This window comes from Rutidosis leptorrhynchoides, chromosome 7, assembly GCF_046630445.1.
Source record: "Rutidosis leptorrhynchoides isolate AG116_Rl617_1_P2 chromosome 7, CSIRO_AGI_Rlap_v1, whole genome shotgun sequence".
NCBI classification, from domain to species: domain Eukaryota; kingdom Viridiplantae; phylum Streptophyta; class Magnoliopsida; order Asterales; family Asteraceae; genus Rutidosis; species Rutidosis leptorrhynchoides.
Window position 1 is genome coordinate 12,670,638 of NC_092339.1, and position 72,089 is coordinate 12,742,726.

At 34.6% G+C, this 72,089-nt stretch overlaps 2 protein-coding genes, 1 non-coding gene and 1 pseudogene across 3 annotated transcripts; all 4 read left to right on the forward strand.

Annotated features, from left to right (window-relative positions):
• Positions 1 to 25,726: 25,726 nt before the first annotated feature.
• LOC139858952 (uncharacterized) lies at positions 25,727 to 26,311 on the forward strand. The gene has a single exon (XM_071847778.1). The coding sequence runs from the start codon at positions 25,727 to 25,729 to the stop codon at positions 26,309 to 26,311; it is 585 nt and encodes a 194-aa protein (XP_071703879.1).
• A 10,572-nt stretch (positions 26,312 to 36,883) lies between these two features.
• Positions 36,884 to 36,956, forward strand: TRNAF-GAA (transfer RNA phenylalanine (anticodon GAA)). Its single transcript has one exon. It is a non-coding gene; the product is annotated as a tRNA-Phe (tRNA).
• A 756-nt stretch (positions 36,957 to 37,712) lies between these two features.
• On the forward strand, positions 37,713 to 39,260 carry LOC139858953 (chlorophyll a-b binding protein 3, chloroplastic-like). The gene is made up of 3 exons (XM_071847779.1): positions 37,713 to 37,824; positions 37,916 to 38,281; positions 39,247 to 39,260. Exons 1-3 carry the CDS (start codon positions 37,713 to 37,715, stop codon positions 39,258 to 39,260), a joined length of 492 nt encoding a protein of 163 aa, XP_071703880.1.
• Positions 39,261 to 44,700: 5,440 nt separating this feature from the next.
• LOC139858954 (caffeic acid 3-O-methyltransferase-like) lies at positions 44,701 to 46,422 on the forward strand (annotated as a pseudogene).
• The last annotated feature ends 25,667 nt before the right edge of the window (positions 46,423 to 72,089 follow it).

The following is a 72,089-nucleotide window of genomic DNA, read 5'->3' on the forward strand; positions in this document are numbered from 1 at the left end:
GTACTTCTCGTTCATCAAGTGCTTGAATGCTGACCATGGTAGTGTAACATCCCGCCTTTTTCCGTTTACTTTTCCGTTTAACTATTTTAAACTCCGTTATATGTTTATAACATCTCCCGTTAATACGCGTTTCAAATTATCTCGTTTAGGTAATTTAACGCACCCGACTACGACTTGAGGGACTTGTTTTGCCAAAACCCCAAAATGGTGACTAGCACTTGACTAGTCAACCATCTTCCACCTCCATTTTTCATTTTCTTTTCTCTTTTTATTCTCTACTTTCATATTTTCTTTAAATTCATCAAAAAGCAAATCTTCATCCATATTCAATCGATCAAGCTTCGGGCCAAACAAATTACATATTTGAACTCCTCGTGATCTCCTCTTCTATTCCATACCAATCTCATTGCATTTGGGTAACTTTCTAAAATCACTAATTTTATGTGTTCTTGAGATTTTTGACTTAAAAGGTTGTTAATTAGTGTCTATGGCTCAAGTCTAGTATGATTATGTGATTTGTATGTTTGTTCTTGCTATTTTGATGTAACTAGTTCATATTGAAAGTTCACATGCTTAATCTTGAGTTTTGAGTGTTCATATGTTGTTTGATGCTAAGAGTTCATGTTTTAATCTTATTCCTAGTGTTACTAGCTTCGTTATGATGTATGGTTTGGTTAAAGAAACCTTCTAAACTTGATTATGAAATTTGGTAAATTTGAGTTAGGGTTTCATGAACTAGAAATGGACTTTTGATGCTTTAAATGACACAAAATGCTAATTGTAAGTGTTAGGTTGTGTTGTATGCTTAATTACCTTCGAAACAGCATATTGTTCATGTAATTTGGTTACCGAATCATTAAATGGCATTTATGACTTGTATACATTGAATGAGGAACATTAATTGCGATTTTTGGTTGTTATAAGTGGAAGTTTGATTGATGATATGTGTTTAGTTGCATTCCTCGTCAAAACACCTTTCCAACGATGTATGATAAGCGTTATAAGTATTTGCAGGTCAAGTGTTGTGTTAGAATTGGTTTTGGTTCGTGCATATCTTTGAAAAACAGGAATATAGCTGAACAGCAGGTGGCGCGGCGCGCACCTCACCCCGCGCGGCGCGCAGAACAACCTGGACAGATTCTGACCTCCGTGTCCCATTTCACGTGAAATGTTTGACTAGCTACCGACCTCCGATTCACATGAAACTTGTTTTAATATACTTATATATGAATAATTAGCATAGAAAATTTGTTCGGGACCCGACCCGAACATGTTGACTTTTTCGTTGACTTTGACCGACCAAAGTTTGACTTTTTTTCAAACTTAACCAATTGATTATGCAATCTTTCTAACTTGTTTCTATACATGTATCTTGCATGAAACTTGACTATTTGCTTCACATGCTTCATAATCGAGTCGTGTTGAGCCATAGGACTAATTGAGCAACTTTGACCCTTCGTGACTATCGTTATTGATACAACCTATTTGTTTAGGTCGAGGCTAGCGTTGTGCTTTGCGCACATTACTTGTTGAAGTACTTATTTACTCTTGCAATCAAAGGTGAGATCATAGTCCCATCTTTCAACAACTTTTATACTTTTAAATCATGGGATGAGAAACATATACGGTTTTATACTACATACTTTTACACTTTGAACACAAGTACGGAAACGAACATTCCACGTGCGGGTTTGAACAAAAAGCCTCAATTCAATTATCATTAGTTACACTTGCAGGGTGTAAACGAGAACTTATATTATGTGATCACATGGGCTTGACGAGCCTCATTCGGACGGTTCGCTACCGTTAGCGGATAAAATATATTTTCGGGTCTAGTGTATGTTCTAACACTACGCAAAGGGTGCAAAACAGTTAAGTTTGATAATTGGGTGCCCGGGATACAAATAACAACTTTTGGAATGCAAATGATTTTGATAATCATCTTATATTAAATCTTGTGGTTCAAATACAACGTTTACTAAAACACCTATGATTTCACCAACGTTTTTCGTTGACAGTTTTCTATATGTTTCTCAGGTTCATACATGGCTATTTGATACATGCTTCCGCGTACTTTCATACTTGCTTGAGGTCGAGCATACATGCATACACTCTGATTTCTTGCTTGGAGTCAAGCATACATACATACTTACGCTATTTATAGTAACTGTGATTTTCAACTAATTATGTCGCAAGTTATTTCATTTTTACATTACTACTTTTGTAAACTTAAACTTGTTGTCGATCCGTTTGGTAAACTAAACTTTGCAAGTCTTGTACTTTTCAAATGAATGCGACATAGTTTTGGTCAAACGAGTCTCATATAGGGACTACGACCACGTAACGGGACCTAAGTTAGCGGCGCCGTCAATGACGATTTGGACGGGTCGCTACAGATGGTATCAGAGCCACTCATGTGCCGTTGGGGGTAGTGGGGCAAACCTCATCAAGGACGATGAGTCCCTAAGGGGGGGTGAATGTAACACCCTAGGCAAATCCCACATCGCCCACGAACATGAGTGATCATGGGATTATAAGGTAATACCCACGCTTAAATGACACAACGCGTTTTGGGATCACAGGCTGAGTAAAAGTGCGAGTACGTTATGGTTAAGCGTGCTCGGGTGAGAGCACTACCAGGATGGGTGACCTCCTGGGAAAGTGCTTATCGTGTGTGGTCGCCAAGAAAAAGCCGTGCGCCTGCGGGCAAAGCGGACAATATTGTGGTCATGTTAAGCAGGGGTGTTACAGAATGGTATCAGAGCGTTGGTTGTAGGGAACTAGGATGTGCATTAGTGTGTCTGACAGAGTCGTTAGGACGCATTAGTGAATCTAGACTACAACCGGATAGTTAATCATTGCATCCTGACTTGCATTTGCTATAGATAGCACTTACTTGACTATTTGTGCATATATACTTGAATCTTTCTTAGGTGAACTCCATAATGGTACCAAACTTTCATCATACGAATCCGTATTCTGCCACTTCCTGGTAACACACGTAAATTCGAGATTCATGTGCGTAAGGATGACAACGACTTCATTGGTCACACTTGTCCGGGAACCCTGTCTCCCAGATTATGATTCGCCACCGTTTCAACTTACTATCGGTGTCACACCGGTGTTCCTTACTATCTACCACTTCTTGTTACTACCATCACTACTCTAGGTGAGTATCGTCATCGCTAATTATCACTACGGTTGCGTACTTTTTGTTATCATGATTCGTTACTATTTTCGTGCCTAAGGGCATTATCGCTTGACTTGAACCGCAATGACGTGAACAATCATTTATACACTTCCCTCGGGGAACGCTTCTTTATAGTTGCACTAATTCTTTCGATTCAATACGAGTCATGTTAGAGACGTCGTTACACTTTGTTTATTTTAAACTTCACGATTACACGAACTTGAATCTATAGAGTGATGTGGGAATGGAGGTATGAGTTAGCGTAATATAACGACACTCGATCAACGTGGTTATATTACGGTAAGTCATACCAAAGTTCTAATGACACATGATGGTGGTTGGACTCGATCAACCTAATCACTACCATGTGCCATGTACATGACTTTATTTTTCTTGTTTGAACATCCGAAAACTCCGAGAATACTGATAACAACCATACCCGGGACACATCTTCGATTATTGTCGAACCATATTGATGCTTCCGAATGAATGACAAATTCTTTCGACTTCAAACATATGTTACACGTGTGTACTATAGCGTTTTCTTATAGTTTTTATAGACGAACTACAAAATGCTTGGTATGCTCACATCGAGGCGAAAACTTCTCTCGCCTTACACTCGTACTTCCGTTTAAGGAAATATTTTATCTAAATTCTCAATGGAGATAGAGACTCTTCACACTATACTAGTATTCGCCTCGAGGGTGAATAGTCCTATCGAACATTTTTGGAAAACGATAAATCTTCCGCGGCGCGAATTTCTTGAGAAACTTGTTCTATCTAACGTTTTCAAGTCCTAACAAACTTTTTCAAACATACCTTACAGAAATGTACCTCATTTCAGATCGAGATTCTTGTTTCACTTCTAGATTTCGGAGTGCCTTACAAAAAGTCTCGGGACCACGCTTAAACATGAGTACAACACATCAACCACAACCCGACGGACCGAGCAAACATATGATTCAAACTTTGGAAACCATAACACGAGTTCGTGTTATCGACTTCAAATTTACTTGAGAAAAGTACTTGCCTTTAGTCAAATTCTCTTACTACAATAAAATTTCATTCGAGTATTAACGTCACACTTTTCGAGGACCCGTATAGCCGTGAATGTCATTTTCTTAAATTGTTGAACCGAAGTAGATGATAATCAAACCACCGAATCCGAGCTAATTCATGGAACAGCCAAGAAACTTCCTTAACCTCAGAAAGGCTCGAGACGACCGTAGTCGCCAAAGGAGCTATGCCACTGTTAGACGTAAACTTTTCAAATTCCATGTGGAAAACCACGTAACGTTAAAAGTCGCACCTTAGGAAGGTGCAATCCGTTTCGGGAAACGTAGGAAGCTAAATCCGCGATACACAAAACCTTTTAAAATCCTGGGGGCGTTTCGGACCCGTTACTAGCCGTTTAGATTTTTCAACTCATTCGAGTCTCCGTACATCCCACATTCTACGTATCAAACTTAAAGACGTGCCTTGCGAAACCAGGACTTGTTACCCTCTTCGACGAACCTACTATCGATGACAAACTTTCCTTCCTAGGAGAACCGGTTGAAATTTTGAATCATGAAACCAAACTCTGAAACAACGTAAAACCCCGACTGTCAAAGTTCGCTGAAATGCCCAAGGAAGTACCTTCACTTATTCGTAGAATTGGCAACACAAGATCTCGAGGAAGAAACAACGACTACTACTTTCAACTAAATTTCGGGACGAAATTTCTTTTAAGGTGTAGGTAATGTAACATCCCGCCTTTTCCGTTTACTTTTCCGTTTAACTATTTTAAACTCCGTTATATGTTTATAACATCTCCCGTTAATACGAGTTTCAAATTATCTCGTTTAGGTAATTTAACGCACCCGACTACGACTTGAGGGACTTGTTTTGCCAAAACCCCAAAATGGTGACTAGCACTTGACTAGTCAACCATCTTCCACCTCCATTTTTCATTTTCTTTTCTCTTTTTATTCTCTACTTTCATATTTTCTTTAAATTCATCAAAAAGCAAATCTTCATCCATATTCAATCGATCAAGCTTCGGGCCAAACAAATTACATATTTGAACTCCTCGTGATCTCCTCTTCGATTCCATACCAATCTCATTGCATTTGGGTAACTTTCTAAAATCACTAATTTTATGTGTTCTTGAGATTTTTGAGTTAAAAGGTTGTTAATTAGTGTCTATGGCTCAAGTCTAGTATGATTATGTGATTTGTATGTTTGTTCTTGCTATTTTGATGTAACTAGTTCATATTGAAAGTTCACATGCTTAATCTTGAGTTTTGAGTGTTCATATGTTGTTTGATGCTAAGAGTTCATGTTTTAATCTTATTCCTAGTGTTACTAGCTTCGTTATGATGTATGGTTTGGTTAAAGAAACCTTCTAAACTTGATTATGAAATTTGGTGAATTTGAGTTAGGGTTTCATGAACTAGAAATGGACTTTTGATTCTTTAAATGACACGAAATGCTAATTGTAAGTGTTAGGTTGTGTTGTATGCTTAATTACCTTCGAAACGGCATATTGTTCATGTAATTTGGTTACCGAATCATTAAATGGCATTTATGACTTGTATACATTGAATGAGGAACATTAATTGTGGTTTTTGGTTGTTATAAGTGGAAGTTTGATTGATGATATGTGTTTAGTTGCATTCCTCGTCAAAACACCTTTCCAACGATGTATGATAAGCGTTATAAGTATTTGCGGGTCAAGTGTTGTGTTAGAATTGGTTTTGGTTCGTGCATATCTTTGAAAAACAGGAATATAGCTGAACAGCAGGTGGCGCGGCGCGCACCTCACCCCGCGCGGCGCGCAGAACAACCTGGACAGATTCTGACCTCCGTGTCCCATTTCACGTGAAATGTTTGACTAGCTACCGACCTCCGATTCACATGAAACTTGTTTTAATATACTTATATATGAATAATTAGCATAGAAAATTTGTTCGGGACCCGACCCGAACATGTTGACTTTTTCGTTGACTTTGACCGACCAAAGTTTGACTTTTTGTCAAACTTAACCAATTGATTATGCAATCTTTCTAACTTGTTTCTATACATGTATCTTGCATGAAACTTGACTATTTGCTTCACATGCTTCATAATCGAGTCGTGTTGAGCCATAGGACTAATTGAGCAACTTTGACCCTTCGTGACTATCGTTATTGATACAACCTATTTGTTTAGGTCGAGGCTAGCGTTGTCCTTTGCGCACATTACTTGTTGAAGTACTTATTTACTCTTGCAATCAAAGGTGAGATCATAGTCCCATCTTTCAACAACTTTTATACTTTTAAATCATGGGATGAGAAACATATACGGTTTTATACTACATACTTTTACACTTTGAACACAAGTACGGAAACGAACATTCCACGTGCGGGTTTGAACAAAAAGCCTCAATTCAATTATCATTAGTTACACTTGCAGGGTGTAAACGAGAACTTATATTATGTGATCACATGGGCTTGACGAGCCTCATTCGGACGGTTCGCTACCGTTAGCGGATGAAATATATTTTCGGGTCTAGTGTATGTTCTAACACTACGCAAAGGGTGCAAAACAGTTAAGTTTGATAATTGGGTGCCCGGGATACAAATAACAACTTTTGGAATGCAAATGATTTTGATAATCATCTTATATTAAATCTTGTGGTTCAAATACAACGTTTACTAAAACACCTATGATTTCACCAACGTTTTTCGTTGACAGTTTTCTATATGTTTCTCAGGTTCATACATGGCTATTTGATACATGCTTCCGCGTACTTTCATACTTGCTTGAGGTCGAGCATACATGCATACACTCTGATTTCTTGCTTGGAGTCAAGCATACATACATACTTACGCTATTTATAGCAACTGTGATTTTCAACTAATTATGTCGCAAGTTATTTCATTTTTACATTACTACTTTTGTAAACTTAAACTTGTTGTCGATCCGTTTGGTAAACTAAACTTTGCAAGTCTTGTACTTTTCAAATGAATGCGACATAGTTTTGGTCAAACGAGTCTCATATAGGGACTACGACCACGTAACGGGACCTAAGTTAGCGGCGCCGTCAATGACGATTTGGATGGGTCGCTACAGGTAGTGCGTACGCATCGTCTTGTCCCACTTGCTCTAGATAGGTATTCCACCATGTTAACGCAGAACCTGTGAAGGTATGCGTAGCGTACTTCACTTTGTCCTCTTCAGTACACTTACTTATGGCAAACACCGATTCGACCTTCTCGGTCCACCGTTTCAATCCGATCTGTCCTTCGGTTCCATCAAATTCCAAAGGTTTGCAGGCAGTGAATTCTTTGTATGTGCATCCTACACAATGTCCTGTACTGCTAGATCCAAGGTTATTGTTGGTATGTAGCGCAGCCTGTACTGCGGCTATGTTTGAAGCTAGAAAAGTACAGAATTCCTCTTCATTCATATTCACGGTGTGTCGAGTAGTCGGTGCCATTTCCTTCAAAATAGTCAAATGGAACAAGTTAATCATACAGAATATTAAGAGTAGTTAATAGTATTTCGTAGCATAATATGAACTCATTTATAAAAGCTTTTTCTTCATATTAGCGTTTTATAAGTTTAAATTCGGGTAGTACCTACCCGTTAAGTTCATACTTAGTAGCTAATATACAATTCAACTACTACAATTCTATATGAAAAACTGATTATAATAATATTTCGCGTTCAAACTTTTACACAATATTTTACAAACTTACAATACCGCTTATTTTACATATAGCATGAAATATAGCACACAATAAATTTGATACAAGATGGTTGTGAAGATAATTCTAGCTAGTACACAAGTCGTTCAGCAAAGGTAATAAAGACACGTAATTCATACGTCCAGAAACAAGTCATGCATTCTGGTTTTACTAGGATTACTTCCCATCCTTGGTCTTGTGGAACATAACCGTTATGGCCATTGATAAGACAGCGTGTTGTAACATCGTCAAAGGGATGAGGGTTACGTAATGTCCAACAGTCCCGTAACAATCTAAAAACCTCATTTCTTACCCCAATTACCGACTTCGTCACTTGTGGAAATGTTTTGTTTAATAGTTGTAGCCCGATGTTCTTGTTCTCACTTTGGTGAGAAGCGAACATTACTAATCCGTAAGCATAACATGCTTCTTTATGTTGCATGTTAGCCACTTTTTCTAAATCACGAAGTCCAATATTCGGATATATTGAGTCAAAATAATTTCTTAACCCATTGCGTAAAATAGCATTTGGGTTCCCCGCAATATATGCGTCAAAGTAAACACATCGTAACTTATGGATTTCCCAATGTGATATCCCCCATCTTTCGAACGAAAGCCATTTATAAACCAAGGCATTCTTGGAACGTTCTTCGAATGTCTTACAAACTGATCTCGCCTTAAATAGTTGTGCCGAAGAATTCTGACCGACTCTAGACAAGATTTCATCAATCATGTCTCCGGGTAGGTCTCTTAAAATATTGGGTTGTCTATCCATTTTGTGTTTTTATACTGTAAAATAGACAAGGGTTAGATTCATAAAAAAAATACTTATTAATACAAGCAATTTTTACATATATCATAAAGCATAAGCACACTATATTACATATATTACACCACACGAATACAACTATCTTATTCCAACTCGCTTGTTTCTTCTTCTTCGGTTTTGGTTCGTTTTGCCAAGTTTCTAGGGATATATGATGTTCCCCTAATACGAGCCGTCGTTTTCCACATTGGTTTAGAAAAACCTGGTGGTTTAGAGGTTCCCGGGTCATTGTTACAACTTAAGGACTTCGGGGGTTGACGATACATATAAAGTTCATCGGGATTGGAATTAGATTTCTCTATTTTTATGCCCTTTCCCTTATTATTTTCTTTTGCCTTTTTAAATTCAGTTGGGGTAATTTCTATAACATCATCGGAATTCTCGTCGGAATCCGATTCATCGGAGAATTGGTAATCCTCCCAATATTTTGCTTCCTTGGCGGAAACACCATTGACCATAATTAACCTTGGTCAGTTGGTTGAGGATTTTCTTTTACTTAACCGTTTTATTATTTCCCCCACCGGTTCTATTTCTTCATCCGGTTCCGATTCTTCTTCCGGTTCCGATTCTTCTTCCGGTTCCGACTCTTCTTCCGGTTCCTCTTCGGGAACTTGTGAATCAGTCCACGAATTATTCCAATTTACATTTGACTCTTCATTATTATTAGGTGAGTCAATGGGACTTGTTCTAGAGGTAGACATCTATCACATAATATCAAACGCGTTAAGAGATTAATATATCACATAATATTCACATGTTAAAAATATATAGTTTCCAACAAAATTTGTTAAGCAATCATTTTTCAAGTAAACACGGTCGAAGTCCAGACTCACTAATGCATCCTAACAAACTCGATAAGACACACTAATGCAAAATTCTGGTTCTCTAAGACCAACGCTCGGATACCAACTGAAATGTACCGTTCTTATTGATTAAAAACGTTCCATATTAATTGATTTCGTTGCGAGGTTTTGACCTCTATATGAGATGTTTTTCAAAGACTGCATTCATTTTAAAACAAACCATAACCTTTATTTCATCAATAAAGGTTTAAAAAGCTTTACGTAGATTATCAAATAATGATAATCTAAAATATCCTGTTTACACACGACCATTACATAATGGTTTACAATACAAATATGTTACAACAAAATAAGTTTCTTGAATGCAGTTTTTACACAATATCATACAAGCATGGACTCCAAATCTCGTCCTTATTCAAGTATGCGACAGCGGAAGCTCTTAATAATCACCTGAGAATAAACATGCTTAAAACGTCAACAAAAATGTTGGTGAGCTATAGGTTTAACCTATATATATCAAATCATAATAATAGACCACAAGATTTCATATTTCAATACACATCCCATACATAGAGATAAAAATCATTCATATGGTGAACACCTGGTAACTGACATTAACAAGATGCATATTTAAGAATATCCCCATCATTCCGGGACACCCTTCGGATATGATATAAATTTCGAAGTACTAAAGCATCCGGTACTTTGGATGGGGTTTGTTAGGCCCAATAGATCTATCTTTAGGATTCGCGTCAATTAGGGTGTCTGTTCCCTAATTCTTAGATTACCAGACTTAATAAAAAGGGGCATATTCGATTTCGATAATTCAACCATAGAATGTAGTTTCACGTACTTGTGTCTATTTTGTAAATCATTTATAAAACCTGCATGTATTCTCATCCCAAAAATATTAGACTTTAAAAGTGGGACTATAACTCACTTTCACAGATTTTTACTTCGTCGGGAAGTAAGACTTGGCCACTGGTTGATTCACGAACCTATAACAATATATACATATATATCAAAGTATGTTCAAAATATATTTACAACACTTTTAATATATTTTGATGTTTTAAGTTTATTAAGTCAGCTGTCCTCGTTAGTAACCTACAACTAGTTGTCCACAGTTAGATGTACAGAAATAAATCGATAAATATTATCTTGAATCAATCCACGACCCAGTGTATACGTATCTCAGTATTGATCACAACTCAAACTATATATATTTTGGAATCAACCTCAACCCTGTATAGCTAACTCCAACATTCACATATAGAGTGTCTATGGTTGTTCCGAAATATATATAGATGTGTCGACATGATAGGTCGAAACATTGTATACGTGTCTATGGTATCTCAAGATTACATAATATACAATACAAGTTGATTAAGTTATGGTTGGAATAGATTTGTTACCAATTTTCACGTAGCTAAAATGAGAAAAATTATCCAATCTTGTTTTACCCATAACTTCTACATTTTAAATCCGTTTTGAGTGAATCAAATTGCTATGGTTTCATATTGAACTCTATTTTATGAATCTATACAGAAAAAGTATAGGTTTATAGTCGGAAAAATAAGTTAAAAGTCGTTTTTGTAAAGGTAGTCATTTCAGTCGAAAGAACGACGTCTAGATGACCATTTTAGAAAACATACTTCCACTTTGAGTTTAACCATAATTTTTTGATATAGTTTCATGTTCATAATAAAAATCATTTTCTCAGAATAACAACTTTTAAATCAAATTTTATCATAGTTTTTAATTAACTAACCCAAAACAGCCCGCGGTGTTACTACGACGGCGTAAATCCGGTTTTACGGTGTTTTTCGTGTTTCCAGGTTTTAAATCATTAAGTTAGTATATCATATAGATATAGAACATGTGTTTAGTTGATTTTAAAAGTCAAGTTAGAAGGATTAACTTTTGTTTGCGAACAAGTTTAGAATTAACTAAACTATGTTCTAGTGATTACAAGTTTAAACTTTCGAATAAGATAGCTTTATATGTATGAATTGAATGATGTTATGAACATCATTACTACCTTAAGTTCCTTGGATAAACCTACTGGAAAAGATAAAAATGGATCTAGCTTCAACGGATCCTTAGATGGCTCGAAGTTCTTGAAGCAGAATCATGACACGAAAACAAGTTCAAGTAAGATCATCACTTGAAATAAGATTGTTATAATTATAGAAATTGAACCAAAGTTTGAATATGATTATTACCTTGTATTAGAATGATAACCTACTGTAAGAAACAAAGATTTCTTGAGGTTGGATGATCACCTTACAAGATTGGAAGTGAGCTAGCAAACTTGAAAGTATTCTTGATTTTATGTAACCAGAACTTGTAGAATTTATGAAGAACACTTAGAACTTGAAGATAGAACTTGAGAGAGATCAATTAGATGAATAAAATTGAAGAATGAAAGTGTTTGTAGGTGTTTTTGGTCGTTGGTGTATGGATTAGATATAAAGGATATGTAATTTTGTTTTCATGTAAATAAGTCATGAATGATTACTCATATTTTTGTAATTTTATGAGATATTTCATGCTAGTTGCCAAATGATGGTTCCCACATGTGTTAGGTGACTCACATGGGCTGCTAAGAGCTGATCATTTGAGTGTATATACCAATAGTACATACATCTAAAAGCTGTGTATTGTACGAGTACGAATACGGGTGCATACGAGTAGAATTGTTGATGAAACTGAACGAGGATGTAATTGTAAGCATTTTTGTTAAGTAGAAGTATTTTGATAAGTGTATTGAAGTCTTTCAAAAGTGTATAAATACATATTAAAACACTACATGTATATACATTTTAACTGAGTCGTTAAGTCATCGTTAGTCGTTACATGTAAGTGTTGTTTTGAAACCTTTAGGTTAACGATCTTGTTAAATGTTGTTAACCCAATGTTTATAATATCAAATGAGATTTTAAATTATTATATTATCATGATATTATCATGTATGAATATCTCTTAATATGATATATATACATTAAATGTCTTTACAACGATAATCGTTACATATATGTCTCGTTTAAAAATCATTAAGTTAGTAGTCTTGTTTTTACATATGTAGTTCATTGTTAATATACTTAATGATATGTTTACTTATCATAGTATCATGTTAATTATATATATATATATATATATATATATATATATATATATATATATATATATATATATTCATATATATGTCATCATATAGTTTTTACAAGTTTTAACGTTCGTGAATCACCGGTCAACTTGGGTGGTCAATTGTCTATATGAAACATATTTCAATTAATCAAGTTTTAACAAGTTTGATTGCTTAACATGTTGGAAACATTTAATCATGTAAATATCAATCTCAATTAATATATATAAACATGGAAAAGTTTGGGTCACTACAGTGACGACCCGGAAATTTCCGACCAAATTTAAACTTGATCTTTATATGTCCCGACACGATAAGCAAAGTCTGTAATAGTGAGTCTTAAAAAGTTTTGGAATGATATTCATGTAATCAATTACCCTTTAACTATGCCTGACGACTCACGAACAATTGTTTACAAATAAATGTGTGTATATATATATATATATATATATATATATATATATATATATATATATATATATATATATAATTATATATAATAATGTGAAATAATAAAATACAAAATTATTCATTAGAATTAAAAATATAAAATAATAAACAGACTAATTAAGTTACTATTGAGATAAGTATATATGGTTATACAAGTGATATTATTATGAATCTATATATATATATATATATATATATATATATATATATATATATATATATATATATATATATATATATATATATATATATATATTACAATTCAATAATAATTATCAATAGAACTCATATATACATATACATATATATTACAATTCAATAATAATTATCAATAGAACTCATATATACATATATATATATATATATATATATATATATATATATATATATATATATATATATATATATATATATATATATATATATATATGTATATATATGTATATATGTATATATATATATATATGTATATATATATATATTAATATTAAATATTTAATAAATGTTATCATATATTATATGATATAAAATTACATAGTTAAATAAATTATAATATATGTATTAAAGGTAATTAAAAGTTAGAATATAATTATTATATAAATATTGTTATTATTACATTCAATATTAAAATAAATATTAATGTAAAACTAATATCAGTATTATGAACATTATTATATATAGATATAAACTTTAGTACGTTTAAGTTGTTATATTATTATTACATTCATTATTATTATTAATATCAATACTTGTACTATAAATATTAATAAAGTTTATAATATCAAATTTTGATACATTATTTGTTATAGTACCATTATTATTAATAATATTGTTAACATTGTTAATATCATTATTATGATAATTAATAGAAAAATTATAATTATTATTATTATTATGATTACTATCATAATTATTAATAAACTTTATAAATTTTTATTATTATTACTTTTATCATTAGACTTATTGTTATTGAATTTATTTTGATATTATTATTATTATTAGTATTTTTATAATAATATTAATATTATTAGTATTAATTAATTGTTAATATTAATTAAAGATAATTAAAAAACAATTACGCGTAAAATCTGTTTACCATCACAATTGAGCTGTTGTAATTTTTGTTTTGTGTCTCCAATCCGTTTCACATCGGTATCAAGCGTACCAATTTATATTCAATTACGATCTACTTTTATATTTTTTATTTATTTTGTTGTACTGAACGAATCTGTAATGTCGATCCAATCTGAGCTATAAAACAAATGAGAACGATTCCTAATACTGTAGTAATTATTGATTATCACTTTATATATGTAGATTACTGCAATTGTGAATGAAAAACAAAAAAAAAAAATAACAACTTACAGCTCGCCTGCCCTGTTCCTGGTTCATCTTTCCAAACGTTCGATTTCACAACTAATTTCAAAAACTAAAAATGCAGAAAGGATCCAATTCATGTTTTGATTCTATCTGCAAAGTTTCAAAAGTCAATTCCTTATATTGAGTTCTAATTTCGAAGTCAAATTTTAATCTTCAAAAGTCAACAATTTTGTTCTTCGTGAAATTCAGGTTCGTTTTAATGATTTTGTTTCAAATTAAGGATTCATACAGTTTATATGAACGATTTAGAACCTAATTCATGTTGCAACCTTTGTCTGAAACCGATTAAAAATCAAAAATCAATATTAGAGTTGTTTTGCTCTTCGCTAACAGCAGACGGGTTTAAATTTTTTTTTCTGTTAAATTAATTTCACAATTACAACTCGTTTTCTGTTTCGTTTATAATTATCAAAACAAATAAATTATAGCTTATTACAATTTAAGATTCCCTAGTCGACTTGAAAATTTGAAGAAGAAGAAGTAAATACGGATACAGTGTATAAAGCTTTTAATCTATGATATAAAACAGAAAAGTAACAGATGGGTCGATGGTTGGGTGTGTTTGTGTGTAACTGAGAGGTCTCGGGTTCGATCCTCACTTGGTGCATTCTTTTTATTAAAGACTTTTAAAGGTAGCTTTCCTTTTAAAATTTATGATTATTATTATTATTATTATTATTATTATTATTATTATTATTATTATTATTATTATTATTATTATTATTATTATTATATTGTTATTGTTATTGCTATTATTAATAATTACAATTGTTATTATACATATTAAGATTAATAATATAATTAGTATTATTATTAATATTATTATCATTATTATTACTAGTATTATTATTTGTAAATTAATTAGCATTATCATTATTAATATCATACTTATTATTAATATTATTACTACTGTATTATTATTGTTAGTATTATTATTATGATTTTAAAGGATATTAAAAATGTTAATAACAAAAATATATAATAAAAGATGATATGATAAAGATTTTAGAAACTAGTTATAATTATACGAATACATGTAAAAATTATGATTATAGTTACAAATTAATGTTAAGAAGCTATAGGCATTAGTATAGAAATTTAACACGAAGATTATGATTATTATGAGTAGGAATATAATGGTTTTAATAATAGTATTATGATTGTAACAACCCAAACCAACCCGCGATTAAACCGTGTAAAATTACAAACAAAAATTTTTTTTTGCTGAACTGCCACCTGGCGCGGCGCGCCAAACCTGACTGTCCGGAAAGTCTTTAAATGCGAAAATGTTTGACTAGTTCCCGGCGTATTTAGACAAAACGCTTTTAACCGCATGTTCAATATAATAAAACTAGCGCGTTCCATTAATAAAATTATGTTTACGAAGCGGGGCCCACATCGACCCAAATTACCCTTTAAGTATCGAAATACAATTTTCGACCATAAGACTTTTAATACAAAACAAAGCCGAGCATGGCGATTGGGGATACGCTACCCAATCCTAATAAATCCAAAAGCAAGCCTTCTACGCAAACTATGCAAGTCCTCTAATCCTCACGCTTATCCGAGCCACCATCCGCATGCAATCTATAAAAAGAGTCAACAACGAGAGGGTAAGCTAATGCTTAGTGAATGATAATATACTACATACATATATATGTATAAAATGGACACGCCACAAAATAACAAATACCGCATACCGAGGCATCCATATAAGGCACTACACTAAGCATACCGTACGATCTCTAAGCAACGAGCTAAAGATACAATAACAATATAAGTTCACCAACGACGATGTGAACAACGCCAAATAGCTACACCCGGAGGGTTAGCTACAACACAACAATACATTAATATATAACAATATAAACGAACAAGGTTAACACCTTAACCCAATACCGAGAACCAAATACCATAATGAAGATTGGCCGAACTACACGAGCCTTAGTAATCCGAAACCACACGAGATTACTATCTTCACAACATCGAGGTTGGCCGAACTACACGAGCCTTAGTAATCCGAAACCACACGAGATTACTACCTCAATAAGATGACCGAACTACACGAGTCACCATGAATCCGAACTACACGAGATTCATTTTTGATAAGATGACCGAACTACACGCGTCATCGTGAATCCGAACTACACGTGATTCACTTCTCCAACTCAAAACCCTTCGCCATTGGGGTTATATCATCCACATCACAACCACGTGTGATAGTGTACACACAAAACGTGTACCACGCCAAAGGTGGTCAACCAAAACGCACAACCGTGCCAATTGGATCTAAACGCAAGTCTATCAAATCCATCTATATGTGAAGTGAGCTCTATAGCCGAGAATCACTTCACCCGACCCGCACCCATCCTACACATACATATGCACATAGGATATTATCACTCACCTTGAAGTCTTGAAGAGTGCTTCCAAGTAATCCGCAACTCGCCAATGGAAAGTACCTAATCCATTATCACAATTACAACATTACACTTAGAGTGGATTCACAATTCAACCCAATTCAACCATTAGTGCAATTTCGACCCAAATGCACTTCCAAGCACAAACCGTGCCCAAACTAACCCATAATCACTAACACAAGTGAGAATGGTCCCAATATGTCAATTAAACTCTAACTCAAGTGTTAAACACGTGTCATACCCATTTTGACACTTAAACCCTAATTTTGACCCATAAAGGTCAAAATCTCATCCTTTACAAGTTTTGACACCTAAACACATTTAACTCGGTTCTATACTTCAACTTAATCCATTTTAAGTTTATAAACCGCATTAAATCGCCAATTGGGTCATAATCACCACCAAACCCTAATTTGACCCAAAGTCAAAGTTAGTCAACAAAATAACCTAAATGGGTTCCAATACTTCAATAATCACTATACCTAGTGATTAAACTCCAAACCAAAGCCTAATCAAGGCCAAATCGTCATCCAACCCAAAACCCGCTAAGTGACAAGAATAACTAGTCACCATAAATCCATTTCATCACCTAAAAGGGTTACACAACAATTTAACTCAAAACCCTAACTTGAATATCAAATCAAATAAATGAAATTCGGAGTTTGAGCTTACCAATACCACCACAACGTAGCTAGGAACGAAAGGAACGACTTTAAAACCTGAGACTTTGAACGATTCGAGCTTCTTCTTCACCAAAACCTCAAATCTCTCTCTAGACCTCTCTCTCTCTCTCTAAGAATGGATGAAGATGATGAATGGATGTGAAATGATCCAAAGTTAGATCTAAACCAACTGATATGGCTCACAAATCCGGCCCCAAGTGAATTTACCAAATTACCCTTCATTTAAAATAATTAAAAATAAAGGATTCTGTCAGCGCGATTCGGCGCGGCGCGCACCAGACCCGCGCGGCGCGCAAGTAGTCAGTTTCAGGTTCTTTTGCTTTTTAACTAAATATAAATATTAAACGAAGCCCGTTCTCGTATGTCTTTTATAAACAAGTATACAAAATAAATATTCGGGTCTTACAACTCTCCCCCACTTAAACTCGATCACGTCCTCGTGATCCTCGTCACTTAACCAAACGGACCCCACTTACGGTCCTAGACATAAGTTCCAATCCGACTTTCCTAGGCAACTCTTCCCAATGAATCACCTCTAACAACCAAAATCGTCACACGCGATTTAACAAATCACAATCCGAGCACTAAAACCATGTTCAATCCCTCACATCGGGAAACTCAATCAATCTCGAACCGAGATATCAACCCTATAGTGTACCCTTTCTAAGTACAATGCTAAAAACAACCAAATATCGACCTAAGGTCAACAACCTGAAATGATGAAGACCGAACCAAACGAATCCTTACGGATAACACCAATCACTAAACATCCCTTGTAGTGCGCAATACGACCAATACGCAACTACCGTAACATCATAACAAACGGTCAAAACCGATAGCGCCCAAAACGATCATGGCAACGCTAGATCCCAAGGTGTACAAAATCGACTATCGTCACACCCGTAACAACATGTGAGCGAAACACGGCTATCGCATCACTAAATCATACAACATGGTCCTCACGACCCCACCATCGGTGTATAAACAACCGATAGTTCCCACAACATGGTCCTTACGACCCCACCATTAGTGCATAAAACAACCAATAGATCACACCACATGAAGGCTGGCCGAAAACACACGCGCCTTAGTGAATCCGAACTACACGCGACTCACTACCTTCACCACAACACAATCGAGAATGGCCGAACTACACGCGCCATAGTGAATCCGAACTACACGAGAGTCACTATCCCAGAGGAATGACCGAACTACACGAGTCAATTGTGAATCCGAACTACACGAGATTCACTCCTCAATACAATGACCGAAACTACACGAGTCATTCATGAATCCGAACTACACGAGATTCACTTCCACAACATCGAGGTTGGCCGAACTACACGAGCCTTAGTAATCTGAAACCACACGAGATTACTACCTCAATAAGATGACCGAACTACACGAGTCACCATGAATCCGAACTACACGAGATTCATTCCAATAAGATGACCGAACTACACGCGTCATCGTGAATCCGAAACCACACGCGATTCACAATCTCAACATAGGAATGGTACTCGCATTTCCCACCGGTACTCGCATTTCCCGATAGTGTTACACCATACCGACATAACACTACTCCCTTGATGAAGTCAGCGGACCCCGAAGGTCATGCTCCACCAATCACAACACCGGATGAAGTCAGCGGACCCGAAGATCATGCTTCACCGATCACAACACCGGATGAAGTCAGCGGACCCGAAGATCATGCTTCACCGATATAACACCACGCTCATGATGAAGTCAGCGGACCCCGAAAGTCATGCTCCACCAATCACATATTCCCATGATGAAGTCAGCGGACCCTAAAGATCATGCTTCATCAAACAACCATACCATAATCGAGCAAGAACCACCTATACCAAACATAGGTACAAAACAATAATTCTCTAAAAGAGAATCCGACACACACATCCCTTAACCGAGGGATTTCACCTTGCTTACCAAACACGTCCATTATCTCTCAACGAGATTTACCACATTACCACCTCGGTGATAATTCAAATCCAAACCATAAGTACAATTTATCCGAAATTGTATTCTACCACAGATCGACCGAAACCAGGTCTCGACAACATCTTCCGGATCTACCAAAAGCATCATCCGAAATCTCACACTAACACTTCCTCGTGCGGGAGTGTAACTCCCCCACTTGGAACCACGTTCCATATCCAAAACTCGTACAACCGCACAATGCTACCACATGTAGACTTTACCAACGATTGGGCTCACACGACCCATTACCACATCTTGCTCCAACCTTGAGCACACGAAGGATTTTAACCAACCCTTAAACACTTTGTACGAAAAGTGTACCGCAACACAATCGGAGTCGAACACCACGCTAGTAGGTATAAAAGAGGCACCTAATGTCGCGTCATAAAGACTCCATTACCAACACACATCGAGATTTAAAACACTCGATCACAAGGGTTCCAACCAACCGACGAACCTCATGATTCGTCACTTCAACATCAAAGCGAACATGCGCTTAACAACCAAACACGAAAACCATTTCCGTGGCTTGGTAGAAATGTTTCCCAAATACTAAGGAATGCTTGGTTGCACCAAGTCTTACGCCCTTCGCTCGTCAATCAATCATCAACATAGGGTACTTCCATTAGGAACGTCACCCATAGCATAACATGCACAACAAAGGCACGCAACTCAACTCAAACGACATTTAATAAATAATCAAAAGACATATTTATCAAAATTAAACGTACCTTAACGTCTCCTGGCCGCACCCGTCCCCGCTAACTTGGGACATTCTGACTTACGATGTCCTTCTTTTTGGCAATTCAAGCACACCATACCATCACCCTTTGGTACCGAACATTCCCAAGACTTGTGACCCCTCACGCCACAATTGTAACATCTAGCCGCACTAGAATCCGACATACCCGTTCGCGTACCACCCGTGCTCACACTCGGACCCTTAGCCCTCTTACTCGGAGCACCATAACAAACGACCCTTCGCTCACTTGAAGGTTCACCCTTTTTCGATCGTGAATACGACTCGAAACCTCTAGCCAAGTCGAATAATTCCGAAAACGATTTCGCTTGACCCCGGCTAATTTTACTTTTCAAGTCATCATTCAAGGTCCGATAGAAATCTCCCATCAACAAACGATCATTCCCCAAATACTCCGGACAAAAACGAGCCTTCGCCATAAAGGTCGTCTTGAGAGTACTCAAATCCATAGATCCTTGTCGCAAATTTCGCAACTCATTACGCAATTCCCACAAATCGGCCGAAGTCCGGAACTCCTCGAAGAATTCCTCCTTAAAGTCGTCCCACGATAAAGCCATAAACGTCTCGCCACCGACAAGATCAATCTTACCATCCAACCAATCCCTTGCCCTACCCCGCAACAAACTCGTAGCGAGTCTCGTCTTTCTCTCGGGAGGGCAATCGATAGTACGGAAACACCCTTCGACGTCCGAAATCCAAGTTGTGCTTATCAAAGGATCCGGCTTTCCGTCATACATCGGGGGTTTAGTCCTCATGAAGCTCTTAAGATAACGCTCCATTTCACCACTACTTTGAAGTTCGGAATACCTCCTTTCCATTCTTTCTTCTAACGCACCCATTTGCTCCGCAACGGCGACCGTAACCCTAGTGTTAAACTTCGCGTCATTCGCCTCGGTCTCGTTTCGCGTCGTCATTCTAAAGAATGCAAAACGATTAGTCCACGAACGTGTAAAACCGTACGCACGACACAGCCCCATCTTGCTAAACACTCATCGTACATCACTTGTTAGACACGATTTGCACCCGTAATAAGGTTTGCAAGTTCTTATTACGCACACATGCCGCATCGACTCGTTAGTACAACGACCGTCTCGCTCGATGATATACACAAACACAACCAAAATTCTACGCGGTACAAACACACGCGAGAATTATTATCACAGCACAATAGCATATTAATAATATCCGCATTACTAATATAAATGTTAGTCAACCTATAAACAAGGCACTAACTAAACCCATTCCGACCCGTAATCCTACAAGTCCCGCAACAATTTAAGCACACACAAGTCTAAGTCTAGGCACCTATCTCAAGTCACCTAAATCCCTTAGACCATGCTCTGATACCACTTGTAACAACCCAAACCAACCCGCGATTAAACCGTGTAAAATTACAAACAAACAAAAAATTTGCTGAACTGCCACCTGGCGCGGCGCGCCATATAGGCCGCGCGGTGCGCCAAGCCTGACTGTCCGGAAAGTCTTTAAATGCGAAAATGTTTGACTAGTTCCCGGCGTATTTAGACAAAACGCTTTTAACCGCATGTTCAATATAATAAAACTAGCGCGTTCCATTAATAAAATTATGTTTACGAAGCGGGGCCCACATCGACCCAAATTACCCTTTAAGTATCGAAATACAATTTTCGACCATAAGACTTTTAATACAAAACAAAGCCGAGCATGGCGATTGGGGATACGCTACCCAATCCTAATAAATCCAAAAGCAAGCCTTCTACGCAAACTATGCAAGTCCTCTAATCCTCACGCTTATCCGAGCCACCATCCGCATGCAATCTATAAAAAGAGTCAACAACGAGAGGGTAAGCTAATGCTTAGTGAATGATAATATACTACATACATATATATGTATAAAATGGACACGCCAAAAAATAACAAATACCGCATACCGAGGCATCCATATAAGGCACTACACTAAGCATACCGTACGATCTCTAAGCAACGAGCTAAAGATACAATAACAATATAAGTTCACCAACGACGATGTGAACAACGCCAAATAGCTACACCCGGAGGGTTAGCTACAACACAACAATACATTAATATATAACAATATAAACGAACAAGGTTAACACCTTAACCCAATACCGAGAACCAAATACCACAATGAAGATTGGCCGAACTACACGAGCCTTAGTAATCCGAAACCACACGAGATTACTATCTTCACAACATCGAGGTTGGCCGAACTACACGAGCCTTAGTAATCCGAAACCACACGAGATTACTACCTCAATAAGATGACCGAACTACACGAGTCACCATGAATCCGAACTACACGAGATTCATTTTTGATAAGATGACCGAACTACACGCATCATCGTGAATCCGAACTACACGCGATTCACTTCTCCAACTCAAAACCCTTCGCCATTGGGGTTATATCATCCACATCACAACCACGTGTGATAGTGTACACACAAAACGTGTACCACGCCAAAGGTGGTCAACCAAAATGCACAACCGTGCCAATTGGATCTAAACGCAAGTCTATCAAATCCATCTATATGTGAAGTGAGCTCTATAGCCGAGAATCACTTCACCCGACCCGCACCCATCCTACACATACATATGCACATAGGATATTATCACTCACCTTGAAGTCTTGAAGAGTGCTTCCAAGTAATCCGCAACTCGCCAATGGAAAGTACCTAATCCATTATCACAATTACAACATTACACTTAGAGTGGATTCACAATTCAACCCAATTCAACCATTAGTGCAATTTCGACCCAAATGCACTTCCAAGCACAAACCGTGCCCAAACTAACCCATAATCACTAACACAAGTGAGAATGGTCCCAATATGTCAATTAAACTCGAACTCAAGTGTTAAACACGTGTCATACCCATTTTGACACTTAAACCCTAATTTTGACCCATAAAGGTCAAAATCTCATCCTTTACAAGTTTTGACACCTAAACACATTTAACTCGGTTCTATACTTCAACTTAATCCATTATAAGTTTATAAACCGCATTAAATCGCCAATTGTGTCATAATCACCACCAAACCCTAATTTGACCCAAAGTCAAAGTTAGTCAACAAAATAACCTAAATGGGTTCCAATACTTCAATAATCACTATACCTAGTGATTAAACTCCAAACCAAAGCCTAATCAAGGCCAAATCGTCATCCAACCCAAAACCCGCTAAGTGCAAGAATAACTAGTCACCATAAATTCATTTCATCACCTAAAAGGGTTACACAACAATTTAACTCAAAACCCTAACTTGAATATCAAATCAAATAAATGAAATTCGGAGTTTGAGCTTACCAATACCACCACAACGTAGCTAGGAACGAAAGGAATGACTTTAAAACCTGAGACTTTGAACGATTCGAGCTTCTTCTTCACCAAAACCTCAAATCTCTCTCTAGACCTCTCTCTCTCTCTCTAAGAATGGATGAAGATGATGAATGGATGTGAAATGATCCAAAGTTAGATCTAAACCAATTGATATGGCTCACAAATCCGGCCCCAAGTGAATTTACCAAATTACCCTTCATTTAAAATAATTAAAAACAAAGGATTCTGTCAGCGCGATTCGGCGCGGCGCGCACCAGACCCGCGCGGCGCGCAAGTAGTCAGTTTCAGGTTCTTTTGCTTTTTAACTAAATATAAATATTAAACGAAGCCCGTTCTCGTATGTCTTTTATAAACAAGTATACAAAATAAATATTCGGGTCTTACAATGATTATGACAATAAAAGTTTTAAAGATATTACCATTAAGATTAGGAATATATATAAATGTATGGATTTAAAAATTATGGATAAAATTATAATTTAAGTGATTTACTAATTAGTAGTATTATTATTAATAAAATTATCATTATTATTATAGGTACATCATTATTATTATTATCAAAAACTATCCTTTTAAACAGATAAATATTTTGTACATAAAATATACTTATTACATATACTATAATTATTAATATTTCACATAACTAAATAAATCAAACTTACTAATATTATTTATTTAAATACGTACATATAACAAACTATTAAATTTTAATATAACACTAAACAATAATGTATATAAATATATTAATATAATTATATAGATATTAATCATATTAAATATATACACAAATTAAATATATAATGCATAAATTATGATATAATAAATAAATTTGTTCGATTACGATTATGTGTATTAATAAATATATAAATGATATAGGTTCGTGAATCCGAGGCCAACCCTGCATTGTTTAGTATCGTCATATGTATTTTTACTACGAAATACAGTATTGTGAGTTTCATTTGCTCCCTTTTTAAATGCTTTTGCAATATATATTTTTGGGACTGAGAATACATGCACTTTTATAAATGTTTTACGAAATAGACACAAGTAATCGAAACTACATTCTATGGTTGAATTGTTATACCGGATATCGCCCTTGTTGAACTTGTTAGCCTAAGAATTGGTGTTTATTATAATTGCCACCAATTGACGCGAATCCTAAAGATAGATCTATGGGCTTTGACACGCCTCAGTCAGAGAATTTGAACTGCTTTAGTACTTCGATGTTTATATGTTTGGGAATATTCTAGATGCATTTTGTTAATGTCGGTTACCAGGTGTTCAATCCATATGAATAATTTTTGTCTCTATGTATGGGATGTATATTTATGAGAAATGGAAATGAAAATCTTGTGGTCTATTAAAATTATGGAAATGATCGATTATGATAAACTAATGAACTCACCAACCTTTTGGTTGACACTTTAAAGCATGTTTATTCTCAGGTATTAAGAAAATCTTCCGCTGTGCATTTTCTCATTTTAAAGATATTACTTGGAGTCATTCATGGCATATTTCAAAAGACGTTGCATTAGAGTCGTTGAGTTCATCAAGATTGATAATAAGTCATTCATAGTTTGGATATATTATGAGATAGTATGCATGTCTGTCAACTTTCGTCGAAATGAAAGTTTATCTTTTAAAAACGAATGCAATGTTTGTAAAATGTATCACTCAGAGGTCAAATACCTCGCGATGTAATCAACTATTGTGAATCGTTTATAATGTATATGAACGAGTCCTTTCATACGGGGGCCTAATTCCGACTCCGAAGATTTGCGGATCGTTCACTTAATTTAAGAAATAGAAGAAGATGACTCCGAAGTCGAATTGGCACCGTCTATTCCGAGAGTTAGAGGTTACATTCCTGGAGAACGTGAGGTTGCTGCAGAATGTTTGTGGAATGATTATTTTTGTGAGGTGCCAAAATATCCACACACAAAATTTAAAAGGCGTTTCCGTATGCGGATACAATTATTTCTCCGCATAGTGCAAGGTATAACTAATTTCCAAACTGATAATATGCCAGAATATTTTAGTTACATTTCTCAACGTTTTGAGGCTATCGGTATGCCTACATTACAAAAATGTACGTCGGCTATACGCCAATTGACTTATGGAACCGCTCCCGATATGTGGGATGAATATTTGCAAATGAGTGAGCAAACATCAATACTATGTCTAGATTACTTTTGTATGTGTGTTATTACTTTGTACAAAAGTGAATACATGCGATCTCCGAATGCACATGATGTTGCTAGATTATATATTGCACACGAGGAGATACATGGTTTTAGGGGTATGCTCGGGAGTATAGATTGTATGCACTGGGAATGGAGGAATTGTCCTGTTGCTTTAAAAGGACAATACACTCTGGATGATCACAAGAAACCGACCCTTATGCTTGAAGCAATTGCTTCATATGACTTTTGGATTTCACATGTTTTTTTTGGGATGACGGGTTCCAACAATGATATTAACGTTTTGAACCAATCACCTATATTTGATAAACTTAAGAACGGAACATTTTCATCCGCACCATGTAAACTTAAGCTTAACTATGTGGATTTCTGCTGTGATGTATTAAATGTTGTGATTTTAATATAAAAGTCTTCCGCTGTGTTTTAATAAATAAAAAAAAAGGTCGGTGTTACATTTAGGCTTCGAATCAGCCTTTTCAACCGGAGCCTTGCGTTTGCGAGTTTGTTTAACTGTAAAATATTAAAACAGTGAAAAACTGCATGTTAACATCTAGTTGTGACTTTGAAGTAATTTCACTAAATTGCACATTAAAACAAAGAACAATCACATGTGATGGCACTATGTGATTGAAAACCTAACGATTACATTCTGATGACAAAAATTACAATCTGATTACAGAACCCCTAAATTGCACATTAAAACAAAAAACAATCACTTGTGTTGGCATTTGGTAAACATTAAAACAATGAAAAACTGATTACAGGTGATTCTGCTTAAATGGTACATTAAAACAAAAACATCACAGGTAATTCTGCTTTGGCCAATCACAAGTGATTCTGCTTTGCCAATCACATGTGATTAAAACATTAAAACTTTAAAAAACTGATTACAAAAACCCTAAAAGGTACATTAAAACAGAAGCATCACATGTGATTAAAAACACTAACAATTACAATCTGATGGAATTTGGTATTTTTGTAAAAATCACATGTGATTAAAAACCTAACAATTACGTTATGATGGCAAAAATTGTATAGTGAACTTTTCAACAACAAATGTAACTAATACAGGTAAATAACACACATAAAATAATCACAAACAAATCACATGAACACAAAGCACTATATCTCTAAAAACCCAAAAAAAAAAATTAGAAAACACTGAAATAAAACAAACAGTTGATTGATTGCTGAATAAAATATAGAAAGCACAAACAAATCACATGTGATTGTAGAAACACACACGAAGCAATATATCTAAACCAAACAAATCACAGATGAGGTCGATTGTTAACATCTATTTGTAATCACATGTGATTGAAACCACAAAGTGATTGGTAATGCAGAATCACAAGTGATTGGTAATGCAGAATCACAAGTGATGGCATTTGTTAACATCTAAGTAATTTCAACAACAACAAAACTACATGTTAACATCTAATAGCGACTTTCAAGTGATTTCATTGTATAATCACAAGTGATTGAAACCATAGAAATTACAATCTGCTGATAAATATTGTATACAAAAAACCCTAAATGTTACATTAAAACAAAAACAATCACATGTGATGGCATTTGGTAACATCTAAATGATACAACCAACTGATTTTCGTAAAAATCACAGGTGATTAAAAACCCTAACAAATACATTATGATGAAAAAATTGTATACTGATTTTTCAACAACAACAAATGCAACTCATATATTGATAAATAATACACATACAATGATCACAAACAAATCACATGTGATTTGAGAAACAACAAACGAAGCATATATCACTAAAACCCTAAAAAAATTAAAAAAAAAAAAAAAACAAAGGAATAGAACAAACACTTGATTGATTATTCAATAAAACATAGTAAAATTACCCGTAGCTTTGACCGGAGCTTGTTTTTCAGCCTTAGTTTGCTTTTTAGCCGAAGAAGGTTTTTTAGTCGAAGAAGATTTTGAAATCGAAGAATCCTTTGATTTCGCCATTGATGATAGATCAATTACCGATGAATGTTATAAGCTAATGAATTGATTTGATTGTTGATGGCGATTTAGATGATCGTGTTAGAAGAGAAACCCTAGAATGGCGATTGAGAATGAGAGAGTGAACGAGTAGAATGAGAAGAGTGGAATGAGGAATGAACGAGGGTTTGAGTGTAGGTGTAAAAAAATATGCAGTGAATGGACGAAAATGCCCCTCCACCCAAAATTACATATATTTAATCAAGTTAATCTCAGCCATTGATGAGCATCAATCTAAGGGCTGAAATTAATTCCCTCAAACCCAAGATAAAACTTGGACTCAAATGAATATCCTTCAGATCTTAATATATTAATCTCAGTTTCGTATATCGAATCTGTTTAAGTTTGTAGGAAAGTTGCATACGAAACTGAAATAATTATACATATTATCACAAACATAATAATCAGATAGAAAATATGTATAATACATACTCATATTAAGAACTAAAAGATAAGAATGATCTAATCGAATAAACGATGATAGAATGAACCGGGCTTGTGTTTAACACAATTCCCTTAAACAGATTTGACGTCTGTTCCCAGGGTACACCGGTCCGAAGCAGCGTACTGCCGGACTTAACCAATTGCCTGAAAGGAAACCAGAACGGGAAGACCTTGTTGCGGCTAGGAGGAAACTCTAGTCATATAAGAATGCTTATATGATTTTTAATGTCCCTTTATTCAAAGCATAAGTCCTTTATTTATAGTGAAGACCATAGCCTTAGGTTTGTTCCCACAACCGAGTGGGACAAAATACTAAAACTTCTAAATTTTGCACCAAACTAGGAACTTTGATATTCGATATATCATTCACATTTAAACCGTTTTGGACACTCTTTAACTCATATTAAAACCTTCGTCAGGGACAACAAAACTCACTAAATAGTTACAATTATATGTTACTCGAACGTATAATTATTTTTGTCCAAATTTTGGAGAAAACATAAATTTTTATCAAGTTTTTCCAACATATTTGTATAACGACGGATCCACTGAAGGACAACTGTGTCATACACAGTTGTCTCCGGTCACCATAATTCTTTTCTAATGTATGCATATGTATTTGTACAAGTGTCATGAGAAATCCCGATTGTGACATTTCCAATCATGATCGATATTTCTGGAAAATCGCACACATGTCATTTTAAAAAATTTCTTGAAGGCCACAAAACGTCATATTCAATTGTAAAAGGGGATGATTCTTACACACACTTTTTTGATCCTCACACCTATTTTAACCTTTTACTCTTCTAATAATACTCAATTAGTGTGTGAGGATCAAAAAAGTGTGTGTGAGAATCATCCCCCATTGTAAAAACGTATTATTGTATTCAATTTTAAGATATTACTGAGTAAAATTTAGTTGGGCCAACTTAAATATGCTTAAATGTATAAGCTTATTTAATATTTTTTATTTTAAATATAATATAATTATAAATTATAAATCTATTTTATTTTATCATATATGTAGTAATATCTTTATGTTAGTTAAAAGATTTAAAATTTTTTATTTGGTGCTAAGAAGTTAAAATTTCAATAATGATGATAGTCAATGTTCAGTCTTGGCTTGGTCTTAAAGCATTAGTGATAAAAATATATGACGCTGATATAATATTTAAAAAAGTTTAGTTTTTAACGTCACATTAGTAAAGTACTAGTTGTGTGCCGTCGCGCTTCGCTGCGGGCTTTGAGCGACTACGAAGCTGACATTTAAGAATAAAGTTTTTTTATAAATTAGTCACGATTTAGTTATCCCGTTTATGGTATTCGGTTTTAACAATGAGAAGGTCGAATGTGAGCCAATTTGATAGTGACATGAAATGACACAGCTTAGAATGTTTAGGAATAATAAAAGTAAAAAAAAAGTAATATAGGTTACATTTTTTGTGAGAAAAAATAGTGTAAAAAAAATCGAGACAGCGTTGTTGTGCGGGTCTTTAGGAAAAGTTGTAGGGCAAGTAAGGGGATGTAAAAAAAAAAAATCTCTATAGCGTAGAAGTATCCCTTGTGGGTACAACTTTTAAAGGTCAATGTACAAGTGTTTAAAGCTTTGAAGGGGGTACTATTCATCAATAATAGTACCCCAACTTTTTCTAGTAGTATATATTGATAACTAGTAAGTGGCCGTTGGCCCACTTCGTTGGGCCAGAAAATTTGCTACTAAACGAAGTTTGTTAAAAAAAAAAAAGTACTGTAGCGATTTTACTCTAGCGGGTACTTTAGCGGTACTGTTCATTGCTGTCAGCCGTTATATATATTGATAGTTAGTGATAATATGAATATGAATATGAATATGAATTATTAACGTTTTTTTTTAACAATATTAGTAAGTGTTATTTACATAACTAAAAAAGTTGGAATACAATTGAAATTGAAATTGTATTTGTATTAGTATTTATTTAAAGATAATAAAAAAGGTACGACGTAAACCATGGTCCCTCCTAAATCCATTCACCCAAACTCCTGGTTTCTGCCTAACAAACAGACCCTTGTTTTTTCATTCCAACTGCCTAATCTTATTCCTATATATTTTGCTTTAACTCATGCTTCTTCTCTAAATAAGCACAACCCACTTTTTATTACCAAATTATTTAAGGAAGCTTAGTATCCAACTATCCATTGGTTGTTTATTTATTTAATATCATTGTACGTTCATATACATAAAAAAATGTGTAGTGGTGGTGACCATGGAGAATGTAAATATCGAGCCGCGTTCGATGCGGTTCAGATGAAAAAGCAGCAACAGATGTCGTTGGCAAATGCTACTGGACGACCTTCGGATGAGTTGAAACCGGAAAAAAGAGATCAGAAGAGAATTAGGGAACTTGAGAAGGCTGAAAATGTACTTCACTTGATTCTGTGGGGACCTAAGTGATAATACATTTGTTTATCATCTTAAAATAAGGGTTTAGTTTTGGATATATATATATATATATATATATATATATATATATATATATATATATATATATATATATATATATATATATAATAATAATAATAATCTCTTATAAAAGACAATTGTAATGACATCATTAAAATGCCTAAACAAATCAAGAAATAAGTTAATCTTCCACGTGTCTTTTTTTAAATTTATGTGGTGATGTCATTATTAAAATTAATTATCATTAAAATTAAAATTACAATTAATAATTAGGAGATGATACTCACACACCAGTTTTTGATCCATACAAATCTAATTTACTAATATGTTCTTATTTACAATAATAGTGGTTCAACTCCCAAGATAAATGTGAGGATATAATTGTAAGTTTTATGGTAAAAAGTGTAGCGACCCCGTTAAATCGTCAATTGACGGCGTCGACTACTTAGGTCCCGTTGCGTGGTCATAGGTCTTTAACGTGACGTTTGACCAAAGATATGTCGCATTCCTTTCATAAAATAAAGATTGTTTCAAAGTTTATAAGAATTGTTCATCCAAAAGTTACGTTACAAAGTTATAGTTACATGTGAAACCTATGCGACACAGTTTTAAAGAAAGTCAAAAGACGCTCCATGAAATGCATGTATACTCGACATCCAATGCAAGTATCAAATAATGAGCGGAAGCATGTTTCACATAGCGTTCAAAGACCTGAGAAAAACATAGAAATCTGTTAACGAACCACAAGATTTGCAACATTGATAAAATAGTAGTACATTCTAAAAGTTAATATTCACGAGCACCCAATTATCAAGGCTTAACATTCCGTCCGTTGAACCCCATTAATAGTGCTAGAACAACACTGTTTCTCGAAAATATATTTCATCTGTGGACGGTAGCGAACCGTCCGAGATGAGGGTTTGTCAAACCCATATGGCCATACAACATAAGTTCACGCCTACACTTACACACTGCAAGAGTAACTAATGATAATCGAATTGAGGATTTTGTTCTAAACTCGTATGTAGAATGTTTGTTTTCATGTACTTGTGTTCACTTAGTTAAAAGAAGCGTTTATGTTTTCTCATCCCAAAAGTAAGTTCAAAGAGTAAAAAGTGGGACTATGATCTCACCTTGAGTGCAAGAGTAATAAAGTACTTCAACAAGTAACGCGTGCAAAGACAAAGCTAGTCTTGACCTAAACATATAGGTTGTATCAATAACGGTAAACACGATAGGTCAAAGATGTTCAATTAGTCTTATGGCTCGTTACGACTCGATTATGAAGCATGTGAATCAATTTGTCAAGTTTCATGCAATATACAAGTAAAGAATCATGTTAGAAAGATTGCATAATCATTTGGTCAAGTTTGACAAAAAGTCAAACTTTGGTCGGTCAAAGTCAACGAAAAAGTCAACACGTTCGGGTCGGGTCCCGAACTATTTTTTTGAGGTTTTTATTCATATATAAGCATGTTAGAACAAGTCTCATGTGAATCGGAGGTCCATAGCGTGCCAAACATTTTTCTTATTTTGACCAAGGAGGTCAGAACCTGGACACGGCTTATACCGCGCCGCGGCCCACAATTGTCGCGCCGCAACAATACACGGGAGCTGGTACCTGGCCAGTTTCAAATGTTCAAGTCTTGATCCAAAATTCGTTTTAGTACAAAATGCAAACCGTAAACATTTAGAACTCTCACCTTATATCGTTGGAAAACTCTTTTGACAAGAAACACAACTAAACACGTTTCATCAAACAAAAAACATCATTTCCAATAACCGATTTCTCGTCAAGTGATCATTTAAAGTCCATTTTCAAAGTTTCAAGTTCTTGAAATGCATTACTTGATTCGGGAATCCAATCCACACGTGTGATATGCCGTTTCGAAGGTAATTACTCATGCAATACAACTAAACACTTACTAACAACATTTCATGGCATTCAAAGTATCAAAAGTTCATTTCAAGTTCATCAAACCCTAATCAAAATTCACAAAATCACTAATCATGTATTTGAAGTTTTACAAATCAACCTACACATCAAAATGAAGCTAGTGATACTAGTAACACAATTAAAACATGAACTTTAACAATTTAACAACATTTAATCTTCCAAAATCAAAGATTAAGCAAACCCATTTTCAAGTTCATGCTAGTTACTCCAAAACAACAAATCGAGCATACAAGTCATATATTCATGTTAGACTTGAGCCATAGACACTAATTAACAACTTTATAATTCAAAAACATCAAGAACACAAAATCTAGTGATTTTAGAAAGTTACCCAAACGAGATGAAATTGGTATCAAGTCGAAGAGAATGAAGAGAGGATTCCAAATATGTAATTTGTTTTGATGTTAGCCTCCAAATCCGAAATTAGATGATGAATCTTGTTTGAGTTCTTGAGAGAAAAATGGAAGTATGAAAAGAGAGAAAGAGAGAAAATGAGAGGAGGAGGTTGAAGGTTTGACTAGTTGACCTAGTCAAATCTTTGGCCTCTTTGCAAGTTTAGTCCCTCTAGTTCGGGTGCGGGTGCGTGAATTAACCAAACGAATTATTTTGAATTACACGAGAGTACGAGAGATGTTATAATCCAATAACGAAAATATTTTAAGAATGTTAGCTAATGGAGGATACGAATCGAGATACTGAGGATATTATTATTAAAATAAAAAGACGGGCGTTAAAATAATTTAACGGAAAAATGCGAGATGTTACAAAAAATGTGTATGGATCAAAAACTGGTGTGTGAGTATCACCTCTCTCAGTAATTTCATTAAAGTTACTTTAAACACTTGGCAGACTTCTTTCCATTCAAAAGGACTCATTTTACGTTTTAAAATTTATTAATAATTAATAATTATTAATTATTAAATTTAAAATCAAATATTAAAACAATTCCTCCTTTATAGGCGTCGGTTAATTAAAAGACAGATAAAAAGGATACCGAAGCCGTAAAAAGATACGCGCCCCCCCCCCCCCAGTTCAAATCAATCCGTTCATATTTACTAACCTAAACTCTCATCTCCACCACCATCCTCTAAACCATATCTATTCAATTACTTCTGTTTTTTGCTCTTACTCGATGTAAGTTGAGAAATACGATTACATTTCAGAGATTGACAATGTCAAAGGCTCATGGAAATTGGAAGTTAGGGTTCTTAGCATTTGGAAGACGGTGTACGAACTGCAAATGATCGTCATGGATGAAAAGGTACGGAGTATATGTTATTGTATGCTTTTTTTTATTTGTTTTCATATTTTTGTTTGTTTCACCAACAGTCTTGATGCAGTAACATGGTTAAGAAAATGATTTGTGGCAGTGGCTGCAAGATATTTAAATGTTGAGCCGAAATAAGAAGATTTTTGACTACGATTTTGAATTGATATGAACCGTTGTGATGTGTTTAACAAGATCATGGATCTGTTTCTAAGTAATTGAGAGCATATTGTGTTCAAAGTAATTGAGAGCATAGCCATATCTTTGTTTTTGTTTTTTGTTTTTTTTTTTTTTGCTTTATTCTAATTAATATAAGTTACACTTAACCTTTTTTGTTGGATTTGATCTGATTTTTGGTGGCGGTTTTTAAACAGGAAACATGAACATATGAAGTGGGTCACACGCTTGAATGGAGATTTTGTTATTTGTTTAATATATACTAATACTAATTAGCTGTTCAACTATTTTAAACCCGAATTTTTCTATATTTAGAATCATGATGAAAAGTTTATGCTTTAGAGATGATGATGAAGATGATCGAAAACTTATTAATAGCCGTTAAAGTTAAAGGTAACTATCGCATATCTCTCTATGTTCTTATATTCTTACAACTTATTTGTTTTAATCTTTTTTCTTTTTCGAGTTTAGGTTTGTGATTATCTTGGGTCAACAAAGTAGAACAAAAGATATAAACTTTAAGTTGTCTTCTTAAAATAGGTCAACGTATGGGCCATTGAACATTACTTCTAACATTGCTTTTCATTTTGATCATTTGTTATGAGTCTGTATTGCATGCATATTGATTGTTTGAAGAAACGCCAAAGTAGCTGATTTTGGACTTGCTACTAGAATCTTAGAAGAGCTATGTGACTACAAGAGTGATGGTGAGATTTGGGTTAGTATGTGACTACATTCCGATGAGTTTCCTTTCCGTTGAGTAACTATTTCATTGGTATATTAGAGCAATTTGAACCTACATTTACAATTATCAAATTTGTTTGCTGTAATGATATTTATAGTTGATGTTAGAGTTTTATATTGTTGGTTTATTCAAAACTATGATTTTATTTTCCTTTATTTGGAATTCAATACTATATACATTACAATTTATAATTTCATTATTATAGAAAATTTAAAACTATAAGTCTTAAAAATAGTGATGGATGTAGTGGCGTTTTAGTCATATGAAGTTTTCAAGATGGACTAATCCTTATGAATTCTAAAAGCTCAAATGGGTAAAAATATTCTTAAATTTTATATACACTTTTTGAATTTAGTTTAGAATAGATTTAGTTTAAATATACAATTTTGACCCATAATCTGTTTTTAGAATCCAAAAACAATTTAGAAAAGCAGTTCTGATAATGACCCAAAATAAAAAATTTGTTACGGGTTGATTCATTTGATTAAAAATTTGAATTCTTAACTGCTATTCTTTCTTCAGGTATTGAACATGGCATGTGTTGTATGTATGCGTGCAGTTTATATTAAAATGATGTTGGGGTGATATGTGATTGTTATGGTATATTAAAATGATGTTGGGGTGATATGTGATTGTTATGGTAGTTTGGTCACGTTTGTGATGTGAGAATATTTTGGTTAGGACATGTTGATTTTTCAAAGTTTTGGGTGGACATGTTGTGATTTGCTTGAATTTTCAGTATTTATGCAGTTTGACCAAATTCGTGGTTTTGGTCACTTTGAAAATTATAGTTTGATCAAGAGTGATAGTTGGGGTCTGAAGATGGGAGAGATAGAAAGATCCGAAGAGAAGACGTAAAGACTTACATAGATGTTTTGTTCTATATCACATATGTGTCCCTCTTCGACGGATTTATTATTGATATAAGAAATGACATTCTATATTTGTTTCTTCTTAGATTCATGTATAATTTGTTCGAATCTCTTTACCATCTTCTAAATTCATATCATCAGGTCAATTGCTACTTACTTCGACTTGAAAGTTGCACCTGAAATTGGATTTATTACAAAAAATTACTAATATTGCAACTCGGTGACATTTTATCTTACATAAATTTTTTTTTTTTATCAAACCCGTGTAATCACGGATCATTAACTAGTATATATATATATATATATATATACCAATGAAATTAAAATATAAATATATTGCTAATGTTTGATATTTTATTGTTCACTAGTATATCATACTTTTATTAAGGATATATATAAAATAAATAAGATATATTTTTTAAATTAAGCCTTAGAGTTTTCATCGTATTAATTATTATATTAAATATTGAATTAGCTATTAATATAATAATATGTATGTATAGTCAAGGTTGAAAAAGACGCGAGACGGGGCCGAAACGGTAGCGACCTCAAAACATTGCAACAGAAAAAACGGGGCCGAGACCGGGTCGAAACGGATGTTGACTAATGTTGACTTTTATATATATAAATATATATTTATATATATTTTAGAGCTAAAAAACTTTCGTTGACAATTTTGTACCTATAATTGCTATTAGTGTTAATATAATACAAAATGTAATACTAAACTAAGTCAATTTTGATTGATTTGACCGACTTATGACCGATTTTAACAGAATTTCTGACTTCTGACCGGCGTTGACCCAATTTTTCCTGCATTTGACCTGACTTTTGACCGTTGACCGGCTTATAAGAAAACGGGACGGGGTCGAAACGGTTTAGTCACCAAAACGCCGCAACGAGCGTCGCAACGGACGCAACGGACGCCGTTTACAACAGTGTGTATAGTACTACTTAATAGTAATAGTAATTTGTAAAATAATTCTCAAAAATATCTTAGTGACAAAAATAAGATATAATAATACCATATTATGAAATTTTGGTAATATTAAAGCGTGCTGCGGGGATAGCTCAGTTGGGAGAGCGTCAGACTGAAGATCTGAAGGTCAGGTGTTCGATCCACCTTCACCGCATTTTATTGTCTTTTTAAGCTTAAAAGAGCTCCTGAGTCCTGAATTATTTACTTTTATAAAGACAAATCTTTGTTCTTTGAATAATAAAGCACAGGATAAAATATAGATAGAAAAAGAGCTGCTGAATTATTACTTTTATAAAGACAAATCTTTGATTTTTTATGATAAATACTAAAGCACAGAAATACAGGATAAAATATAGATATAGATAGAAAGAATATGAAATGGAGATATGAGAATATTTTGGAGTGAACTGATTGGTTCATCTGAAATTGCTATTTTTCACCAAACCACAATACAATATGAACCACAAATATGCATATTCAATATGCCTATACACACCGCATTTTATTGTCTTTTTAAGCTTAAAAGAGCTCCTGAGTCCTGAATTATTTACTTTTATAAAGACAAATCTTTGTTCTTTGAATAATAAAGCACAGGATAAAATATAGATAGAAAAAGAGCTGCTGAATTATTACTTTTATAAAGACAAATCTTTGATTTTTTATGATAAATACTAAAGCACAGGAATACAGGATAAAATATAGATATAGATAGAAAGAATATGAAATGGAGATATGAGAATATTTTGGAGTGAACTGATTGGTTCATCTGAAATTGCTATTTTTCACCAAACCACAATACAATATGAACCACGAATATGCATATTCAATATGCCTATACATACTGCCCATTTGCACACCTTCATTCTCAAACTCTTTGAAGAAGCTTCCATATCTATCAATAATAACATCCATGGCTGCAACTTCTGGTAGCTCCATCACTGTGGTTAAAGCCACACCATTCTTGGGTCAAACCAGAAGCTCCAATGTCAACTCACTTAGAGATTCTGTTACTATAGTCAATGGCAAGTTCACAATGGTATTAATCTATCTTTCTCTATATAAAGATACATTTATTTTGAATCAACTTGTCACACTTATTCGTTTGGTTCAAAGCCGGAGCCCAAATCTTCTCAGAAGGTGGACTAGACTACTTGGGTAACCCCAACTTAGTCCATGCCCAAAGCATATTAGCAGTGCTCGGTTTTCAAGTGATCCTAATGGGCCTCGTCGAAGGGTTCCGCATTCATGGACTTGAGGGTGTTGGAGATGGTAACAACCTTTACCCGGGAGGTCAATACTTTGACCCGTTGGGGCTTGCGGATGACCCGACAACCTTTGCAGAGTTGAAAGTGAAAGAAATCAAGAATGGAAGACTAGCAATGTTTTTAATGTTTGGATTCTTTGTGCAAGCAATTGTAACAGGGAAAGGACCATTAGAGAACCTTTTGGACCATTTGGACAACCCTGTGGCTAGGGATGGCAATGGTCACCCGATTCGGTGGATATCCATCCGATCCACCCGTTTCGTGATGGATATGGATAAACTTAAATGGATATGGATACGGATATGGATGAACCTAAATGGATACGGATATGGATGAAAATTTTCATCCATGGATATATCCATTTACACCCGAAATACATATACAAATACATATATATAGATATATGCTTACGTATTTACCATTACTAATTCATTTACCGTTATATTTACATTTTGCTTTCAATCTTATAATCAAAATAATCAAATAACTATGATGTATTATAATAAAACACGCATATATCTAACAAAATAATCATACAAATTACATATTTAATTTTTCATAATCTATTTTTAATAGTAAATTTAATAAATTGTGTTCTATCTTCGACGAAGATTACATTTTCTTTTGGATAGACTTTAATTATATCATGCTATATTTATTTCTGCTATACAACGTTTTTATTTCTATCGCATATTAGAAAATAATATAACATTATTTGAATATCCAATGGATATCCATTAATCCGCTTAATCCATTAGATATGGATATGGATGGATGACCTGAAATTAAATGGATATGGATATGGATGAATAAAAACTAAATGGATATGGATATGGATACGGTATCACCCGATCCATATCCGATCCATTGCTATCCCTACTTGTGGCTAACAATGCATGGGTCTATGCTACCAAGTTTGTGCCTGGTGCTTAAGTTATGTGACCATTATTCTTGTAAATTATGAGTTGGGATGTGATATGTGTAAATTAATTATCATTGCTATATATATTAAATTGGCTGTGTACTTGTGTTGCCTAAACTCTAAGGTGTAGACTAAACTGATCATCAAGGCAAAATGACTAAAAATCACATGTACTTAAATTCTAATTTTTTTTTTTTATTTACAATAATCACATTTACAATATTCATTTCAACTCTAATGTGTTTTGAAAAATTTAGTGTTAGAACTTTGACTATTTTATAATAAAAAGGACATCCTCATTTTCATTATGATTTTCTTCTGGTAAATCAAACATTGGTGAACCAAATTTATGATAATTACATTGGTGTGAGGATTTCGTCTAGCTTGACACTAGACTCGGAATTGATGTATCAGATTGTAACTCGGAGTAGGTGATGTATCAAATTGTAACTCGGAGTTGATCTCCTCACATTGTAAAACTTTAATCTGATAATTACATTGGCATGAGGATTTCGTCTAGCTTGACTAGACTCCAAACTCTAATCATAATGTGTAATTTGTTTGTGAAAGGGTGTTTTTCCTGGACTTGCCCAGGGCACAAGATTACACAAGACCGGCCCTGCATACGGTAGAATGATGAACCGGCTATTAGTTTAATAAAGTGATCGGAAGTTTACGATGATACGAGTTCCATAATTAATGGAGTAACTAACTCTTACAAAACGCCCTTAAAAATCGACTAACCTAAATGCCTTTACAAATCGCAAAAGTCACTTGTGGATTTGTGAGTAGCCTAATCTTTGGTCATGATGGAAAAAATTTAGGTCGCGATCAGAAATTTTGTGGTGGTGGCCCGATTTTTTGCTTGTGACTACGTAAAATTTTCGGCTTCCACCATAAAATTTTCGATCAAGACTAGAAATTTTTCGATCATGATTAAAAAAAATTTGATCATAAGCACTAGCCATAACGTTTACCATTGTGCCCGAAAAAAATAGTCACGTTACAGTTATCTTATTAAAATATACATAAAAATGACTCCAAGTCACCACTTAGAGTGAGTGATGTAAAAAGCATCCTAGATTAGATTAATTCGGATTTTTATGACCTCTTATATAAATTTTTATCACTTAAAACATATTTACTGTGTCGCAAAAAGGAAAGAAAAATGAAATTAATCCCATCATTAGAGATTCCGGTAAACTGCCTTCAAAGTTTGAAGTTCAAAATTCAAACTCAAAATCAATGGCTGTAATTAAGCTGAAGAGACTAAAAAAGGTCATTCAATACCAGAAGCCCATTCTGCTCTGCCCAGCCCAGCCCAGCCCAGCCCAGCCCAGCCCAGCCCATCCCGGCCCAGTCTATCCAGACTAGCCGATTAGTTGCATCCAGATTTGAAGTTTAAAGATAGGGTTTCAAACCTTTTCACGCTTTCGAACCCTTTTCTCCTGTAATAATGGCGAAGAACAGGAAGAGGAGTAAGAAAACTGGTTCAACGGCTATGAACACCGATGAAACCACCGTTATTTCACCTCAAGGTATGTTATGTATCTATTTATATCTACACATGTACATAAATACAATTTGTTTACGAGTGCGTTGTTTCTCACATGTTTACAACTAATCAGTTAATTGCTTAATTTTAATTTATGTAGTAATTAATGAATTCTCACTTGCAGTTACAGCGATGGATACTTCAGAAACTGTTGCTTCTACTCGGTCTCAAATTAGCAGGTCAGAAATTAACATTAGGTTCTCTATGAGTTTACTGATGATTTGATATAAAGTCGGAAACCATTATATATAGCCGAACAGTAATAAATGGTACTAGCATTCAACAGCATCTGCATCTACCATGGAACTTAAAGTTGAAAATTTCGAAATTTGCACACAATAGCCCTGATGCTGAAAGTGTGGTTATGCCTTTCTAAGTTTTATTATCATTGATCAAATGGCACATGTTTGATAACGTCTACTTGCTTTGTCATCATGTTTGATGTTATCTGCCGAGTTCATTTGATCCTTGACAATTTATTAGTATGATATGGTTATCAAGAATCATACCTCTAAAAAAACATAACCAATTCGCATCTCATAATCACAATGCAGTTCATGTTTATTCTCAAAAATCTACCTTGTTTTTGGGAGGGCTCTCGAATTTTACTAACCAGGACACCATCAAACACACTTTTGGCAAATTTGGGTCAATTGAAGGAGTAGCCTGGAAACAGAATAGGAACTTTGCATTTGTAAAGTTTCAAAATATAAACCAAGCTACAAGAGTCATTAAAGAGATGGATGGCAAATTGCTTAATGGTCGCTATTTGGCAGTAGGTTATGCCAAAAAAGAGCTAAACACTAAAATCATACCAAAGTTTGCAGCTAAGCAGCCCTCCTTTGTAGTTCAACAGCCAAAAGGGCTGAATCTCACAAACCCTACGATGCCAGTAATCAATTTGTCGGTTAACCAAGATCTCACTGATCGTATTCACTTGACTGCTCTTATAGTCGACAAGATCCCCATCAAGGCTTTAAAGTTATTTGAATGGTTAAACAGCAGATCTATCGCCATTGTCTCGGTTTCAACTTGGGGATCCTATGGATACATTGTTTGTTGTAAAGATGCAGAAAGCTTCAAGAGAATGACAAGAGGACCTACTAACAACGATTTGGAATTTATTCAAGTTATCCCAATGGTTAATTACCAGAATAAATTTTCTAGAATCGTAAAGCTTGCAATCAAAGGGATTCCCTTTAATTGCTGCTCCTCCAATTGCACCATCGAAGCAGCTAGAGTGTTTGGAAGGGTTCTACACATTGATACTTTGTCACACAATCTTCAACGTCCTACGTCCTGATGTCTTGCAAGCTCTAATTGAAACCGATGTATCGGATCCTATTAATCAATTGGTTCAGGCTAAACTAGATAATATCAACATTGGTAAAGTTTGGGTTGAAGAGGTAATCGAAGAGGAGTTTATGGAAACGGTAAACGCCGTCATCATCAACGAATACAATCAATTGCTACAGGACGCGGTTAATCTTTCCAAAGAACAAAACTCCGGCATTCAAGCTGCTTCTCCTGCACCGGAAGTCCAACCGTTTGTTAATGAAGCTCTGTTGGAAGAGGGGGAGATGGACGTTACAGATTTGAATTTTAACTTTCAAACACCTCAAAAGTTAAATGGTCCACAATCGGTTAAAATGCCAAGAGTGATCCATAACTCTATAGAAAAGGTGTCTAAAGCTGTGAAACAACAAAAAGCAAAGTATGATGAATTCAGAAGTACAGAAGGGGAGATAAAGATGTCTCTTTTCAAGACAAAAAGCATGGGGCTTGATATTGACAATGTGGCAAAAAGTGATAAGTCACTATCAGCACCCAACTCCCCATTGCAACGTGGAAATTTTAGTTTCAACTTAAATGACTACCCTACCCTCTCCTCTAATTCACCAAATAACTCTCCATCTTCCAATGCTCATGTGATTTTTCCTCCTGGTCAACCAGTCGTTTACCTCAATAGTAAAGTCCTCAAGTCCAATTCAAAAAGATCAATGTATTAATCTTGGTCCTCTTGGATGCAAGGAATCATGTGAAAAGATTAAAGCCAGGTGTGTTTCTGATTATTCCAATAAGGCCACTGATATTCCATCTAATGTGTGCAAAGATAAGTGATAGAGGTAAAAACAAAGTTAATGAATGGGTCGATCAGGTTCCAAATCTCTCCAATATGTTTGACACCGAAAGTGAAATTAACCATGTGGTTGGAGATGGATCTAAGTTGAAATTTAACAAAAACAATTGAAATCCTTTTGGAGGTAAAAAGCTTTCTTTCAAAGAAGGATTGGCCAATTTTGGGGTTATGATGCAAGATATGGCCGATGATGACGTTCCAAGCAACAATACAAAACCATGATGATCGCCTCGTGGAATACCCGTGGCCTCGCTAATAAGTCAAGAGGTCAAATGGTGGATTCCTTAGTCAATCGTTTTCAAATTCAATTTCTAGGCGTGTTCCCTACTCTGTTCGAAGCTTGCTCTCACCCACTTGATATGGTTAGTCAATTCTTTTGTTCTTCTCGGGTTCAACATCAATTTGTTGTGGTTTGGGATTTTCACTTAATTAGGCCACTGTCCTTGTTTAATTCGATCAATCTTCAAGATATTTTGCTTCTGTCATCTTCTGTTAATATCGACGAAGGGGCTGAAGATAAGCTGCTTTGGTCAGCCTCGACAGTAGGTGAATTCTCGGTGTCCGATGCGTATTCTCGTTAAAGACGTCCTCATCAAAAGGCATATTTTGCCTTCGTCACTTTAAAATTTATGTATTTGGTGTTTGGAGGAAGTCGAAACGGTCAATCATCTTTTGTTGCATTCTTCAAAGTTTTGGAAGTTGATCGGTCCCGCGACTATTTGGGCAATTTGGTCGGCAAGAAAAGACTTTATTTTCAACGGGATGTTCATGTGTCCTTCGGTTTTGGTTCGCAACGTCAAGCTTAAGACCTTCCTTTGTGCAACTAATCTTAGGTTATGCAATGGTTTCACTCTTATGTATGGGATCATAATCCGTCTTTATTATGTTCTAGTTTACTTACAAGTTGTAACTTTCAATATGGCTGAGTTTCACTCTGTCATTGTATTCTCTTTATCTTCATTGTTTTGATGAAGATCGTTCAATTAATACAATCCTTTTTTCGCCTTAAAAAAAAACAGCGTCTGCATCTACCATGGAACTTTAATTGAAAATTCTGAAATTTGCACACAATAGCCCTGATGCTGAAAGTGTGGTTATGCCTTTCCAAGTTTTATTATCATTGATCAAATGGCACATGTTTGATAACGTCTACTTGCTTTATCATCATATTTGATGTTATCTACCGAGTTCATTTGATCCTTGACAATTTATTAGTATGATATGGTTATCAAGAATCATACTTCTATCCGAATTGATCTTAATTTTAAACTTTCATATCCTGTTAAACTTTCGTCTTTTTCTTTTACTTGTCATACGTCTTTTATCATCTTTATAAAGGACTTATGTATGTAAACTTATGTCCATCTATTTGTCTGAACAGAAAGGTGAAGAAAGGAGTACAAATGAAGCGAACTAAATATATTAGAAAGCAAAAGGCCATCGCAAAAGCTGTCTCTCAAAATGAAAAGTCTGCAACGAAGGTTGAGAAGAACGAAAGCAAGACATTGAGAACCAAGTCTGCAAAAAACCTTTATGACTGAATGGAATATTAAACTAGTTTTCCGAGCTGTAGAAGTTATTAAGTTAGTGACAGTTAGAAGGCAACATTTTTGTTTTTGTTGTGTTGAATGACTGTTTCATGTGTCTAAAATCAAACATTTTTGTTCTGTTACAAATATTAAGCAAGTTGGACTGTTGGAGTAATTGTTTATTAGTAGAAAATCAAAATGAAGTGTTAATCTTAAAAGAAGAGCCACCCACCGGCCTGGCAGAAAGTCAGGGATAACTAACATGAACTGTAATTACGATGTATCGGAATCACATTTCCATGTTTTCTAAATTGTACTTGTATATAATATAATATGATGTTTATGGAAAAAAAAAAAAAAAAAAAAAAAAAAAATCAACTAACCATTAATGGTGTACATATAACAATAAGCAATGGATCCTTCCAAATATTAAGTCACCATTGAAAGCTAAAGTAAGTATTTAGCATTGAACATGAGTTGTTCAACAATGGGGTCATCAAAAAAGGAAGATAAGATGTGTAAAGAAGAAGAAGGGTTACTAAGGGTGAGTCAAATAAATGGGGGAATACTTGTTCCGATGGTGATTAAAACCGCGGTTGAACTTGATCTGTTGGAGATAATGGCAAAGAAACCAGGTGGTCAATTCTCTTGTTATGATCTTGCTTCTAGTCTCTCTAAACAATCCCCTGAAACCCCTGTTTTAATTGAACGTATTCTCCAGTTTCTTGCTAGTCAATCGATTCTTACATCGAATGTTGTAACTGATGAAGATGGAAAACTGTATCAAGTTATATGGCATGAATGAGGTTTCCAATTACTTTGTCCAAAATGAAGATGGGACATCTTTGGCTTCATCACTTATTGTTTGCTACGATATAGTAGTTGTCGATTGTTGGTGAGTACTTAGACGTTATCCATCCATCTTCTATATATCTTGCTATTTGCATTACCACCATTTTACTTATGATTATTTATTCAATTTAGGGTCGTCTCAACAATTTACAAGGCACTGGGCAAAAATAATAATTCGCCTTTATACACGAAAAATTTCGTTAATACATATAAAAAGATAATACTAAAAAAAGTTCTCGAGACAGCCGTATCAAAGTGTTTTATTCCCAGAAGCTTCTAGTTTTTATTAAGTTTATTTGACAATTTTTATTTAATTTACTTAACTACTTTGCGAAAACTATATATGTATTCAAAGTTTCGGGCTCTCCTGAACATTTATGCCATGGGCGGTTGACCATCTTGGCCATACCCGAAGACGCCTATGATTTAATTATATTTATAAATTATATATATAGGTATCATATGAAAGATGCAATAGTTGAGGGTGGGATCCCATTTGAAAGGGCCCATGGGATGAGTCTATTTGAATACTGTGCAAAAGACAAGAGTTTTGGTGAGAAATTCAACACGAGCATGTATAACCATACGATGATAGTGATGAAGATCATTCATGACAAGTACTAAGGATTTGAAGGAGCAAAACAGTTAGTTGATGTAGGTGGTGATTAGGAGCTAACCTTCAGCTTATTGTTTCCAAGTATCCTAACATTAAGGGAAATAGGGAATCAATTTTGACCTACCCCACGTCATCAAAGATGCACCTCCATTTCCAGGTATTCAATTCAACTAATTCGCGCAGACTTTTTTATTTATTTAAATATTGGTCTATATGTACGTTATTTTCTATAGGTGTGAAGCATGTTGGAGGTGATATGTTTAAGTGTTTCGGAAGGTGATGTTATTTTCATGAAGGTTAGTACATTATAAGGTTAATTAGCATCTTATAATATACGAGTAGTAAATTATACTCGGTAACGATATAGTTTACTCTATAATATAATATAATATACGATACGATGAATTTTGTTTTTATTAGTGGATACTTCACGATTGGAATGACATCTATTGCATCAAGCTTCTAAAGAACTGTTGGACAGCGCTACAAGACGGTGGGAAGGTGGTAGTGGTGGAAGCAATATTGCGTGACCATGAAAATGATTATAGCGGTAGTATTGATGATCAAGTTTATAAGAATACTATCGCCCTTGATATGTTTACGATGATGGTTACTCCTGGTGGTATAGAGCGATCTCTAAATGAATACAACACTTTAACCAAACAAGCAGAGTTCACTTCCATGGAAATCATTTGCACGATTTCAAATTTTCGTATCATGGAATTTTACAAGAATGCTTAATTGACTTGATGGAATTTGAATTTCAAAGGGACCTCATTTGAGTTTCGTTTTCATGTTTAATAAGAGTGAAAATCAGTTCTTGAAAATAAGTTCCATATACCAACTTAGTGTAAAATTGTTTTATGCATTGATTTAATTATTAATGAGAGTATCTTATTAGATAAGTTTCATTTTTATTAGTGTTAAATGACAATAATTACAACAATGATTTAAAAAAGGATTTTGCTAACGTATGTCACGGGGTATACGTTAAGGTGCATTTAATGCACTCGAAATTTCCTTAATTATTAGAATTTGTATTTAAAACTTATTAATTTAATTTAATAATTACCATTTATATACGTTTATTAATTAAAAATCCTGATAATTAAAGAAATTTCAAGTAATGCAACTTAACGTATGACCTGTGGTGAGGATACGTTACCCTTTCCAAAATTGGAAATAAATTACACAGAAATCCAAATGACATTAGTCAACCACTTGCTTCGGTATAAAAAATGACCGCTAAAAATTCCAAAAGAATTTTAACGCCAACAAAAAAGCTTCATTTTCATCAACAATTTCCGCGTCTCAATTTTGCTCCCTCGAGTCGATTCTAGGCTGTAATAAATTATATTTTCTCAAAAGTTTGTTGCATATAAACCCTAACTTTGTAACAAACCAACTTTTGTATACACATATATAGTTATATTTACATACATAGCTAGGGTTTATTGATCGTAATCACAACTGTTAATGGCGTCTTCTTTTTCTTCTTTATTATCAAAATCATCTTGCTCTCAATGTCAGAATTCAACTTCCAATTGCTTCAAAAACGGCTGGAGACTTCGTGATGGCGAACACGCTCACCTCTGCTACCGTTGCGCGTAAGTTTAACGGTTCGATTTTGTTACTGATGGTTACAATTACATTGTGTGATTACAACTGCATGGCTTGCAATTGCGGGCTAAGTTCCACATGTAACAAGTTTCCGAGGGATCTTGATGTTATAATTATGCTATTCAAGTGTTTGATCTAAAATATGTAATTACGTTAGGTTTTGTTAGTGTAATTACCCTCACTTTTTTGTGATTTTCTTGGATCATACGTCTTATGGAGTGTTTGGATGTGCATTTTGCAAGTGATTATTGCAACTTTACAAATGCTTCACTGTTTTTGATTATTGATCCTAATAAATTCGGAATTTGAAGTCTAATCATATCTATCGAAACACTTAAAAGTCACACCAATCGGTTTAAATGTACATCCAAACACCTGTTGTTGTAAATCCTAGAAGTAAGCCTAGCCGCGCATTTGATAGAGGTTGTTGAATTTGATGATGCTTAACAATTCATGTATACTAAGTTTGTGATTATATCAAAACATTTCTTGTTTTTGCCTAAATGTTTACTGCAGAGAAGAACTATGGATATGCGTTTCATAAACTTAAGTTTTGTTGACTTATCAGAAGTTAGTCTTAAGTACGTCTTTTTTTGTCAATGTAGATGTGTTTATGAGGAGGGCAGTTTCTGTGAAAAGTTTCATTCAACCGATACTGGTTGGAGAGACTGTGAATCATGTCGAAAGGTGCGTTATAAAGAGCATGTATATGTAAGAATGCATAGTCTACTCACAAATTCTTGTAAACTTACTCGTTGTTCCACTTTAATTTGCAGTTGGTCCATTGTGGATGTGTCGTGTCATTCGATCAATATTGTCTTCTGGATTTTGGTGGGGTGATATGCAGAGAATGTTCGAAGAAGAGTCTCGTTCTGGTATGGCGGAGTTCGCTTTTAATTACCTAGTATAATATGTTGATATTCTATTACCAGAATTGAAAAACTAATGCTGTAAAAGTTTAAACGTTATACGTACGAAATCCTCGCTATGCACGTGAATTTCAAACAGATCGAAAAGATGAGTCGGATGTTGTCAAGAGAGTAGAGAGCATAGATCGAACATATCTTAGCACCAAACCTGTTTTCAATCCTTTGTTTGAAAAAATACCGAGTACTACAGACGCTGATGTTAGGTCACGTCATATTGTGATTCCAAAGAAATTAGCTGAGGTGACACATAAAAGCATCTACATAATAGTTATGTTATCATTTTCATATATCCATATAGGATTGTATTTGATATACTGTACTGAAGATGCCTGGTTGCAATGACATTAACAAATATTCACAATTTAGCAGACTTTTTTCCCAAAAGTTTCTGAACCAAGAGGAATTATGATGAAATTTTTGGATATGGAAAGCAAAGAATTGGAGTTTTGTTTCAGATATTGGCCTACTAATCATGGTAGCAGAATATACATTTTAGAAGGGTTCAGAGATTTTTTGATTCCAAGGAAACTGCAAGCAGGAGATACAGGTAACTTTTACCATACTTGTGCATATACGCATTGTACACCTTAAGAGTTATCGTTTTGACCCATTTACTTAATGGACTTATTATGGTTTAATTCATATCCAACGGGCCAAACTATGAAAATCAAGAAATTTAGATGAAAAGGGTCAAATGTGTCGAAGAGGTCAATCGTCACGAAATATGTGTTTTAAATGCGTGAACCAAGTTATGTTATTAATATAATTGCATTATTGCTATTATAATAGTATATATAAGTTTTGTAGTGATAGTTGACAAACTAATTATTTTACATTTTTCTTTTTCTAAATTGAACAAATAGTATTTCAGAAATCAAACCTGACTCTACCCATTTCTAATAAACCTGTCTTAACCAGTAATCTGTCTGGTACACGCGCATGCACATAATATGGGTGCATGTTACATAGCTTTAAACTTTTCTAAAGAAGGTGCGATCGATATTAATCTACATTTTTGATGTATAGTTAAGTTGGTCGATTTCTTTTCGACACAAACGTTCGTTAATAATTGCAACTGCTTTGTAATATATTTCTTTTCAGTGTCATTTTATCAAGTGGAACCGGGGAGAATGATTGCAATTGGATATAAGAAAACTTCTGTTGTATAACCACCTCATAAGGTATGACATACAACCACGGGCGGTTTTATTTAGGGGCAAGCGGGGGCAGCCGCCTCCAGTGGATTTACAATTTTCAGTGTAAAATTTTTGGATTTTTCGACTTTGCCCCCGGTGGATTTTTTTTTTTTTTGCCTCAAAACTTACATATTTTGCCCCAAAACTTTCAGATTTTGCCCAAAAATCTCTAAATTTTACCCCAAAACCTTCAAATTTTGCCCACAAACCTTCAAATTTTGTTCACAAGCCTTCAAATTTTGCCCAAAAACCTCCATAATTTGCCTAAAAACCTCCATTTTTTACCCCAAAACCTCCATATTTTGCCCAAAAAATGGCTACTGTTTTAATTTTTTTTTGCCTCCAGTGAAAAAAAATCCTGGTACCGCCACTGCATACAACATTGTTTTAAATTTAGTGATGTAAAAAGGGAATGTGCTAACCACCTGATTATTTTATAATGTGAGTTATACTCTTTTTGCCATTGGGCTTAGACAACATGTATAGTTTTTAACGTTTATTATTCAGTATTGTGTGACCTGCTGTCATATATTATAAATATAGCTGATTAATGTGCCGATAACGATACTTTTATGGCTGAATGTTTTCTAAATTTTTGCAGACATCCACCTGATGCTATCTGTGAAACAAGTCCAGCAACAACCATCTATCTACAGTGAAGTAGTTAATTGCTACAGTTTTCAGCGCTTGCAAAAGTGTTTTTTTTTTTTTTTTTTTTTTATTGTTGTTGTCAACAGGAAATATTTTACACCTTGATAGTAGAGTGATTAGATCAAGGTAAACATATTATTAGAAACTATATTGGCAGAGAATATTTTTTTTGGATTTATAGAATATCTTGCTTGAAATACCTATCATCATGATGAGAATGAAAAACTTGGTTAAATCCAAGTATACCATAGTATAAGTATACAACTATGAGATTTGTATTTTTGATTGATGCAAAGTTGAATGTCACTAGTACGTGGATATTTTGTTCTACCAGATTCGAAAGCTAATTCCAATTGAAGTTAAGGTCACGTGTTTTGCTTTTGTAGGCCAAATAAATTTGTATTTCACACTTCATCAAGATGTGGTAACAACATAAGGTTTCATAACACGATCTAATGACGCATCTTGTCTAGAAAGCTAAAGAACCCAATAATACTCGGATGCACAATATATGTTACGGAGTACTTGTATTATTGTATTGTGATGCAAAGAATGTAAACGTCAAAATTTCCCCTAAATCGTGCATTTATGTAGATGACGAATTCTAGTAGCTTCGAATTTCTCAGTATCACAGTATGTAACATTTGCTAAATTATGTTGTTTATTGTCACTAACCATCTAAAGATGATTTAGATTGGCGGGCAAAATGCACATAACTAACCGTAAGAAATTATGGAAAAAGTTATGTCGTTGGGTTTAAGTTACATTTATTATTTTTTTATTTTTTTACTTTTTGCTAAAATAATGAATACAAGAAAAGGAAACAAACTAAATAATACTCCGTAAATACTTAAATAAATCGAGTTTTTATCATACATATCCTTAATAATCTTTAAAATTACATATTTACCCAACTAAAACATATATATATATATATATATATATATATATATATATATATATATATATATATATATATATATATATATATATATATATATATATATATATATATATCCAATTTAAATAATAAAACTATCATATATACTGACGTTAAAGCGAAGGGGTACAAAATAGTTATATTTTTACTACAAAATACTATTAAATACGATACAATTTTACACAAGTTATTTATTTATTTATAGAGTGGATATACCTAAACCTTGCTACAACACTTATAGGCAGTGTACCTAATCGTACAGTAGTGTAGTTTTTAGTAAGTCCGGTTCGTCCACAGGAAACTCGCCAAGTTTAACGCTATATTTTTAAAACTATATTTGTAAATAAATATATATATAAATATAAGTAGTATTATTATTATAAAAGAGGGTCTTTACCGTTTAATGACCGGTTTGTCGATTTTAAAACTTAAGTCGCAGTTAAAACCTAATGTAAAATCTTAAATATATAAAAGACTTAATTTAAAACGTAAAGTAAATGACAATAATTAAAGTGCGATAAATTAAAGTGCGATAAAATAAAATTGCGATAATTAAAATGTACGATAATTAAAAGTGTAATTAAATATGAAATGGCAGTAAATAAAAGTGCAATAATTAAAAGTGCAATTAAATATGAAATAAAGGAATTATGCTTATTTAAACTTCCGTAATCATGATGTTTGACGTGTTGATTTTAGTTTATTCCCATGGGTTAATTGTCCTTTGTCCTGGATTATTCAATATGTCCGTCTGGTTTTTGTCCATAACAGTCCATCAGTCATAAATATAAAGTGCGAGTGTCCTCGTCAAATTATCCTTATATCCGAAGTCAAATATTCCAACTAACTGGGGACTTAAACTATAATTACACCAAGTGTCCTTGTATATAATTCACCCATGTTTTAATAAGTCCATTGACTATTAATCCATTCCCGTGTCCGGTTAAATGAACGATTATTAGTACTTATAAATATCCCGCCCATCGTGTCCGATCGAGTGTATATGGTTATTTATAGGTACATCCAATTGTAAATCTTTATATTAAATTAACAAACTATCATTTAATTAAACAAATATAAAGCCCATTAATAGCCCATAGTCTAATTTCCACAAGTGTCGTTCTTTTATCCAAACCCCAATTATGGTACAAAACCCAATTACCCAATCTTTAATATTTTAGCCCAACATCACGATTACTTCGGCTTAAATAAGCATAATAATAACTTAGCTACGAGACATTAATTTAAAAAGGTTGAACATAACTTACAATGATTAATAATAGCGTAGCGTTACACGGACAGAATTTCGACTTACACCCTTACAACATTCGCTAACATACCCTTATTATTAAAATTAAAATTAAAATTAAAATTATAATATATATATATATATATATATATATATATATATATATATATATATATATATATATATATATATATATATATACGTTTGAGAGATGGAGAAAGAAAAAGATGTGTTTTTGTTCGACCAAAACCGCGAAATTTATAGGACCTGACCCTCAATTTGGGGCCTGCGACCGCATGGAAATTACACTTCCAGGCCATGCGATCGCATGGCCTGCTTTTCCAGCTCACATATTGTTGTTTGCTTCTTGCCGACGGTTTTAAATAAATATATATAATATATAAATAATTTTAAGAATTATTTATATATTATATTATATTTATGTACATAGTTGACTTGTAATTTTTGCTCTGTTGCGTCACGCGTTGAAAGTTGACTTTGGTCCCGGTTCCGGATTCTCGAACGTCCTTGCGTACAATTTAATATCTTGTATTTTACGTTTCGCGTCTTGTACTCTTGTAATTTTGAGACGTTTCTCATCAATAATTTGAACCACTTAGATTGTACTTTGTACTTTTGAGCTTTTTGGTCGTTTGCGTCTTCAATTCGTCGAATCTGTCTTTTGTCTTCACCTTTTATTATTTAAACGAATATCACTTGTAAATAGAACAATTGCAACCAAAAGCTTGTCTTTTTTGAGGGATAATGCTATGAAATATATGTTCATTTTTAGCATTATCAAATATTCCCACATTTGAGCATTGCTTGTCCTCAAGCAATATAGTCTTGAAAATAAAAATACTAGAATCACTTCTTTATTCTTCACACTTTGTACATCAGTGATTTTTATATGGTGGTATGAACAATGGTAGTAACGATGTGGTTTACAGTCCCACATGACTATAAAAATTTAGATCCTTTAGGAAATTGGATCTTTATGAAAATATTTGATCTTTTGAAAATTAAATCTAGCTTTTACCCTAGATAAGTTTTCCGGAATAACCCTTCACCGGTGTTTGCAAATTGTTTTTGTGGGTTTGGTGGGTTTCAGATTTGAAAATTTTAGCTCAAAACTTGCGGTTTTGTGTCACCCACTTGCTAACCTTGTATTGGGAAAGCAACACGTCCAGTATACTTGCTCCGTATATTACCTTTCGGTAAACTACCGTCCGGTTGTAAAGGAAAGCGTTGAACAAGCAACTGTTAAGGCAATGTCCCGTGACATGCTTTTGTTCATGGTATAAAACTTGTCGGATGCAATTACTATCCTTTGTAGGAGCAATAGTAAAGATCACCCTATAATTTTTCGGTCTGGCACAAGGTCCTGTCTTCGACCATGCTATGCAACCACCGTTCTTACGGTTGACACTCGATTTGGTTCAGGTGACCTAATGAATTCCAGGTGAATTCCTAGGATTTTACGTTCAATGTTAATGAACACATTGAAAATGGGTTTTCAGAAAACAAATCGGTTTGTAATTTTGATCAAAATATTTTCTCGTTCAAGCTCGAGTTTAGATATCATCGAATTCCATGAGTTTGTAATTCTCAATATTTAAAAGTCAATCTCAAGGATTGAGTAATATCAGTCTTAAAAGCTGATTTTTGATCTTTAAGGAGATTATCCTTTCTGAGGATCTGATTCATTAGTCTTATCAAGCTAATTTGCACGGCGCCCTCCCCATTTTACGAGACAGATCCTCTCATGGTTAGGATAAGTCTGACCACTTGGCGACCCTGTTTGATGCTGAGGTTCGTGGATTTCCAGCTGATTTTCGAGAAAACTTTTCAAGATTTTTCGTAGACTCTACAACTTGTCTGGACGACAACTTCCTAACCTAAATCAAGAAGCGCGTGTCTTTTTCGGAAGACTTTACTTCCTTTTAAAGATATAATTTGTAACATCCCGCGTTTTTCCGTTAAATTTATTTTTAACACCGTCTTTTTTTTTAAATAATATCTTTCGCCATTTAAATTCCCAATTTCCGTTGACTAACGTTTATAATCTTCTCGTTATTTAATTATAACATCACTCGTCTACTCGAGCGTTTTTAAAATATTCGTTTGGTTAAATCCCGCACCCGCTTCTAAACTCGAGGGACTAAAATTGACACGGGGCAAACTAGTTGACTAGGTCAACTAGTCCACCCCAATCACCACCATTCAATCCCTCCATCTCTCTCTCTTTCTCTCTAGCAAGAACACACACACACAACACCCAATTCAATCATTCATCATCTAAATTCGATCTAGGAGGCTTACAACAAAACAAATTACATATTTGGAATCCTCTCTTCATCCTCTACAATTTGATACCAACTTCATCTCGTTTGGGTAACATTTCTAAAACTCTAGATTTCTCTAAATTCGTGTTTTTGATTTGAAATGGTGTTAGTTAGTGTCTATGGCTCAAGTCTAACATGAATATATGTTTGGTTTGCTCGATTTGTTGTTTTTGGAGTAACTAGCATGAACTTGAAATGGGTTTGCTTAATCCTTGATTTTGGATGAGTTAATGTTGTTAGATTGTTAAAGTGCATGTTTTAATTGTGTTACTAGTATCACTAGCTTCGTTTTGATGCGTAGGTTGATTAAGAAAACTTCAAAAACATGAATATTGATTTTGTGATGTTTGACTAGGGTTTGATAGTCCTTGACATGAACTTTTGATGCTTGAATGCCATGGAATGTTAATTGTTAGTGATTATTTGTAATGTATGCTTAATTACCTTCGAAACGGCATATCGTATGTGTAAATTGGATTCCCGAAACTTAAAATGCAATTGATGAACTTGAAACTTTGAAAATGGACTTTTAAACGATCACTTGACGAGAAATCGGTTATGGAAAATGTTGTTTTTGTTTGATGAAACATGTTTAGTTGTGTTCCTTGTCAAAAGAGCTTTCCAACGGTATAAGATACGCTTTCTAATTGTTTACGGTTTGAGTTTTGCGTTTGTTTGAAATTTTACCAAGCCTTGAACAAGTGAAACAGGCCAGGGACCAGGCCACGGCCATTGTCGCGCCGCGGAGCAATTTGTCGTGCCGTGGCCCAAAGGGTGATTTTAGAACATGTTTTTCAAGCTTTCTGACCTTCAACATAGGCATTTGTCGCGCCGCGGAGCAATTTGTTGCGCCGTGACAATTGCCTGTTTCATCCGAACTTCAGCAAACTTGTTTTGGCCATAACTTTTTGACCGTAACTCCGTTTTCGATGAATCAAATATCGTTGGAAACGTAATAAGATTTCCTTTCTAATGGTAAGGTTTTGAAATATCAACTCAAACTTTATTACAATCGTTCTAACATGTTTTTATACTTGATTCTTGCATGAAACTTGACAACGTGATTCACATGCTATACTATTCGAGTCGTAACGAGCCATAGGACTAATTGAACACATTTCACCCGACCTTGTGTCGTAACCGGTTAATTGATATAACTTACTTGTTTAGGTCAAGGCTAAGCAACTTTCATGCACACGTTTACTTGTTGAAGTACCTTTATACTCGTGCACTCGAGGTGAGATCATAGTCCCACCTTTTCAACAACTTTTATTCTTTTAAATCGTGGGCTGAGAAACATATACATTACATACTTATATACATTTCACATGCATATATACTTTTCATACTTTGAACACAAATACGAATACAAAGATACAGACGAGTTAGAACAAAAGTCCTCAATCCAATTATCATTAGTTCCACTTGCAGGGTGTAAGTGTAAGCGAGTGATTATGTTGTGTGGCCATACGGGTTTAACGAACCCTCATTCAGACGGTTCGCTACCGTTAGTGGATGAAATATAATTTCAACGTGCATAGTGTATGTTCTAACACTATATTCAAAATTCAGAGGGAAGATTCAGTTAAGCTTTGGTAATTGGGTGCTCGCAATACAAACTACATTCTTCGGAATAAATACGATTTGGATAATTATCTATACAAACTATTGTGGTTCAAAATATACTTTTACAAATACATTTATGATCTCACCAACGTTTTTCGTTGACAGTTTTCTATATGTTTCTCAGGTTCATACTTGGCTACTTGATACATGCTTCCGCACACTTTGATTTCTTGCTTGAGGTCAAGCATACATGCATACGCTAGTGATAGCATCTTTGGATTCAAACATGTTGTTTACATACTTACGCTATTTATAGCAACTGTGATTTTAAACTAATTATGTCGCAAGATATTTCATTTGTACTTTACTACTTTTGTAAACTTAAACTTGTTGTCGATCCGTTTGGTGAACTAAACTTTGCAAGTCATGCACGTTTCAAATGAATGCGACATAATTTTGGTCAAACGCGTCTCATATAGGGACTATGACCACGCAACGGGACCTAAGTAGCGGCGCCGTCTATGACGATTTGGTCGGGTCGCTACAGATGGTATCAGAGCGTTGGTTGTAGGGAACTAGGATGTGCATTAGTGTGTCTGACAGAGTCGTTAGGACGCATTAGTGAATCTAGACTACAACCGGATAGTTAGCCATTGCATTCTGACATACATTTGCTATAGATAGCACTTACTTGACTACTTGTGCATTATACTTGAATCATTCTTAATCAAACTTTTTAATGGTACCCAGCCTTCATCATACGAACTCGTATTCCGCCACTTTTTGGTAACACACGTGAATTCAAGGTTCATACGCGTACGGATGACCACGACTTCGTTAGTCACTCTAGTTCGGGAATTCTGACTCCTTGGTTGTTATCCACCCCGTCTCAGCTTACTATCCACAAGTGTTGTAAAGTTACCACCACCACTCTAGATGAGTATCGTCATCACTGTTTATCACTACGGTTGCGTACTACTTGTTATCATGACTCGTTACTCTTTTCATATCTAAATACATTATTGTCTGACTCGAACCGCATTGACGTGAACAATCATTTATACACTTCCCTCGGGGAACGCTTCCTTAGAGTTGCAGAAATTCTTTCGATTTAATACGAGTCACGTTTGAGACGTCGTTACATTTTGTTCATTTTAGATTTTCGCGATGACACGAACTTGAATCTATGGAGTGATGTGGGAATGGAGGTATGAGTTAGCATAATATAACTACACTCGATCAACGTAGTTATATTACGGTAAGACATACCAAAGTTCTAGTGACGCGTGATGGTGGTTAGACTCGATCAACCTAAACACCACCATGTGCCATGTACATGACTTCATCCTTTCATGTTTGGACATCCGAAAACTCCGAGAATATTGATAACAGCCATACCGGGGACACCCCTTCGACTTTTGTCGAACTATACTTATGCTTCCGAATGAATTACCGATTCCTCTCGACTTCAACCGTATGTTACACGTGTATACTATCTCGTCCTCGCACAGTCTTATTGATTAACTACAATTTACTCATTATGCTTACATCGGGGCGGAAACTTCTCTTGCATCACCCTCGTACTTCCGGTTCAGGAGGTCCTTATTCTAAATTCGCAATGGAGAGCGACTCTTCACGTCGTACAAATATTCGCCGCGAGGGTGGATAGTCCTAACAATCGTTTTCAAAACCCGATAAGAACTTGCCCCGACGAACATTTTTGGAAAACGATAAATCTTCCGCGACGCGAATTTTCTTGAGAAACTTGTCCTAGCTAACGTTTTCAATTCCTAGCAAACTTGTTCAATATGCCTTAGGGAAATATACCCCGTTTCGGATCGAGATCCTCGTTTCACTTCTAGATTTTGGAGACCTTACAAAAAGCCTCGGGACCGCGTTTAGACATGAGTACCGCGTACCATCCACAACCCGACGGACCGAACAAACATGCGATTTAAACCTTGGAAACCATAATACAAGTTTGTATTACCAACTTCAAATTTACTTGAGAAAAGTATTTTCCTTAAACCGAATCCTCGTACTACAATGATTTTCATTCGAGTTTTAACGTCACTCCTTTTGAAACCACATGTGACCGGAAACGTCATTCTCCTTTGTCGAACCAAGTAAACGATGATCAATTCACCGGGGCCGAGGTTATTCATGAGCAACCGAGAAAATTTATTCATATTCAGGTAAAACCCTACGCGACTCGTAATCACCAAGAGCTACGCCGATGTTAGACGTAAACATTTCAAATTCCGCGTGGGAAACCGCGTCACGTTAAGAGTCGCACCTTGGAAAGGTGCAATCCGTTTCGGGAAACGTAGGAAGCTAAATCCGCGATATTTTGATCCTTTAAATTCTTGGGGTGTTTTGGACCCGTCGCTAGCCGTTTAGACTTTTCCGACTCATTTTGGGTCTCCGTTTATCCTACATTCGATGTATCAACTCAAAGACGTGTTTTGCGAAACGAGAACTTGTTATCTCCTTTGATGAACTCACTATCGACGATAACCCTCACTTCCTAGGAGGACCGGTTGAAACCATAAATCGTGAAGCCAAACCTTAAAACAACATATGATCCCGACAGTCAAAATTCGTTGAAATACCCTAGAACGTACTTCTCCCTCATTCGTAGAATTGGCAACACAAAATCTCGAGGAAGATTCAACAACTACTACTTCCAACTAAATTTCGGGACGAAATTTCTTTTGAGGTGTGGATAATGTAACATCCCGCGTTTTTCCGTTAAATTTATTTTTAACACCGTCTTTTTTTTTAAATAATATCTTTCGCCATTTAAATTCCCAATTTCCGTTGACTAACGTTTATAATCTTCTCGTTATTTAATTATAACATCACTCGTCTACTCGAGCGTTTTTAAAATATTCGTTTGGTTAAATCCCGCACCCGCTTCTAAACTCGAGGGACTAAAATTGACACGGGGCAAACTAGTTGACTAGGTCAACTAGTCCACCCCAATCACCACCATTCAATCCCTCCATCTCTCTCTCTTTCTCTCTAGCAAGAACACACACACACAACACCCAATTCAATCATTCATCATCTAAATTCGATCTAGGAGGCTTACAACAAAACAAATTACATATTTGGAATCCTCTCTTCATCCTCTACAATTTGATACCAACTTCATCTCGTTTGGGTAACATTTCTAAAACTCTAGATTTCTCTAAATTCGTGTTTTTGATTTGAAATGGTGTTAGTTAGTGTCTATGGCTCAAGTCTAACATGAATATATGTTTGGTTTGCTCGATTTGTTGTTTTTGGAGTAACTAGCATGAACTTGAAATGGGTTTGCTTAATCCTTGATTTTGGATGAGTTAATGTTGTTAGATTGTTAAAGTGCATGTTTTAATTGTGTTACTAGTATCACTAGCTTCGTTTTGATGCGTAGGTTGATTAAGAAAACTTCAAAAACATGAATATTGATTTTGTGATGTTTGACTAGGGTTTGATAGTCCTTGACATGAACTTTTGATGCTTGAATGCCATGGAATGTTAATTGTTAGTGATTAGTTGTAATGTATGCTTAATTACCTTCGAAACGGCATATCGTATGTGTAAATTGGATTCCCGAAACTTAAAATGCAATTGATGAACTTGAAACTTTGAAAATGGACTTTTAAACGATCACTTGACGAGAAATCGGTTATGGAAAATGTTGTTTTTGTTTGATGAAACATGTTTAGTTGTGTTCCTTGTCAAAAGAGCTTTCCAACGGTATAAGATACGCTTTCTAATTGTTTACGGTTTGAGTTTTGCGTTTGTTTGAAATTTTACCAAGCCTTGAACAAGTGAAACAGGCCAGGGACCAGGCCACGGCCATTGTCGCGCCGCGGAGCAATTTGTCATGCCATGGCCCAAAGGGTGATTTTAGAACATGTTTTTCAAGCTTTCTGACCTTCAACATAGGCATTTGTCGCGCCGCGGAGCAATTTGTTGCGCCGTGACAATTGCCTGTTTCATCCGAACTTCAGCAAACTTGTTTTGGCCATAACTTTTTGACCGTAACTCCGTTTTCGATGAATCAAATATCGTTGGAAACGTAATAAGATTTCCTTTCTAATGGTAAGGTTTTGAAATGTCAACTCAAACTTTATTACAATCGTTCTAACATGTTTTTATACTTGATTCTTGCATGAAACTTGACAACGTGATTCACATGCTATACTATTCGAGTCGTAACGAGCCATAGGACTAATTGAACACATTTCACCCGACCTTGTGTCGTAACCGGTTAATTGATATAACTTACTTGTTTAGGTCAAGGCTAAGCAACTTTCATGCACACGTTTACTTGTTGAAGTACCTTTATACTCGTGCACTCGAGGTGAGATCATAGTCCCACCTTTTCAACAACTTTTATTCTTTTAAATCGTGGGCTGAGAAACATATACATTACATACTTATATACATTTCACATGCATATATACTTTTCATACTTTTATACTTTGAACACAAATACGAATACAAAGATACAGACGAGTTAGAACAAAAGTCCTCAATCCAATTATCATTAGTTCCACTTGCAGGGTGTAAGTGTAAGCGAGTGATTATGTTGTGTGGCCATACGGGTTTAACAAACCCTCATTCAGACGGTTCGCTACCGTTAGTGGATGAAATATAATTTCAACGTGCATAGTGTATGTTCTAACACTATATTCAAAATTCAGAGGGAAGATTCAGTTAAGCTTTGGTAATTGGGTGCTCGCAATACAAACTACATTCTTCGGAATAAATACGATTTGGATAATCATCTATACAAACTATTGTGGTTCAAAATATACTTTTACAAATACATTTATGATCTCACCAACGTTTTTCGTTGACAGTTTTCTATATGTTTCTCAGGTTCATACTTGGCTACTTGATACATGCTTCCGCACACTTTGATTTCTTGCTTGAGGTCAAGCATACATGCATACGCTAGTGATAGCATCTTTGGATTCAAACATGTTGTTTACATACTTACGCTATTTATAGCAACTGTGATTTTAAACTAATTATGTCGCAAGATATTTCATTTGTACTTTACTACTTTTGTAAACTTAAACTTGTTGTCGATCCGTTTGGTGAACTAAACTTTGCAAGTCATGCACGTTTCAAATGAATGCGACATAATTTTGGTCAAACGCGTCTCATATAGGGACTATGACCACGCAACGGGACCTAAGTAGCGGCGCCGTCTATGACGATTTGGTCGGGTCGCTACATAATTAATTCATCGTGTAGATCCATCTTTCTTCCAAATATATTATAAGAAATTGGGTAAAACTTGATAAAATTTTGTCCAAAACAAAAGTATCTTCAATTATTTGTACAAAAATATGTGATATATGTTTTAAATAACTTGGTAAATTTTTCCCACACTTGGCTTTTATTTTCCTTTCTTTGCCTTTTTATTGTCCTCTATTCCATTTTAAATGAATTCTAACATTTTGGGTTGTTTCTCAATTTATGTCATTTCCGAGGTAACAATAATTTCGGTGTTAACACCTAGTTTTATTGCTCATAAATATGTATAAACATGATTTTGAGTTCATTTAATTGAAAATTTTGAAAAAATTTACTAGAATTGGGTAGTCAGTATATAAGACTAGGGCTGTTCTTTATTATCAGAGAGCACTAGATTCTAATACAACTACTGCGTTACTAGTATTTTTAATGGTAACCAAGTGTATAAGTTAAAATTTTAAAAATCCGAAAGAATTTAATCCCTTCCCACACTTAAGATCTTACAATGCCCTCATTTGCAAGAAATCAGTAACAATTTAAATTATTGAGGGTGATTAGCGTAGAAAAATGATTAAATTTTACCAAAGTTTCCAAACATATTGGCGTTTGTTTGCTGAATGATAAATGGTGCACATCATTTGTTCATTCCGTTTTGTTGTTACATCACATTTGTTTTTCGTTTTGTCGTCAAAATTAGTAGCTTTTGCTGAACTTAATGCCAGTCTTTGAAAATGCGTTGTTTTACCCTGTTGTGTATATGAAATAAAATACATACAACACAAATATAAACATGCATGGTAATTTGAAATGGGACTTAAAATCCCACTTTCAAATCAAATATGAAATATTAGTACAACATAATAAACTTACATAAAAGTATCAATATTTGTATGTTTAAACATAAATAAATAAATATAATAAAAAGATAAAAATCATAGAAATAATCAACGGAACTATATCAATCTGGATAGGGGTTCCAGTTCATGTCGTCGGGCGGGTACTGTAGTGACCCGAACTTTTCCATGTTTATATATATATTAAATGAAATTAATTTTTACATGATTAAGTGTTTCCAACATGTTAAGCAATCAAACTTGTTAAGAATTAATTATTTGAAATGAGTTTCATGTAGACAATTGACCACCCAAGTTAACCGGCGATTCACGAACGTTAAAACTTGTAAAAACGACATGACGATATATATATGGATATACATTTAGTTAACATGAGATTATGATAAGTATGTATCTCCATAAGTATATTAACAATGAGTTATATACATAAAAATGAGACTACTAAGTTAAGAAACTCGAAACGATATATATAACGATTATCGTTATTACAACGTCTTACTAAATACATATGTATCATATTAAGATAATGTTACACTATATTTAACATGATAAAATGATAATTATATATATCATTAAGTATGTTAACAATGAACTACATAGGTAAAAACAAGACTACTAACTTAAGGATTTCGAAACGAGACATATATGTAACGATTATCGTTGTAACGACATTTAAATGTATATATATCATATTAAGATATATTAATATATCATAATATCATGATAATATAATAATTTAACATCTCATTAGATACAATAAACAATGGGTTAACAACATTAAATAAGATCGTTAACTTAAAGGTTTCAAAACAACACTTACATGTAACGACTAACGATGACTTAACGACTCAGTTAAAATGTATATACATGTAGTGTATTTAGATGTATTAATATACTTTTGAAAGACTTCAAGACATATATCAAAACACTAATACTTAACGAAAATGGGTACAATTGCATTCCCATTCTTTTTTCATCAAGAATTCTAGTCGTATTCATATCCGTATTATACACAGCTTCTAGACGTACTTACTGTAGGTATATACCAATAGGAACTAGCATGGGATTCCACTTTTGATTATGTCATGTATGACTAATCAATTTTAACTTCTACCATGAACTGGTCAACTAACTAGAACTCCTTTTAACCTCACTCATCACTCACCACTTACCACTCATCATTCACTCCATTTCACTTCCAATTCTCTTTCTAATTCTCTCTCAAAACACACACACACACTTATGAACGAATTTTTTCAGTAGTTAATCATCTTCTTCATCAAAAATTACTTCAAGAATCAGCTATAATCATCTTAGGAAGAACACTTCAAGAACACTTCGAAAATCCTTTCAAGTTTACTAGTTTACATCCAAGCTTTCTAATCCATTCCAAGTAATCATCTAAGATCAAGAAACCTTTGTTATTTACAGTAGGTTATCTTTCTTATTCAAGGTAATAATCATATTCAAACTTTGATTCAATTTCTATAACAATAAACTATCTTAATTCGAGTAAAAATCTTACTTGAACTTGTTTTTGTGTCATGATCCTACTTCAAGAACTTTCAAGCCATCCAAGATCCTTTGAAGCTAGATCATTTCTTGTCACTTCCAGTAGGTTTACCTACTAAACTTGAGGTAGTAATGATGTTCATAACATCATTCGATTCATATATATATATATATATAACTACCTTATTCGAAGGTTTAAACTTGTAATCACTAGAACATAGTTTAGTTAATTCTAAACTTGTTCGCAAACAAAAGTTAATCCTTATAACTTGACTTTTAAAATCAACTAAACACATGTTATATATCTATATGATATTCTAACTTAATGATTTAAAACCTTAAAACACGAAAAACACCGTAAAACCGGATATACGCCGTCGTAGTAACACCGCGGGCTGTTTTGGGTTAGTTAATTAAAAACTATGATAAAATTTGATTTAAAAGTTGTTCTTATGAGAAAATGATTTTTCTTATGAACATGAAACTATATCCAAAAATCATGGTTAAACTCAAAGTGGATGTATGATTTTCAAAATGGTCATCAAGACGTCGTTCTTTCGACTGAAATGACTACCTCTTACAAAAACGACTTGTAACTTATATTTCCGACTATAAACCTATATTTTTTCTGTATAGATTCATAAAATAGAGTTCAATATAAAACCATAGCAATTTGATTCATTCAAAACGGATTTAAAATGAAGAAGTTATGGGTAAAACAAGATTGGATATTTTTTTATTGTTGTAGCTACGGGAAATATTGTAACAATTCTATACAAATCATAACTTAACAAACTTATATTGTATTATTCATGTATTCTAATATATATTATGTAATCTTGGAATACCATAGACACGTATACAATGTTTTGACATATCATATCGACTGATCTATATAATATATTTTGGAACAACCATAGACACTCTATATGCAGTAATGTTGGAGTTAGCTATACAGGGTTGAGGTTGATTCCAAAATAATATATATAGTTTGAGTTGTGATCTAGCCTGAGGCTTGTATACACTGGGTCGTGGATTGATTCAAGATAATTTATATTTATTTCTGTACATCTAACTATGGACAACTAGTTGTAGGTTATTAACGAGGACAGCTGACTTAATAAGCTTAAAACATTATAACGTATTAAAAAATGTTGTAAATATATTTTGAACATACTTTGATATATATGTACATATTTTTATAGGTTCGTGAATCGACCAGTGGCCAAGTCTTACTTCCGGACGAAGTAAAAATCTGTGAAAGTGAGTTATAGTCCCACTTTTAAAATCTAATATTTTGGAATGAGAATACATGCAGTTTTATAAATGTTTTACGAAATAGACACAAGTAAATGAAACTACATTATATGGGTGAATGATCGAAGCCGAATATGCCTCTTTTGCTTGGTAGCCTAAGAATTAGTAAACCGATCTACTAATTTACTCGAATCCTAAAGATAGATCTATTGGGCCTAACGAACCCCATCCAAAGTACCGGATGCTTTAGTACTTCGAATTCGTTTTTATCATGTCCGAAGGATTTCCCGGAATGATAGGGGATATTCTTATATGCATCTTGTTAATGTCGGTTACCAGGTGTTCACCATATGAATGATTTTTATCTCTATGTATGGGATGTATATTGAAATATGAAATCTTGTGGTCTATTATTACGATTTGATAAATATATAGGTTAAACCTATAACTCACCAACATTTTTGTTGACGTTTTAAGCATGTTTATTCTCAGGTGACTATTAAGAGCTTCCGCTGTTGCATACTAAAATAAGGACAAGATTTGGAATCCATGCTTGTATGATATTGTGTAAAAACTGCATTCAAGAAACTTATTTTTGATGTAATATATTCTTATTGTAAACCATTATGTAATGGTCGTGTGTAAACAGTATATTTTAGATTATCATTATTTGATAATCTACGTAATGCTTTTTAAACCTTTATAGATAAAATAAAGGTTATGATTGTTTTAAAAATGAATGCAGTCTTTGAAAAACATCTCATATAGAAGTCAAAACCTCGCGACGAAATCAATTAATATGGAACGTTTATAATCAATATGAACGGGACATTTCAGTTGGTATCCGAGCGTTGGTCTTAGAGAACCAGAAATTTGCATTAGTGTGTCTTATCGAGTTTGTCAGGATACATTAGTGAGTCTGGGCTTCGACCGTGTATTCTTTAAAATCGATTGCTTAACACTTTTATTGGAAACTATATATTATTAACATGTAAATATTATGTGATATAGTAACCTCTTAATGTGTTTGATATTGTGTGATAGATGTCTACCTCTAGTACAAATCCCATTGATTCACCTAATAATAATGAAGAGTCGAATATATTTTGGGAAGATTCACAAATTCCCGAAGAGGAACCGGAAGAGGAGGAACCGGAAGAAGAGGAACCAGAAGAGGATGAATCGGAAGAGGAGGAACTAGAAGAAGAAGAGGTTCCGGAGGAAGAAATAGTGATACCTACAGTAAATCGTTCAAATAAAAGAAAATCCTCAACCAACTGACCAAAGTTAAAAATGGTCAATGGTGTTTCTGCAGAGGAAGCAAAATATTGGGAAGATTACCAATTTTTCGATGAATCGGATCCCGATGAGGACTCCGATGATGTTATAGAAATCACCTCGACCCAATTTAATATAGCAAAAGAAAATTATAAGGGAAAAGGTATAAAAATAGAGAAACCCGATTCCAACCCCGATGAGCTTTATATGTATCGGCAACATCCGTATTTCCTAAAGTGTAATAATAACCCGGGAACCTCTAAATCACCAGGTTTTTCTAAACCATTGTGGAAAACGACGGCTCGTATTAGAGGAACACCATATATCCCTGGAAAATTAGGAAAGCGAACCAAGTCCGAAGAAGAAGAAATCAGTGATTCAGATTAGGGAGTTGTAATCATGTTGTGTATTATATGTATTATAGTGTGCTTGTACTTTTATGTTCTATGTAAAAATTGCTTGTATTGTTTGTTAATTATCTTTTATGAATCTAATCCTTGTCTATTTTACAGTATAAAAATAAAATGGACGTTAAAGGTAGACAACCGAATATTTTAGAAGACCTACCAGAGGATATGATTGAGGAAATCTTGTCTAGAGTCGGTCAGAGTTCATCAGCACATTTAGTTATGGCGAAATTAACTTGTCAAACATTTGAAAGACTTTCCAGAAATGCCTTAGTTTATAAAAGGCTTTCCTTTGATAGGTGGGGTATATCACATTGGGGAGACTGTAAGTTACGCCGTGTTTTCTTTAAAGCATTAAATGTGGGGAACCCAAATGCAATTTTACCTATTTTGACTCAACATATCCCAACATAGGATTTCGCGAGTTAGAAAGAGCTTCTAACATGCAACATAAAGAAGCATGTTATACTTATGGGTTAGTGATGTTCGCTTCTTACCAAAGTGAGAAAAAGAATATCGGGTTACAACTTTTAAATAAAACCTTTCCACAAGTGACGGATTCAGTAGTTGGGGTGAGAAACAAGGTTTTTAGATTATTACAGGCTGTTGGACATTACGAAACCCTCGTCCTTTTGACGACATTACAGCATGCTGCCTAGCCAATGGTCATAACAGTTATTTTCCACAAGACCAAGGATGGGAAGTCATTTTAGTAAAACCAGAATGCATGACTTGTTTCTGGACTTATGAATTACGTGTCTTTATTTCCTTTGCTGAACAACTTGCGTATTAACTAGATTTATCTTCAAAATTGTCATGTATCAAAGTGTAATATATTTCATGTTATATGTAATATAGCGAAGTTGTAAGTTTGAAGAATATTTGTATGTGATATATTATTATAATCAGTTTTTCATATGGAATTGTAGTAGTTGAATTGTATATTAGCTACTAAGTATGAACTTAACGGGTAGGTAGTACCCAAATTTAAACTTATAAAACGCTAATATGAAGAAAAAGCTTTTATAAATAAGTTCATATTATGCTACGAAATACTATTGACTACTCTTAATATTCTGTATGATTAACTCGATTCAGTTGGCTATTTTGAAGGAAATGGCACCGACTACTAGACAAACCATGAATATGAGCGAAGAGGAATTTTGTACTTTTCTTGCTGCAAACATAGTTGCAGTACAAGCTGCGCTACATACCAACAATAACTCTGAATCTAGCAATGCAGCTAACGGCGCAAGAAATCGTGTAGGATGCACCTATAAAGAATTCACTGCCTGCAAACCTTTGGAATTTGATGGAACCGAAGGACCAATTGGATTGAAACGGTGGACCGAGAAAGTCGAATCGGTGTTTGCCATAAGTAAGTGTACTGAAGAGGACAAAGTTAAGTACGCTACGCATACCTTCACAGGTACTGCGTTAACGTGGTGGAACACCTATCTTGAACATGTAGGACAAAATGCTGCTTACGCACTACCGTGGTCGGCATTCAAGCAATTGATGAACGAGCAGTACCGTCCTAGAAACGAAGTCAATAAACTCAAGACAGAACTTAGAGAGTTACGAACACAAGGGTTCGACATTACCACATATGAACGACGATTCACAGAGTTGTGCCTATTGTGTCCGAGAGCATTCGAAGATGAAGAAGAGAAGATCGACGCGTTTGTAAAAGGGTTACCAGTAAGGATTCAAGAAGATGTAAGTTCACATGAGCCCGCTTCTATACAGAAGGCAAGTTGAATGGCTCATAAACTCATAAATTAGATTGAGGGAAGAATTAAAGAGCAGGCAGCCGAAGAAGCCAACACGAAACAACTCAAGAGGAAGTGGGAGGAAAACGGTGACAAGAGTCACCAGTACAACAACAACAATTACAACAACAATCGCAACAACTATTCCAACAACCGCAACAATAATCGCAACAATAACCGCAATCCTAACAATAACTACAAAAAACATCCCAACAACAACAACAACTACTACAACAACCGTTTCAACACCAATAACAATCCCAACAACAACCTCAATAACAACAACGGCAATAAAAACCAAAAACAGTCATGTCATAGGTGTGAAGAAAATCATCAGGGGTTTTGCATGACATTTTGCAACAGGTGTAAAAGAAATGGTCATAGCGCGACAAAGTGTGAGGTCTACGGACCAAAGTTTAACAGAACTAAAGGAACAAATAATGTCGGAACAAGTAATGCCGAAATGAATAGTGTCGGAGTAAGTAATACCAACGTTGTTTGTTATAAATGTGGAAAACCGGGCCACATTATTAGAAATTGCCCGAATCAAGGGAATACTAATGGGCAGGGCCGTGGAAGAGTTTTCAATATTAATGCAGCAGAAGCACAGGAAGACCCGGAGCTTGTTACGGGTACGTTTCTTATTGACGATATATCTGCTTATGTTTTATTTGATTCGGGTGCGAATAGAAGCTATATGAGTAGAGAATTTTGTGCTAAATTAAGTTGCCCATTGACGCCTTTGGATAGTAAATTTTTACTCGAATTATCAAACGGTAAATTAATTTCAGCAGATAATATATGTCGGGAGAGAGAAATTAAACTGAGGGATGAAACGTTTAAAATTGATTTAATACCAGTCGAGTTAGGAAGTTTTGATGTAATAATTGGCATGGACTGGTTGAAAAAGGTGAGAGAAGAGATCGTTTGTTACAAAAATGTGATTCGCATTATGCGTGAAAAAGGAAAACCTTTAATGGTGTACGGAGAAAAGAGCAACGCGAAGTTAAATCTTATTAGTAGTTTGAAGGCGCAAAAACTAATAAGAAAAGGTTGTTACGTCATTCTAGCACAAATCGAGGAAGTTAAACCTGAAGAAAAGAACATCAATGATGTTCCCGTCGCAAAAGAATTTCCCGATGTATTTCCGAAAGAATTACCGGGACTACCTCCGCACCGATCTGTTGAATTTCAGATAGATCTTGTACCAGGAGCTGCACCAATAGCTCGTGCTCCATACAGACTTGCACCCAGTGAGATGAAGGAACTCCAAAGCCAATTACAAGAACTTTTAGAGCGTGGTTTCATTCGACCAAGCACATCACCGTGGGGAGCTCCTGTTTTGTTTGTCAAGAAGAAGGATGGTACATTTAGGTTGTGTATCGACTACCGAGAGTTGAACAAACTTACCATTAAGAACCGCTACCCACTACCGAGAATCAACGACTTATTTGATCAACTACAAGGCTCGTCGGTTTATTCGAAGATCGATTTACGTTCCGGGTATCATCAAATGCGGGTGAAGGAGGATGATATTCTGAAGACTGCTTTTAGGACGTGTTACGGTCATTATGAGTTTATGGTTATGCCGTTTAGTTTAACTAACGCACCAGCTGTGTTCATGGACCTCTTGAACCGAGTGTGTGGGCTATACCTTGACAAGTTTGTCATTGTTTTCATCGATGACATACTTATTTACTCAAAGAATGACCAAGAGCACGAAGAACATTTGAGAAAAGTGCTAGAGTTGTTAAGAAAGGAAAAACTGTACGCTAAGTTTTCAAAGTGTGCATTTTAGTTGGAAGAAGTTTAATTCCTCGGTCACATAGTGAACAAAGAAGGTATTCAGGTGGATCCAGCAAAGATTGAAACCGTTGAAAAATGGGAAACCCCAAAAACTCCGAAACACATACGCCAGTTTTTAGGACTAGCTGGTTACTACAGAAGGTTCATCCAAGACTTTTCCAGAATAGCAAAACCCTTAACTGCATTAACGCATAAAGGGAGGAAATTTGAATGGAAGGATGAACAAGAAAAAGCGTTTCAATTGTTGAAGAAAAAGTTAACTACGGCACCTATATTGTCATTACCTGAAGGGAATGATGATTTTGTGATATATTGTGACGCCTCAAAGCAAGGTCTCGGTTGTGTATTAATGCAACGAACGAAAGTAATTGCTTATGCATCTAGACAATTGAAGATTCACGAACCGAATTATACGACACATGATTTGGAATTAGGCGCGGTTGTTTTTGCATTAAAGACTTGGAGGCACTACTTATATGGGGTCAAAAGTATTATATATACCGACCACAAAAGTCTTCAACACATATTTAATCAGAAACAACTGAACATGAGGCAGTCAGGTGGATTGAATTGTTGAATGATTACCACTTTGAGATTCGTTACCACCCAGGGAAGGCAAACGTGGTAGCCGACGCCTTGAGCAGAAAGGACAGAGAACCCATTCGTGTAAAATCTACAAATATAATGATTCACACTAACCTTACTACTCAAATAAAGGAGGCGCAACAAGGATTTTTAAAAGAGGGAAACTTAAAGGATGAAATACCCAAAGAATCGGAGAAACATCTTAATATTCGGGAAGACGGAACCCGGTATAGGGCTGAAAGAATTTGGGTACCAAAATTTAGAGATATGAGAGAAATGGTACTTAGAGAAGCTCATAAAACCAGTGATAATGCTAAAAACGAACATATATTTCATAGCATTATTCCTCAAGAAAGACAAGCTTTTAGTTGCAATTGTTCTATTTACAAGTGATATTCGTTTAAATAATAAAAGGTGAAGACAAAAGACAGATTCGACGATTTGAAGACGCAAACGACCAAAAAGCTCAAAAGTACAAAAGACAATCAAAAAGGTTCCAATTATTGATAAGAAACGTCTCGAAATCACAAAGAGTACAAGATTCAAAACGCAAAGTACAAGATATTAAATTGTACGCGAGGACGTTCGAAAATCCGGAACCGGGACCAGAGTCAACTCTTAACGCTCGACGCAACGGACTAAAAATTACAAGTTAACTATGTATATAAATATAATATAATATATAATTAATTATATTAATTATATATATATTATATATATATATTATTAAAACCGTCGGCAGCCAGAAACTCCAAGGGTGTGAAATGAAAATACCTCTCCGCGACTCGCGGAGTTTTAAGGCCATTTTGCCGCGAGTCGCGGAGACCCAAATTTCACTTCTGGCTATAAAGCCAACCGAATTCTGATCGAATTTTACACATATTTTTCATCTCTCTCTCAATATATACGAGTAATATATATTTATATTTATAATTTATATTTTAATTTTAATTATAATTCTAATAATAAGGGTATGTTAGCGAATGTTGTAAGGGTGTAAGTCGAAATTCTGTCCGTGTAACGCTACGCTATTTTTAATCATTGTAAGTTATGTTCAACCTTTTTATATTAATGTCTCGTAGCTAAGTTATTATTATGCTTATTTAAAACGAAGTAATCATGATGTTGGGCTAATTACTAAAATTGGGTAATTGGGCTTTGTACCATAATTGGGGTTTGGAC

What these genes read in the sequence shown, in the direction of transcription:
- LOC139858952 (XM_071847778.1), top strand. Translation starts at nt 25,727, where the DNA reads ATGCCAGAATATTTTAGTTACATTTCTCAACGTTTTGAGGCTATCGGT.
- LOC139858953 (XM_071847779.1), top strand. Translation starts at nt 37,713, where the DNA reads ATGGCTGCAACTTCTGGTAGCTCCATCACTGTGGTTAAAGCCACACCA. An exon ending in TTCTGTTACTATAGTCAATG is followed by an intron (nt 37,825 to 37,915) that starts GCAAGTTCACAA and finishes TTTGGTTCAAAG; the next exon opens with CCGGAGCCCAAATCTTCTCA.